We start from the raw sequence: 72,089 nt of genomic DNA on the forward strand, positions 1-72,089 counted from the left end.
CCCTAGTTATGTGATCCTTGCAAGCTGCTTTTCTGTTGCTTTTTCCCATTGATTTGTCTTTATTTTAGTTGTAATTTCAGTTTGGTCCTGGGAGATGGTCTGTGTAGCTTCCATTCACTCCACTGCCACTGAATAATCAGAAACTTATGTGTAAGTGACATCAGAGGTAGAAATCCACGTTCTGTGAAGCATGAGTCTCTCATTAAGTTTTTTTTTCTGTAGGTAAATAGATTCATAAAAAATACATGGTGCTTAGAATCAGCCACACCTAATTTAAATCCCAGCTCTCATACTATTTTTTTCTCTATGTGCTCATGGGCAAGCTATTACAATTTAGGTATACAGTCTATAAATTTGGACTATTTACAGTAACTACATTAAAGAATAATTACAGAATTTAATATATGCCTATGTAATATATGCTTTTCTTTTTAATCCTCACCCGAGGATATATTTCCATCTTTTCTTCAGATAGAGTGGGAGCAGGTCAGAGAGAGAGAAAGAGAAAAACATCGATGTGAGAGAGACACATCGACTGGCTGCCTCCCACATGACCCTGACCAGGTCCAGAGACTGAACCACAAGTGAGGTACGTGCCCTTGATGGGAATCAAATCTGAGACCCTTTGTTTGTGGGCTGACACTCTAACCGCTGAGCCAAACTGGCCAGGGCTGTAATATATACTTATATACCTCTATACTCATGAAACAAAGTCTAGAAAGAGGAAAGGAGTTAACACTGACTGCATGCTCCATGTGTCCAGCACGGTGCTAAGTATCTTTAAACATAGATGCTAACTTATTTAACAGTCCTTATACCCCAATGTGAGCTCCTTCAGGAAACATATCTTCTGCATGTATTCCTGGTAACAAGGGGTTTACTATAATAACTAAGCCAGGGGAAAGGTCATGAAGGCTTTGGCTCGTGAATAAGACAGTCACTAACCTCTTCAGCCTCCACTCCTGGCACAGATGGAAAGTCCAAGTCTCAGAGCTGGGACCACAGAGTGGAAGTTGAAGATCTGCAGAGCCGCCTTGCCAGTTCTAAGCCCTCCGTCGAATGAAGCCACTGTTGTCTGACCTTCATCTATTTCTCTATCTCAAATGAGTTCTCATTGGCAAACTCTCACCTGGAACAAAGAACTGTGAAGAGAGCAATTTCTAGCCTTGTTCAGAATCAGCAGTTCTGATGTTGACCTGAAACAGATCGTATCTTTTCTATAAATACAAGAAAGGAAGAAGAGAAGAAATTATAGTGAAAACAACAGTGTGTCTGGCATTAACTATGTTCTAGGCTCACTTCACACAGGTGTTATATTTGCAGTCACTTAATTTTAACAAGCTCTCTTCCAGCTGTGCATTTAAGAATAATAAGGGCAACAAGGTAAAGCAACGTGAACATGACCTAGAGCTGCTTAGTAGAGCCAAGCTCAAGCCCCATTCTTTCTGCCACCAGAGCTTGTGCTTTTAGAGGGTGAGACCAGGGATACAATTCTGATCTGTTTAAATGCAAAGCCCCTGCCATTGACATCCTATTGCTTCCATGGTACAAAACTTGGCATTATATCTTTCAAAGCATTTGCCAACATAAAGATAGATGATATACAATATACACAGTTACAGTGCTATAAAATCATTTTGTATAAATATGGTTAAAATTGTTGGCATAGATGAGAATGGGTCAGCTGTCAATGAAAAACAACTCCACTAAGACACATAAACGGAACTTTATAACAGGACCATTATGGGCTAAGTTGCACTGAAGCCCTAACTCCCAGAGTGACTGTGTTTACAGAAAAGGCCTTTACAGAGGTAACTCAGGTGGAATGAGGTCATGAGGGTGGGTGCTCATCCAGTAAGACCGGTGTCCATATGAGGAAGAGACAGAGGGAGGTGCACACAGAAAAGGTCACGTGTGGAAGGGCAGGAGGTGAATATTCTCAAGCCAAGGAAGAGGCCTGGAGAGAAACTAAACTTGTCTCCACCCTGATCCCAGTCCAGCCTGCACGACTGTGAGAAAGAGAGTTCTGTTGTTCTATCTGTCTTGTCCGGCAGTCCTAGCAGACTACTATAATTGAGTGGGAGAGAGGATGGGTTTGGATATGCATTGGTATGATGGGAACAACTTTTAATTTCACACAAAAATGTACTTGCTTTCTTTAAATAATACCTATATCAACCAGGATTCCACTGTAAGTAACAGTCATCACCCTATGTTAAAGCAGAAAAGGGTGTTCATAAGACAGCTATAGCTGATACCACATGAATGGTGAAAGACTGAATGTTCTACCCTAGATCAGCATCAAGACAAGAATGTCTGTTCTCAGAACTTCTATCCAGCATATGACTGGATGTGATCCCTACTGCAAACATATAAAAAAGAGAAATATAAATAAAAAGCATCCGATTGGACAGAAAGAAGTGAAATTACTCTTATTCACAAATCAAATGATCTGTCTTATATAAATTTGATAGAATCCACAAAAAGCTACTAGAACTACTAAATGTAACAAGTTTCTACAATGCAAAATCAACACAAAAAGTTGTCTTATTTTCAGATACTAATCTGATACAGTTGAAAACTGAAATTAATAAAAAATATGATAAACAGAATTATTAAAATATAAAATATTAAGCATATCAAAGGTCTGTAAGACATGTAAATGAAAACTAAAATATGGATCAGAACAGAGAACCCAGAAATGGACCCAAAACAGTATGCTCCATTAATATTTGACAAAGAAGGCAAGAGCATAAAATGCAGAAAAGATAGTCTCTTCAACAAATGGCGTTGGGATAATTGGACAGCTACATGCAAAAAAATGAAACTAGACCACCAACTTACACCATACACAAGAATAAACTCAAAATGCATAAAAGACTTAAATTTAACTTGTGAAACCATAAAAATCCTAGAAGAAAATGTAGGCAGAAAAATCTCAGACATCATACATAGCAGTATTTTCAGATACATCGCCTAGAGTAAGAGAAACAAAGGAAAAAATTAATAAATAAGACTACATCAAAATTTAGGCTTCTGCACAGCAAAAGAAACCAGCATCAGATGAAAAGGGAACCCACTCTCTGGGAGGACATATTTGCCAATGATATGTTAGATAAGGTTAATATCCAAAATATATAGAGTGCTCATACAACTCAACAAAAAGAAGACAAACAATCCAATTAAAAATGGGTAGAGGACCTGTATAGGCACTTCTCCAAACAGGACATACAAATGGCCAGGAGACATACAAAAAAATACTCAATGTCACTAATCATCAGAGAGATGCAAATTAAAAGACTATGAGATGTCACCTCACATGTGCCAGAATAGCCGCCATCAGCAAATCCTCAAACAACAAGTGCTGGTGAGGGTGTGGAGAAAAGGGGACTCTAGTACACTGTTAGTGGGAATGCAGACTGGTGCAGCCACTGTGGAAAACACTATGGTGTTTCCTCAAAAAATTAAAAATTGATCTGCCATTTGATTCAGTGATTCCACTTCTTGGAATATACCCTAAGAATCATGAAACACCAATCAGGAAGAATATATGCACCCCTATGTTCATAGCAGCACTATTTATAGTAGCTAAGATTTAGAAACAACCCAAGTGCCCATCAGTAGATGAGTGGATAAAAAAGCTGTGGTACATATACACAATGGTATACTATGCAGCTGTAAAAAAGAGAGATCTCACCCTGGCTGGTTTGGTTCAGTGGTTAAAGCATCGGTCCATGGACCAATGAGTTGCAGGTTCAATTCTGGTCAAGGTCATGTACCTCGGTTGCAGTTCCTCCCCAGCCCTGGTTGGGGTTGTGCTGGAGACAACAAGTCTGTGTGTCCCTCTCATGTGTGTGTTTCTCTCTCTCCTTCTTTCTCCCTTCTTCCCACTCTGTCTGAAGATAAATAGAAAAATATCCTCAGATGAGGATTTAAAAAAAGACAGAGAGAGATCTCTAGCTTTTTCAGATGATATAGAGAAACTGGAGAGTATTATGCTGAGCGAAATAAGCCAGTCAGAGAAAGACCAGTACCACTAGATCTCTCTTATTTGTGGAACATAACGAACAAAATAAGGTGTCGAACAAAAGAGATCCAGAGTCATGGAAGTAGGGAACACACAAACCTCAGAGGGATGGGTGCTGGGAGCGGTGGGAAGAGATAAACCAAAGAATTTATAGGCATATGAGCACAACCAATCGACAAGGACATTCGGCTGGGGAAGGCAGGAGTGGGGGGCGCAGGGAGGAGGGTGTCAGTGGGGGAAAAGGGGAAACTGTAATACTTTCAACAACAAAAATAAATAAGTAAAATCAAATTTCATGTAAAAGTTAAAATAATAATAATAACTAAAGTAATGAACAAAAAAACAAAAACAAAACCCCCCAAGAAATACAATTATCGCTGGGAGAGAGGGTAGTCTCAGGTGAGAATGTGATTCCTTTTCTGATCTTATTTTTTAGACAAATAGAGGAACATGGGAGCTTCCACACTGTTTCTGTTCGTCTGATTAATATGAAGCGAGAAAAGCTAACGACACTCTGATGTTCATAAATGTAAGAGGACCCAAGCAGCTTTGTTGTTTTTGCCTTGTTCAAAAAGAGACCTTTAGCCCTGGCTGGTTAGGCTCAGCAGCTAAGAGCATGGGCCCTTGCACCAAAGGGTCAGGGTTCAATGTCCGGTCAAGGGTACATACCTGGGTTGCCGTTTGATCCCCAGCCTCGGTTGGAGTCGTGTGGGAGACAGCCAGTCGATGTGTCTCTCTCACATCGATGTTTCCCTCTCTCCTTCCCTCCCTCCCTTTCACTCTCTCTACAAACCAATGGACAGATATCTTGCAGGGAGGACTGACCAACAAAGAGAGACCTTGAAGTTTTTGTTACTGCATCAAGAAGTCACATATGAAAGTTTAAAAAAACAAAATGAAACAAAAAATAAACAAACTGTAACTACTATGGACTTTAAGCAATTTTACAAATCAGACGATGAATAATGTGATGGCCAATGCCAGGGGTTCTTGATACTGGAGACACTTTATACTGGTCAGATTAGAGATAATGCTAAAATTCTCATTACAATAACAAATACAATTTTCTTGTCTTTTTATTGTCTTATTTATTTAAAATAGCTATTACAATTTGCAGGCATATTTTTACATTTTCTTCATATTCAAAATAAGTAAAAAGACCTTGTATCTTCATTTTGAGCATGTGTGTGTGTAAGAAGGTCTAAACAACCCTACGAGTGCCTATGAGTTCAGGACTAAAGTAATGAAAATAGGAGGTAGTTTGAATAGGGTGCTATCCTCTTCAAGTCTTTGTGTTTTATTATTTTCTTTGTATTGTTTTTCAAAGCAACCAAAATTTTTTCAGGTATACATTTAGTTACTTCTATGGATTTATAATAATAGCCATATCATATATGATATGATATGATATGATATGATATGATATGATATGATATGATATGATATGACATGGGTTGTTTAAACACCCGTGTCAAACTTAGGTGATGCTTTAGGTAATAGTGGTCATTTAAATCAAAATACAGTACTTCCAGATAATTCTGAAGGGTCTCATTGGGAATTTTTATTTCATCAGGAAGATATTAACAAATCTATTTAGATAATATTACTGTAAATTTATAATGTGTAATTGTGGAACAATTTAGTAAGAGTATCTAAACTGAAGAAAGGGCAAACAGAATTAATGGAAAAGAAACACAGGCAGATGCTGTGACCTATTGTGTGTGTTCAAACTGAGCCTATAAAAGCTGAGTCAGATCAGAAACTGACCCCAGATTCTTGAGCTCTTACTGCAAGAGGGTCCTCCCAGGGGCCTGACGAGCCACATGAAGATGCCCTGCACCTTAGGGCCTCTGAGGGCCACGGTGCAGGTTTTGGAACAAAAGGGCCTGGCAACACAGGGCCTCTAAGGGCTGTGATTACAGCACCAGGTACAAAGGGGCCTGGAATATCACAGCCTCTGTAGGGTGCTAGTGCAGTTCTATGGGCAAAAAGGCAGGACCTTTAGGGCCTCTGTGAGCTGTGGGCGGAGCACCACATACCAAAGGGCCTGGCACATCAGGGTCTCTCTGGGCAGCTGGTGGAGTATCAGGAGCAAGAAGGCCTGCATTTCAAGGTCTCTGTGGGCCACCAGTGGAACACCACAAGCTAAAGGTCCAGGCACATCGGGGCCTCTGTAGGATGCAGGTGGAGGACCAGGAGAACAAAGGGCAGGCGCATCAGGACCTCTGTAGGATGCAGGTGGAGGACCAGGAGAACAAAGGGCAGGCACATCAGGACCTCTGTAGGATGCAGGTGGAGGACCAGGAGAACAAAGGGCAGGCGCATCAGGACCTCTGTAGGATGCAGGTGGAGGACCAGGAGAACAAAGGGCAGGCGCATCAGGACCTCTGTAGGACGCAGGTGGAGGACCAAGAGAACAAAGGGCAGGCGCATCAGGACCTCTGTAGGATGCAGGTGGAGGACCAGGAGAACAAAGGGCAGGCGCATCAGGACCTCTGTAGGATGCAGGTGGAGGACCAGGAGAACAAAGGGCAGGCGCATCAGGACCTCTGTAGGACGCAGGTGGAGGACCAGGAGAACAAAGGGCAGGCACATCGGGGCCTCTGTAGGATGCAGGTGGAGGACCAGGAGAACAAAGGGCAGGCGCATCAGGACCTCTGTAGGATGCAGGTGGAGGACCAGGAGAACAAAGGGCAGGCGCATCAGGACCTCTGTAGGACGCAGGTGGAGGACCAGGAGAACAAAGGGCAGGCACATCGGGGCCTCTGTAGGATGCAGGTGGAGGACCAGGAGAACAAAGGGCAGGCGCATCAGGACCTCTGTAGGATGCAGGTGGAGGACCAGGAGAACAAAGGTCCAGGCACATCAGGACCTCTGTAGGACGCAGGTGGAGGACCAGGAGAACAAAGGGCAGGCACATCGGGGCCTCTGTAGGATGCAGGTGGAGGACCAGGAGAACAAAGGGCAGGCGCATCAGGACCTCTGTAGGACGCAGGTGGAGGACCAGGAGAACAAAGGGCAGGCGCATCAGGACCTCTGTAGGATGCAGGTGGAGGACCAAGAGAACAAAGGGCAGGCGCATCAGGACCTCTGTAGGATGCAGGTGGAGGACCAGGAGAACAAAGGGCAGGCACGACAGGGCCTCTGTAGGATGCAGGCGGAGGACCAGGAGAACAAAGGGCAGGCACATCGGGGCCTCTGTAGGATGCAGGTGGAGGACCAGAAGAACAAAGGGCAGGCACATCAGGGCCTCTGTAGGATGCAGGTGGAGGACCAGGAGAACAAAGGTCCAGGCACATCGGGCCTCTGTAGGATGCAGGTGGAGGACCAGGAGAACAAAGGGCAGGCACATCAGGGCCTCTGTAGGATGCAGGTGGAGGACCAGGAGAACAAAGGGCAGGCACATCGGGGCCTCTGTAGGATGCAGGTGGAGGACCAGGAGAACAAAGGGCAGGCACATCAGGGCCTCTGTAGGATGCAGGTGGAGGACCAGGAGAACAAAGGTCCAGGCACATCGGGCCTCTGTAGGATGCAGGTGGAGGACCAGGAGAACAAAGGGCAGGCACATCAGGGCCTCTGTAGGATGCAGGTGGAGGACCAGGAGAACAAAGGTCCAGGCACATCGGGGCCTCTGTAGGATGCAGGTGGAGGACCAGGAGAACAAAGGTCCAGGCACATCGGGGCCTCTGTAGGATGCAGGTGGAGGACCAGGAGAACAAAGGGCAGGCACATCGGGACCTCTGTAGGATGCAGGTGGAGGACCAGAGAACAAAGGGCAGGCACATCGGGACCTCTGTAGGATGCAGGCGGAGGACCAGGAGAACAAAGAGCAGGCACATCGGGACCTCTGTAGGATGCAGGTGGAGGACCAGGAGAACAAAGGGCAGGCACATCGGGACCTCTGTAGGATGCAGGCGGAGGACCAGGAGAACAAAGAGCAGGCACATCGGGACCTCTGTAGGATGCAGGTGGAGGACCAGAGAACAAAGGGCAGGCGCATCAGGACCTCTGTAGGATGCAGGTGGAGGACCAGAGAACAAAGGGCAGGCGCATCAGGACCTCTGTAGGATGCAGGTGGAGGACCAGGAGAACAAAGGTCCAGGCACATCGGGGCCTCTGTAGGATGCAGGTGGAGGACCAGGAGAACAAGGGCAAGTGTCAGAGCTATAACAAATAGTTTTTTAAAAACTTTTTTCTATATATGTACTATTTCTAATGTGTTATATGTCCTCTGACAATCTGAGTTAAATATCACAAATTTGGGCAATTTGTGTCTGTTTTGCTAAAATAATATTTGTACATATACAGCAGGAAAATATGCATCTAAATGTAAATTTGTTTTAAGTTGAATTTATTTGAGTTTTAGATTTATTTTAAATAATTTTTTTTTTATCCTCACTCGAGGACACTTTTTTTTTTTTTACATTTATTTTCAGATAGAGTGGGAGGGAGAGAAGAAGGAAGTGAGAGAGAGAAACATTGATGTGAGAGAGACACATCGAGTGGTTGCCACCCACACGACCCCAACTGGGGCCAGGGACAAACTGCAACCGAGGTACTTGCCCTTAGCGGGAACCGAACCCAAGACTCTCCGGTCTATGGGCCAAAGCTCTAACCACTAAGTAAAACCAGCCAGGGTTTTTTTTTCTTTTTAATAAAATATATTTGAGATATAAAAATGGGTTGCTTATTTTATTATTGAATTTTAAGAGTTCTGTGTACAATTTGGAGACACATCCTTTATCAAATATGTGTACAAACTATTTCCTCCCAGTTTCTGGCTTACAAGTTTTTCTTCACATTGTCTTTCGCAGCAAGGAAGTTGAAATGTGGGAGTCCACAAACCTTTCATTTAGTCCAGGCTCTGTCCCTTTCCAGCTGTGTCTGTGCTGGTCTAACATTCCCAGAAACCTTGTAAGTTTCCCGTGTTCTTCAGAGGAGCCGGCACCATTAGAAGAGAGTTCTCTACACATTTTTCCTGGATAAACCCATTTATAACCCTGGCTTCTGCTACAAGGGTTATGTAGATCCATGCATTGCATGCCTAATAGTTTTAGTAGAATATTTTTCCAGCCACAGTATCAGATTTCCTCATTTTAGCTGCCTTTGAAATCTGGATAGACTGAGAATCTTCCAAATCATCAAATGCTTGTTCATTTTTGCGTAGCAATTACTTCTTCAACTTACCTCTTTCCTCCCACATTTTACTATAAGCACACGGAGCAACCAGGCAGCATATTCAATATTTGGCTTGAACATCTCCTCAGGTAATTTCATCCGTTACAATTCTGCTTTTCAATCAACAGTAGAATAAATTCGACCTGGGTTAATGGTGCTTTAGAACAAGAACTGCTGTTCCTCCAGTCTCCAATAACATGTTCCTCATTTCCTTCTGAAGTCTCGCTAGCCAACTGGACATCCATATTTCTACCGATAACTTCTTCAGAACAACCCAGGGTTTTTCTAGCGTGTGCATCTAAATTCTTCTCGCCTCTACCTCTATTCCAGGTCCAAAGCCACTGCTAGATCTGTAGGTATTTGTTACAGCAGCACTTCACTATCAGCACTAGCATGTGTATGTTCCTAGGGCAGCCTTAACAAATGACCACAAACTTGTGGCTTAATACAACAAAAATCCATTCTCTCATCGTTTTGGAGGCTTGAAATCCAAACTCAAGGTTTCGGCAGGATGGATTTCTTCTGGAGGCTCTGAGGGATGATCTCTCTCTCCCCTAGATTCTAGTGGCTAGCAACAAGTCTTGGTTTCCCTTGGCTTGTTTATATATCACTGTAGTCTCTGTCTCTTTTTGCTTATAAGAACATAAGTCATTGGATATAGGGCTTACATTTAATCCAAGATGCATAGGGATTAGAGTCAATAATATTGTAATTGACTGTTGTATTGATGAATATTGAGGTCTATTCATTCCTAGTGACCTTAGTAAAGATCCCATTTTCAAATAAGATTTTATTCACTTTTACTGGAGGTTACTATTTGGGGGGCCACTATATATATTTTTTTTAACTTCTTTCATTATTTTATTTTATGGTTTGTTTTTTTTTACTTTAAATTATGTTTTAGCTTTTAATTACAGTTGACATACAATATTATATCTGTTTTAGGTGTATAACCCAGTACTTAGACATTATATAACTTACTAAGTTATCACCCCAGTAAATCGAGTACCCATCTGGCACCATACATAGCTATTACAATATTATTGACTCTATTCCCTATGCAGTACCTCACATTCCTGTGACTATTCTGTAACTACCAATTTGTACTTCTCAACCTTTCATGTTTTCACCCATACCCGCAACCCCCATCCATCTTAAAAAAGACTATTTAACATTTCTTGTAATATGAGTTTGGCAGTGATGAACTCTTTTAGCCTTTTCTTGTCTAGAAAATTCTTTATTTGTCCTTTGATTTTAAATGATAGCTTTGCTGGGTAATTGTGGTTGTAGGTCCTTGCTTTTCATTGCATTGAATATTTCCTGCCAATCCCTTCTGGCCTGCAAAGTTTCTGTTAAGAAATCAGCTGACAGTCTTATAGGAGCTCCCTTGTAGATAACTAAAAGTAGTAACTAAAAGCTTTTCTCTTGCTACTTTTAAGATTTTCTGTTTGTCTTAAACTTTTGGCATTTTAATTGTGATGTGTCTTGGTTTGCACCTTTATTGATTCATCCTGTTTTTGGTTCTTCCTTGAGTTATAAGTCTATTTCCTTCACCAGGTTAGAGAAGTGTTCCATCATTATTTTTTTCAGATAGCTTTTTAATTTGTTGCTCTCTCTCTTCTCCTGCTGGCACCCCCATGATGCAACCGTTGGTATACTTGAAGTTGTCCCAAAGACTCCTTATATTATCCTCATTTTTTCTTTTTCTTTTTGCTGCTCTGAATGGGTGCTTTCTTATCTTTCAAATTTCTGATTTGATTATCTGCTTCATTATTTCACTGTCGATTCCCTATGGTTTATTCTTCATTTCAGGTGGTATATTCATTTCTGACTGGTTCTTTTTTCATTTTTTCCCGTTCCATTTTTATGTTTCCCATTTCTTTATTGAAGTTTTCACTGAAATCACTGAGCATCCTTATAACCAGTGTTTTAAACTCGACATCTGGTGGATTGCTTGTTTCTGTTTTATTTTGTTATTTTTCTGGAGTTTTGCTTCATTCATTGATTTGGGACATATTTGTCTCACTTTGGCTGCCTCCCTGTGCTGGTTTCCGTGTATTAAGTAGAGTTGCTACGTCACCTGGGATTGGTAGAGTGGCCTTGAATAGTAGGTGTTCTGTAGGGTCCAGTGGCACAGCATTTCACATCACCCAAACTAGGACTCCAGGTGACCCCCCACCCTGTGAGGGCTGTGTATACCCTTCTGCTATAGTTGAGCTGGCACATCCATGGATGGGGTCTACCCCAGGCCTACTGGGTATGGGGACTGGCTTGGACTACAGTGGTGGATCAGGGGCTGACCCCACAAAGCAGGACTTACTTCAGTGGGGCTCCACTGCCTATTGAGTCTGCCAGCCCCTTGAGTGTGTTGCTCATGGAGGTGTCTCTGGGGCCTCCCAGAACGTGCATACCAAGGTCAATCCCCACTTGTGTCCTGCCTGGAGCCACCTAGCATGAGCTCCACAGCTATCGTCAGATGGCTGCTACCAGTGCTAGGCTTGGAGGTGCCTAGGACAGACCAAGCTGTGGACCAGGGCCAGCTGCCACTAGTGCCAGGCCTGGGACCACTCAGTGAAAGGTACAGGGCACACAGGGGCCAGATGCTGCTTGTTTGAGAGATTTGAGGCAAGTCTGAAGCATGAGCCATGACAGGCAGGTAGTATGGAAGCCACTGGAAATAGCTTGGGTGGGCCTACATGTTGGATATGGTGAGTCGCAGGGATCACCGAGGCAGGGTGAACAGTGCTGGCCAAGTTGATGCAGACTCAGTATGGTGCCTGCCTGATGGCTCGTGCAGGGAGGGCTCAGAAAAGGAGCAATGGCTTCCGCCAGCACTTGTCTCTGGGAGAAAGCTGCCCCTCCAGCTCTTGCCCCGATGCCAGACAATTCAGTTTCTCTGGAATGTCCCTCATGCCTTTCACGCTGCTGTCCCAGTGCTAGAGCTAGGAGTGAGTGTGTCCAAGTAAGGCTGTGCAGGTCCTTTAAGAGAAATGTCTGGGACTCCAGAAGCTCCTGTGTTACTCAGCCACGCTCCCCACTGGTTCCCACAGCCAGAAGTTATAGGAACTTCTCTCACCAGCACTGGAAGCCCGGGTGGGGGCTGAAGCTCCTCAGGGGACCTCCACAGCCAGTCATCCCTCCTGATCCTCATCCACCACACGTGCGTGTGGGCCCCCCTTCCTACCAGTCTCCCTGTGGCTTCCTCCTCGTATCCTCTGTTGCAGGAGTTCTCTTCAGCTAGACTTCAGCCAGTTCTCTGCGGCCATGTTTAATCCACTGCACTTCCCAATAGAATATTTTTTCATGACTGAAGGACTTTTTGTGACATTCTTGTAAGGCATATCTGAAGGCAGTTTTGTGGCCCTACAGTGATAACCATTCAAGTCTATGTTGTACAATTTTAATTTTCTAAAACTAGTCAAACGTATCAGAAAATGGGCCAAAGACCTTATATTAGACACCTTTCATATATATATTCTCTAAGTTATCTTCTAGTTATTTATTTATTTATATCTATATAAATATATAGATATTTATATAAATATAGATATATATAAAGAGAGAGAAGATATATATATATATCTAGAAGATATATATGTAACTAAAAGATATATATTTATATGTAACTAAAAGATATATATGTAACTAGAAGATATATATATATACACATATATATATAACTAGAAGATAACATAAAGACAAGAAGAATACAATAAAAGCTATAAAGCAGGAAAGAACTCTAAAGATTTCTCAGCTATGAATTTAGGGATACACTAAGGAGCCCCATGAGGGGAGACATTCCTGCCAGAGGATGGTGCGGTCCACCATAGCCCAGTCTTTGGAGAGCAAGGGTAACAGCTCAGCTCAGTCGGATGGGCTGGGAAACCTTCCAGGGGACAGTCTGACACGTGGTAGGGGACAGGCCATTCATGGACGTGATTTCTTTTAGGGCAGATTTTTAGTTGGGGGAGAGGAGAAGATAGAAGTTTGGATCAGAAATTTTTATTTATTCTTTAAATTCCTGGAAGATACAATAATAACAGTATCAATAATAATAATAAAATAAAAAATCAAGACATGAAATTATTGCTGAGGGAGATATATTCTCAGGTGAGAGTGTTGATTCCTTTTCTGATATTATTTTTAGAAAAATGGAGAAATATGAGAGCTTCCACACACTTTGTTTGTCTGATTAATATAAAGCAAGAGAAGCTGAAGACACTCGGATGTCCGTAAGTAGGAGAGGACCCAAGCAGCTGGGTTGTTCCCTCCTTGTGAAGAAAGAGACCTGGAGGTATTGTGTTAATGCATCAAGAAGTCATACATGAGAGGTTAAAACAAATAAACCATTAATGCTATGAAACCTAAACAGTTTTTAAAATCAGATAATGAATAATGTGATTGCCAAAGCCAGGGGTTCATGAGGTTGTAAACACTTCGTATGCATCAGATTAGAAATTATTACATTAATGAATACAATTTTTATCTTTTTATTGATTTATTAAAATATCTATTACAATTTGCCACAATATTTTTACATTTTCTTTATATTCAGAACAACTAAGAAGATCTTGCATCTTCATTATGAGTGAGAGAGAGAGAGAGAGAGAGTGTGTGTGTGTGTGTGTGTGTGTAAGAAGGGCTAAACAATCCTATGATTTTAGGACTAAATTATGAACTTAGGACAACAGTAAGGAAAGTATTATGTAGCTTGAATTGGGTATTGTCCTGTTCAAGTTTTTTGTGGATTTTTTGGGTTTGTTTTTTTTTTTCATAGTTTTTAAAAGCAACCAAAATGTTTTCAGGTACATATTAAGTTACTTCTATAGATTTGTAATAATAGCCAGATCATACAATCATGGTCTTTGTTTAAACATCCACATCACACTTAGATGGTAGTTTAGGTAACAGTGTCATTTAAATAAAAATACAATACTTCCAGTAGATAATACAGAAGGGTCTCATGGGAAATTTTGTATTCAGGAGAATAATATTAACTAATATATATAAGTAATACTACTATGAAATGTACTTTATAGTACTGTGTACTACAAAGGGTAATTGTGACAACGATTCAGTGAGAGTATATAAACTAAAGCAAGTAAACAGAATTAGTGAAAAGAAACACAGGCAGGTGTTGTGTCTTGTTTGTGGGTGTTCAGGACCCAGCAGCTGTAGAAGCTGAGTCAAACCAGAAAGTGACCCTGGATTCTTGAGATCCTACTGCGAGAATGTCCTTCTAGGAACCTGATGATCCGTGCAGATGCCTAGCACTGTAGGGCCTCTGTGGGCTGCCGGAGGTTTAGCAGGAACAACAAGACTTGGTACTTCAGGGCCCATGTAGGCCTCGGGTGGAGCATCATGAGCAAGATGGCCTGGCCTTTCAAGGCCCCTGTAGGGAGCAGCAGGTACAAAAGATCCTAAAACATCAGGGGCTCTGTGGACTGTGGATGGAACACCAGGAGAAAGAGAGACCAACACCCCTGGGCTTCTGGGGGCCGCCAGTGGAGTGCCCGGAGCAAGAAGGCCTGGCAATCCGGGGCCTATGTGGGCCCTGATTAGAGCACTGGGAACAAAAGGTCCTGGCATATCAGGGCCTCTGTGGACCAGGGTGGAGCATCACGAGTAAAATGACCTGGCCTTTCATTCAGGTGCACTGTGGGCCCAGGGAGGAGCATCAGGAGCAAGAGTGCCTGGCACTTGCAGGCCGCTGTGGGGATCTGGTGGAGCACAGGGTCAAGGTGGACTGGCACTTCCGGGCCTATGCTGGGCTCTGGTGAAGCATCAGAAGCAAAATGTCCTGACCTGTGTAAGCATCTTTGAGCCATGATTAGAGCACCAGATACAAAAGGGCCTAGGACTTCAGGGTCCCTCTGGGTCAAGGGAGGAGCATCAGGAGAAAGAGACCCCAGCACTTTGTGGTCTCTGTGGGCCTCCGGGGGAGCTTTAAAAGAAATGGGGTCTGGAATTTCAAACCCTATGTGGGCCTCCGGAACAAGATGGCCTGGCTCTTCAGGGCCTATGTGGGCTTCGGGAACAAGATGGCCTGGCACTTCACTACATATGCGGGCCTCTGGTGCAGCATCAGGAGCAGGGTGGCCTGGTCTCTGAACTCCTCTGTGGGCCAGGGGAGGAACATCAGGAACAAGATGGCCTGGCACTCTGGGACCTCTGTGGGCCTTCGGTGAAGGTCAGGAGCAGGATGGCTTGTCACTTCAGGAACTATATAGGCCTCAGGTGGAGTATCATGAGTATGAAGACCTGGAACTTCTGGGCCTGTGTGGTCCCTGATTAGTGCACCGGGTACAAAAGGTCCTGGCATATCAGGGCTTCTGTGGACCAGCGATGAAACCCCATGAGTAAAACGGCCTGGTATTTCAGGGCCCCTGTGGCCCCAGAGAGGAGCATCAGGAGCAAGAGTGCCTGGCACTTGAAGGCCACTGTGGACCTCTGGTGGAGCATTAGGATCAAGGTGGTCTGGCACTTCTTTGCCTGTGTGGGCCTCAGGAACAAGATTGCCTGGCAATTCACTGCCTATGAGGGCTTCTGGTGCTGCATTAGGAGGAAGATGGCCTGGTCCCTGAGGTTTGCTTTGGGCCAGGGAAGGAACATCAGGAACAAGATGGCCTGGCACTTCTGGGCCTATGTGGGCCTCAGGAACAACATGGACTAGCTCTTTGGGTCCTCTGTGGGTCTCAAGAAGAAGATGACTTGTCTTTTCAGGGCCTATGTGGGTCTCAGGAACAAGAAGGCCTGGCACTTAATGGCCTATGAGCACCTCCGGTGAATCATCAGGAGCAAGATGGCCTGGTCCCTAAAGTTCTCTGTCGTCCAGGGTAAGAACATTAGTAACAAGATGGCCGGGCACGTCAGGGCCTATGTTGACTCCAGGTGAAACATCATGAGCAATATGATCTGGCACTTTGTGGCCTATGTAACCCTCAGGAACAAAAGGTCCTGGACCACTAGGACCTCTGCAGGATGCATGGTGAGGACCATGAATATTAGATCCAGGCACCTCAAGACCCATGTATACTGTGAGTAGAAACACAGGAGGAAAAAGGCCAGGCACATCAGGGCCTCTGTAGGCTGATGGTGGAGGAACACAAGTAAAAATTTAAGGTACATCAGGACCACTATAGACTATGGGTGGAGGACCATGAGAAAATGGGCCAGGCACATGAACACGTCTGTATGATGCAGGTGGAGGACCATAAGAAAAAGGATCAGGCACATCAGGACCTGTGTAGGGTGCAGGTGGAGGACCATTAGAAATAGCACCAGGCACATCAGGGCTTCTTTAAAATGCAAATGAAGGACCAGGAAAAAAAGTGCCAGGCACCTCAGGACTTCTGTAGGATGCAGGTGGAGGACAATGAGAAAAAAGGCCAGGCACCTCAGGGCCTCTCTAGGATGCAAGTGGAGGACCATGTGCAAAAGGGACAGGCAAATCAGGGTCTCTGTAGAATGCAGGTGGAGGACCATGAGAAAAAAGGCCAGGCACCTCAGGGACTCTCTAGGATGCAAGTGGAGGACCATGTGCAAAAGGGACAGGCAAATCAGGGTCTCTGTAGAATGCAGGTGGAGGACCATGAGAAAAATTACCAGGCATATCTGGACCTCTGTAGAATGCAGGTGGAGGACCATGAGCAAAAGGGCCAGGTACATCAGAATGTCTGTAGGATGCAGGCGGAGGACAATGAGCAAAAGGGCCTGGCACACCAGGAACTCTGTAAGATTCAGGTGGAAGACCTTGAGCAAAAGGGTCTGGCACACCAGGAACTCTGTAAGATTCAGGTGGAAGACCTTGAGCAAAAGGGCCAGGCACACCAGAACCTCTGTAAGATGCAGGTGGAAGACCTCGAGCAAAAGGGCCAGGCACATCAGGACATGTGTAGGATGCAGGTAAAGGACCACGAGAAAGAGGACCATGGACATCAGGGTCTTTGTAGGATACAGGTTGAGTACCATGAGAAAAAGTACCAGGCACATCATGGCTAAGGCTATGTACCTAGGTTGCAGTTTGTCCCCGGCCCTGGTTGGTCGTGTGGGTGGCAGCCACTCGATGTGTCCCTTTCACATCGATGTTTCTCTCTCTCTCTCTCTCTCTCTCTCTCTCTCCCCCACTCTATCTGAACAAAAAAAAAAAAAAAAAAAAGGAAAAATGCCCTCGGGTGAGGATAAAAAAAGAAAAGAAAAATTGGAGGCAATGTAGGTAAACATGGTACTTGGAATCTCCCACAAATGCATCAAAATTACAACTAAACTACAGAACAACCATCATTGAGAACCACCTGAAATCTAGCTGAACAGAAGTCCTATACTATAACTAAGGACATAAAGAAGAAGCCATGCTGAGACTGGTAGGAGGGGCAGGGACATGGAACAGGCTAGTCCCACAATCATGTGTGGCTGTTAAAAATCTGGAAAGATATCTTGGCTACAGAGGGCCCCCCTGAGGAGTGAGGGGTCCAGCCCCACACTTGACGCCCTCCCAGTCCAAGATTCCAGTATTGGGAAGAGAAGTCCCCATAACTTCTGGCTGTGACAACCAGCGGGGACTGTGGCTGAGTGAGACAGAGGGCTTCTGGAGTCCTAGGTGATCCTCTGAAAGGGCCCACACACGAACTTACTTGCTCTGGCCTCCAGTGCTGAGGCAGCAGCTCAGAAGGTGCCAGGGACAGTCCGGCCGGTGTGGCTCAGTGGTTGAGCATCGACCCATGCACCAAGAGGTCGTCGATTCGATTTCTGGTCAGGGCACATGCCCAGGTTGTGGGTCCGATCCCCAGTGGGGGGAATGCAAGAGGCAGCCAATCGATGTTCTCTCTCATCAATGTTTCTACTTCTCTCTCTCTCTCTCTCTCCTTCTCTCTCCCTAAAATCTATGAAGAAAAATAAATTTTTTGAAGAGCTCAGCAGAATCTACATAAGCTTTAAAAAGAGCTAGAAGTTATGAAGAAATATCAAGAAGTAAAGAATGATATAGCTGATATGCAAAATACCTTAAAAGGATTTAATAGTAGATTAGAACCAGGTAAAGAAAAAATCAGTGAGTTAGAAGACAAGGTAGAATAAAACACCTAAATAGAGCAGCAAATGGAGAGAAAAATTAAAAAACAAGAGGAGAGTTTAAGGGAGCTTTGGGATAAAACAAAACACAACAACATTTGTATCATAGGGATACCAGAAAAAGAAGAATCAGAGAAAGTAATAGAGAACATGTTTGAAGAAATAATGACAGAAAACTTGCCTAATTGGAATAATCTTTCACATCACTAATCATCAGAGACATGCAAATTACAACAAGTATTAGGTATCACCTCATACCTGCCAGAATGGCCGCCATCAACAAATCATTTAACAACAAATGCTGGCAAGGGTGTGGAGAAAAGGCGACTCGAGTACACTGTTGGTGGGAATGCTGACTGGTGTAACCATAATGGAAAACAATATGGTGTTTCCTCAAAATATTAAAAATTGAACTGCCATTTGATCCAGTGATCTCACTTCTAGGAATATACCCTAAGAAGCCTGAAACGCCAATCAGAAAGAATATATGTACCCCTATGTTCATAGCAGCATTATTTAGAGTCGTTAAGATGTGAAAACAGCCCAAGTGTCCATCAATAGAAGAGTGAATAAAAAAACTGTGGTACATATACATAATGGAATATTATGCAGCTATAAGAAAGAGAGATCTCTTATCCTTTGATATGACATGGAGGGACCTGGAGAGTATTATCTTATGTGAAACAAGCAAATCAGGGAAAGACAAGTATCACATGATATCACTTCTTTGTAAAATATAATGAACAAAACAAGCTAAGGAACAAATAGACCCAGAGACATAGAGTAGGGTACAGACTGACAAACCTCAGAAGAGGAGAGATAAACCACAGAACTTATATGCATGTATGTGTAAACAAGGACATAGACAACAATGCTGGGGGGGGGCAGGATTGAGAGGAGGGTGGCAATGGGGGGGGGAAGGACAAACATCTGTAACAAAAATAAATAAGTAGACATTATAAAAAATAATAATAAAATAAAACATGCAATACCTGACTATTTAGTCAGGGGCACCGACCTCTTTTCTCTTAGATTGTCACACAGAAAGAAGACAACAGCCAACACAATAGCCCACTGGTGTGAATGCCAATAGAAGGTAGCATTCGGAATCACACAGGGAAATAAATGTGGTGCAACCTAACAGTGTAAACTTCAATGAAGTTGGGGATTTTAGAGAAGGAGGAGAAATCATTTGAATAGTCCTTAGCAAGAAACACAACAACTCTGTCTGTCCATGACCCCTGTGACCTGCTAATCTTTGATTTGTTTCCAAAGAGATTTCCCCAGAAACCACAATGGCCCACAAAAGGTAGCATTGTGTAATTCTTAACAAGGTGACATTTCAACTGAGCTAGACTCTTTTACCTGGCAGGTATGATGGGTCATTTACTAGTGGGTGAAGATTGTTTAAACTTTCTAGGTTGAAGTTTCCAAAGTTCTATAGGGGAACACCAGCATCTATCTCAAAGGATAAGTATATAGTTTGAAATATTTGTAAAGAGTGCTCAGAAGAAATGGCTAAAATATATGGTCTCAAAAATAAAATGTTAGAAAATATAATTACAAAATTGACCGTTATTATTCTATTATTAATTATTATGCAACAGCTTCAAGAAACAGAATTACAAACAGGATTGATAGTTATAGAAAGGTGGGTATCCATCCAATCTATGGAAGAGCTCTTGAACAGCTAAAGCTATCCTGACTCAAAAATTAGTCCAGCCTTCCCTTCTCCAGATAGCAAAAGAAGCAGAGCAGAAGAGACGGTTCATCTTACTCTCTTAAGAGGGCAACAGGGTTCTGACCTGTTTGGTTCAATGGTTAGAGTGTTGGCCTGCGAAACTTAGAGTCCCGGGTTTGGTTCCTGCTAGGGGCACATAACTCGATTGCAGTTTGTCCCTGGCCTGGTTGTGGTTGTGTGAGTGGCAGCCACTCGATGTGTCTCTCTCACATCAATGTTTCTCTTTCTCACTTCCTCCCCTTTATCCCTCCTGCTCTATCTGAAGATAAATTCAAAAATGTCCTCAAGTAAGGATAAAAAACAAAAAAGAACAACAGGGACCATGTTTCTTACATCGCGGAGTTACTGTTATGATCTGAATGTTTCTGTTCTCCCTCAGAATATATACCTTGAAATTCTAATCCCCAAAGAGGTGGGACTTTTGGGAGGTGATCAGGTCATAATCTCATAGAGGGATTAGAGCTTGGATAGAGATCCCAGAGAACCTGCCGGCCCTCCCACCATCTGATGGCACGGCAAAAAGCGCCCTCTATGAGGAAACCAAATCTACCAAACACCAAATCTGCCAGCACCTGGATCTTGGACTTCTCAGCTTCCGGAACTGTGAGAAATATACCGCTGCTGTTTATAAGCCACCCAGTTCATGGTGTTTTTCTTATAAAAGCCTGAATGGACTAAGACATCCTTATTTCTCCAGCTATGTTAAGAGATCTGTTCTTCCTGATTCTGTACTTGGGGAACTCTTGCGCTATGAATCATCTTTGAGATGCCGAGTTTCCAATGGGGATAGATAGCTATGGGAAAGCCAGAGAACTAAATGATCAATGGAAAATCACAACAAAGGCATAAACATGAGCTGTGGCAGTGAAATGAGACTAGAAATGATGTCATCTTCTGTTCCAGCAGCTGTATAGGATGGAGATATTCTTCGATACTGCACAGGAAATGAAGGTCTTAGTTGCCTAACTGGAATCTGGCCTATGAATTGAATTAAAATTACTTGTTACAATAAACAGATCATTACCTCTGACAGTGGGAGCTATTCCCTACCAGAAAACCATTCCTAACAACACAGCAACATACGCTTTGCATACCTGGTTGATATACCTGCCTGAAAAGCCATCTTTATGTAACCTGACAGAACATTCCACTCATGGTAATGTAGTCTGAATAGGAGATGAGAGCATGCTTTCTACAATCCTCTCTTTTCTTTCTACACTTCCCAAAAGACTCATTTCTTTATTTAATTTATTTTGAATGCTATAGTCTTTCTTACATGCATCCACTGTCTTTGATTTCAGTTGGAATTCTACATTAGTTCTATAGGGCACTGAGTGACAAAGTGTTGATGCTAAAGTACTGGGGTACAGTCCTTCCTTCAGTTTGTGTTGATTGCATCAGCATGATTAATCCAAAACTAGATCCTTTTCTATTTTTCCCCTTTCTCATTCTCCTGGAGTGAGTTCATTTCCTTTGTTCAGGTCACTTTTATTCTCCAGATTACTTTTCATAAGATGGCAAAGAAAAGACCAGGAGTAGAAGCTGAGTCCTCCAAACTACACATCAGCGCTCTGGAAAGTGAACATTTCTGTCAATCAACTAGATGCCTCCCCAAACACTCCAGATCTTCAAAACCATGAAATTGTCAGATTGTGTCAGTTGTAATACCAGGTAACTCTAGAATATCTGCCATTATAAATATGAGATATGCTTACTCTATGTAATTCTAACAATGAAAACATAAAAAAGTTAAAAAACACTTAAAATTTCATCTTCCTTAGACAATCAATGTTAATATATTAATAACTGTCCTCAGATTTGTGTGACAGAGAGCGAGCAAGAAAAAAAGTTGATAATTTTATATTCATAGATTTACATGGTACTTCCATTTTATAACTTTTTTTTATTAAACAAAGCATTTTCTCTATCTTTCCATGGGTACATAATCTCTCCTTGTTTAGATATACCATAATTTTATTTTATCCTACATTTTAATAAATTTGAGATTCTTTCCTTTTTATTTAAATATAAAAGTGCTCCAATATAAATCTTTGCCACTTGTTTATTTCCCTTTTTTATGGCATTTTCACTGCCTGACATACCATATCTCTATCATCTCTCTTTCCTCACTAGGATTCATATTCTATAATAATGTGGATCTTACAGCTTTTCTTTGATTTCCTAGCAATTTGAGCACTTCAGGCATGTAGCAGATGTTCAAGACTAAAATGCTGAAGAAATTTTGACTAGATTATGAAAACATAATTTCTTTCTGTATGAGTCAATTATGTCTAAGGACCTCTTCTGAAACTTTATCAAATGTTAAATTCTTATATTCATTTATATAGATATATTATTTAATGTTTAATGGTCCATAGGTTAATAGGCCTATTTTTGAGTCAGCATCTTATTTTTACTACATTTCACTAAATACATTTGGAAATCTAAAAGACCATGTCACAGGCCTTTGTTCTTAGAATTTTTCTAATAACCTTCTGACTTTATATTCTTGCAGATGATCTTTTGAAACATTTAATCAAGATTCACATAATGCCATTAAAATTTCAATTGGAACTGCACTGAACCTAGAAAAATATTTAGAGAAATTTGACATCTCTGTTGTGCCTTCCTCTCTAAGACAATGCATGTCAATACTTCAGAACTTCCATGAAACATACAGAATTTTCCCTGTCCTGTTTGGCTTGGCAGTTAGAGGGTCGTGGGTTTGATTTGTAATTAAGGACATGTACCTGGGTTGCAAGGTCATGCCTGGCCCCAATCAGGGAGGCAACCAATCAATTTGTCTCTTTCACATCAATGTTTCTCTCTCTCTCTCTCTCTCTCTCTCTCTCTCACCCTCCCTCCCATCTACTCTATCTGAAAAATCAATGGGAAAATATCCTTGGGCCCAGCCAGTATGGCTCAGTGGACTGAGCATTGTCTTATAGACTGAAGTGTCCCAATTTGATTCCCCATTTGATTCTAGGGTTGCAGGCTCGACCCCCAGTAAGAGCCGTGCAGGAGATTGATGTTTCTCTGTCACATAGATGTTTCTATCTCTCTCTCTCTTCCTGTCTCTCTAAAAAATAAATGAAGATATATTTCAAAAAAAGAAAAATATTCTCAGGTGAGGATTAACCAAAACAAAAATAGAACTTAATTTGTGTTATCTGTAGAGAATGTTAATAATTTGCTTTACACATAGTCTGAATATATGTTAAAAGTCTACACCTAGGGTCCCATTGGTGTGGCTTAGAGGTTGGGCGTCAACCCATGCACCAATAGGTCTCCAGCTCATTTCCTGGTCTGGACACATGCTCAGCACATGAACCTGATCCCCAGTGGGGGGCAAGCAGGAGTCAGCCAATTGATGTTCTCTCTCATTGATGTTTCTCTCTCTCTCTCCCTTTCACTTCCTCTCTGTAAAATCAATAAAGGAAATAGAAAAAATAATTTAAGTCTACACATAGGTATGCTATGTTTTGTTGTTATTGTGAGTGGGCTTATTTTCCATTATATTTCAAACTGGTTTTTAACTTGCTTTTTGAAAGACCTTGCACTATTCGAAGCTTTCAGAAACACTACATTATAATACCATATAGCACCGTGAAACTGAATACAAACTTTAGATATAAAAATGGGGCCAATAAAATATGGATTAATAACCTTTCAAAATTAACAAAGTCAACTGCTATTTACATTTACAAGTTAAGGACTGTTTGGGTTTCCAGAGCATTCATAGGAAAGCCTGATGCAGGGTGGTTTGAGGGTGTTACCACTTTCCAGGTGAGCCAGAGCCTCGCCGCAAGGGGTCTCACGTCAACGTCTGTGTTTCATCAGGAAAATGAACAAAGGGCAGTGAGAAGGGCTGTCTGTGCTCATTTTCATAGGTCAACCTGGTCTAATGGAAAGAGCGAGGCCTCAGCTTCATCCACACCCTGTGTGCACTGGGGCCCCAGGCTTAATGTTGCAGGTGACTTTCTTAATCATTTCCTCACCTGTTCACTGAAATCATAATTCCTTCTCCAGAGCCATGTTGTGAGGACTGGCTCCCATAACATGTGTGAAGGGCCTCAGTCATTGCTCCTGGCATAGGGTAGGTGCTCCATGTCGCTCCCTTCTCCAGACCCTCAAGGACCTCTGGGAATAAGAAGCAATGGTACCTAACCTCAGTGCAACAGGAGAAAGGAAGGAAGGGTTCCCTCTAGGAAATACCAGATGTACTTAAAAACAGCAATTTGAATATGTAAATATTTTCATCTTTCATCCTCTAAGCATCTGAAGAGTTTGTTGCTACAAACACTGTTAAATACTTCATGTAAACACTGTGAGCCTATGGAAACATGTGTGGTTTCCTAAGAGCTTTTTTTCCATTAATTCTTTATTTAGCCAAGGAGTGGGTCACAGCATTTAGGAATTCCAAGTGAACCAATAAATAACAAGAGCAGCTTGTGTGGGACCCACGAGTCCAGAGGTGAAGGGTAAAACTGGGGTCCCTAAGGCCACCAAGATAGGCTTGCTCCCTGCTGGGATGGGCTCTTGGTGAAAGAGCTGCCTTGTCCACAATGTGAGGGGAAATCTCTCCAGGGAGGGAGTGAGCCCAATGTGAAGAAACAGGAAGGGAGACAGCAGGTGTTGGGTGAAGGCAGGATTGTCACGGGCCTTGTAGTTCTTCCTGGTTTTGCTTCAAACATGTCTCTGACATTGGAAATGCTTGTGATGTGTTTTGTCAGAATTCTGGATGACAATCCAATAACCAGCATTTCACAGCAGCTATTCACTGGATTAAATTCCTTGTTTTTCCTGTAAGTATTCATCTCCCTTCAACACATCTGTCTACACATCGCAATGACATCTGACACCAGTTAACAAAAAAAACTTGAGAAAAAGCAAGCCCACTAACTGATTACTATTAGCCAAAACCTCTTCTGTATTTCCAGTCGCAATTACTGTTGCTACTTCCTGGCCAGGGCTCAAGTACATTTTAAGCTGATCAGTTGATTTATTTTGGATCTTTTATTTCCTTTAATCCTAAAGCATGTTCATATTTGCAGTGGCTGACCAAAGATAATGTTTATCTTTATCTCCTAACTATATTTTTTTGTTGTTAATCCTCACCTGAGGATATTTCTCCTTTGATTTATAATAAGAAAGGGAAAGAGACAGAGAAATTTCAATGTGAGATAAACACATCAATTGTTTGCCTCCCGCACTCTCCCCGTTCAGGGCCAGGGATTGAACCTGCAGCCCAGGTATGCGTTCTTGACTGAAAATCAAACCCATGACCCTTTGGTGCTGGGAAGATGCTCTAAGTGCTAACCTTACTGGCCAGAGCTATCTCCTAACTACATTTACATTGGATAGAATCTCCTTGGACTTTAGCCCCAACTACTCTAACAGTGGGAATGTGCCTCTGCCCAGCAAGAGTTACTGAAAGTGCCAAAATCTTTGTCCTCATGACAGAACCACTCTCATAATTACATTGTCACTGATTAATAATAGAGTGGAAGGACCTATCAACCCAGGCCTATCTTGTCCCTTTGCAGTTAATCATATAACATCATCGCTTCTCCATTGGTCAGCAGGAACCACAATATCACAAATTCACTGAGCAGCTTCACTTGCCCATGAGTTGTTTTCTTTGCCCAAAGGTCCCCTACAGGCTGGATCCCATGTGACTCTTTACTATGTACATGATTAATGTTTCCCTTAAGAAGGATCTTTGGACGTGCGATGCTGGAAATGATTGCACATTTGCAGTTTACAAGAAAAATTATCACGAACTTCAAAATTATTACCTATATATTTTGTTTCATCTCATAAAATTAAAGTACAAACTATTTATTCCTTGGTTATATGTCATACTGACACATTCCTAGTTTCTTCAACATGAGTCCCTTTTCCATGTCATGCACATATCTAGACAGTATTTGGAACAAGAAGTTATATTTAGTCTTCATCCTAACATATCAATTTCAGCATACATGTTTCCACACTGCAGAAATAGTAAAAACTGTTCTTAAAGTGGCATATTGTTGTTTCTTTTTAAAAGTTTTATTTTTTAATTAAAGTATAGTTAGTCTACAATCCTATATTTGTTACTCTAGTTTTTCAGGTGTACAACATTAATTAGCATCTTTTCTGTGTAAAGGTCTATGGTTAATAACTACTTAGAAGCCCTTCCCAAGCAGATGTGTGTCCAGGTGCCTCAACTTAACTGGATGTGAGTACGCATGTAGGCGTTGGTTTGTTATTTGCACAGATTAAGGAAACTAGCCCTGAAGTTAATTCACAATTATATCAAATATCCATTTATGCTTGTCTCTCCAAAACTAAAATCTGATCCTGTTACTTTCTCATTTAAAATTTTTTGAGAAATCCAATGGGTATGAGGGTAAAGTTCATACTTCCCCCTTGAGCACCAGGGTCCCATCGTCTTCCCGGCTTCACCCATCTGGTCTCTCTTTCTGCCCCTCGTATGCCTTCCTTCCATATGCACCAGCAGTCACCTCCCAACTTCTGTGCTCAGAGCAGTACCTGACAGTGTACAAGTCCAGTAAATGGTAGCTACTGCTCTTATGGGGCACTATTAGGATGATTACTAGCACGGTATCCAGCACTGACAAATACTAAATGTTGGGCTGCCCTTTCCTCAATTTTATTCCATTTTAACATCAGTTGAAAGGAGAAAAGAAGCATAGTATGAATCATACTAACCCTAAAATAATTACGAGGGAAGCATAAAAATTGGAACAAAGTAAAAACTCAGAACAGTCATAGCAACAAAAATTACCTCTAGACATACAATTTGTGCAAAAATATTCAAAATGTTTCTTCTCCATGCCTTTCAGGGACTTGGAAGGGAACAGAATAAAGTATCTTACAAATTCCACCTTCCTGTCGTGCAATGCGCTCACTGTGCTGTAAGTATGCCACGGTCTCTGGTCAATGAGGGCATGTCCAATAGATTTGAAAATCAAAAGAAAATATTGACAAGGAACTTTAAAGCAGGATCTTAGTTACAGCCTTGGTCTGAAGCTGCAGTGTTAGAAAATGCACACGTTCCGAGATTGATTTCCACGGGGTCCGAGCCTGTAGCTGCCACCATGTAGGTCTTCAGCTGCTCCCCTTGTTTCCGAGGACAGTCACTGTCTCTGTGCACCCCCTCAGCTGAGCTGGTACCTAAAGCCCTGGTCTCAGACATGAGAAAATGCGTGTGAAAGTGGTTAGCTATCCAGGGGTTGTTGATGCAGGGACACCTATCACATAATGTCTTTTTCTCTCTAAAAACATTTTTTTTTTATTGTACTTGAAAACATCTAATGTGTGCTGATGGGCCAAAGATTCTGATTGGTGAATCTAATCTGATTGAGGATAATGTTTTTTATGGGGGCTGGAAGATAGATGTGTTGGTTTATTGACACATTTGCACTGGAAAATTCAAAATCACATGCATTTTAGTTTTGTTTTAATCATAATTTCCCATATAGAGTCAACACCAGTCATGTTGGCTGGTTGGTTGGACGGGTGATGGGAAAAGAAAACTTGTATTCTGTCCACTGGTCGTTGCCTAACTGCTTTTCTCCAACAAACTAAGAGTGAAGACTTAGCCAGGCTGCACCTTTATCCAACAGGTGCAGATAAGCATGTTCGATGAGCAAAGAGACTACCCTGCTCAGGAGATGCACAAAATGTGTTTTTTATTTTTATTATTTTTATTTATTTATTTATTATTAATTTTATTTTTGTTTCAGATGTTTCTCCTTTTTTACCCCATTGACACCCTCCTCCCCATCCCCCCTGCCATGTCCGCGACTTTGTTGTCCATGTCCATTGGTTATGCATACATGCATATAAGTTCTGTGGTTTATCTCTTTCCTCCCCACACCATCCCCTCTTCTGAGGGTTGTCAGTCTGTACCCTACTTCCATGTTTCTGGGTCTACCCTATTCCTCAGACTGTTATGTTTATTATATTCCATAAATAAGTGAGATCATGTGGTATTTATCTTTTTCTGCTTGGCTTATTTCACTTAGAATAATACTTTCCAGGTGCCTCCATGTCATCTCAAAGGATAAAAGATCTTTCTTTCTTACAGCTGCATAGTACTCCATTTTGTATATGAACCACTGCTTTTTATCCGTTCGTCTACTGATGGACACTTGGGCTGTTTCCAGATCTTAGCTATTGTAAATAGTGCTGCTATGAACATGGAGGTACATATATTCTTTCTGATTGGTGTTTCAGGCTTCCTAGGGTATATTCCTAGAAGTGGAATCACTGGGTCAAATGGAAGTTCAATTTTTAATTTTTTGAGGTAACACCACATTGTCTTCTATAGTGGTTGCACCAGTCTGCATTCCCACCAACAGTGTACTAGAGTCCCCTTTTCTCCACACCCTTGCCAACACTTGTTGTTTGATAGTTTGTTGATGGCGGCCATTCTGACAGGTGTGAGATAGTACCTCATTGTTGTTTTAATTTGCATCTCTCTGATGATTAGTGATGTTGAGCATTTCTTCATATGTCTCCGCCATTTGTATGTCCTGTTTGCAGAGATGTCTATTCAGATCCTCTGCTTATTTTTAAATTGGGTTCTTTGTCTTCCTTTTGTTGAGTTGCATGAGTACTCGATATATTTTGAAAATTAACCCCTTATCTGATGTATCATTGGCAATGATGTTCTCCCACACAGTGGATTGCCTTTCTATTTTGATGGTTGTTTCTTTCACTGTGCAGAAGCTTTTTAGTTTGATGTAGTCCCATGTGTTCATTTTTTCCTTTGTTTCTGTTGCCTTAGATAATGTATCAGTGAAAATTCTGCTGTGTATGACGTTCGAAATTTTGTTGCCTACATTTTCCTCTAAAATTTGTATGGATTCACAGGTCACATTTAAGTCTTTTATCCATTTTGAGTTTATTTTTGTGTATGGTGTAAGTTGATGGTCTAGTTTCAGTTTTTTGCATGTAGCTGTCCAATTTTCCCAACACCATTTATTAAAGAGGCTGTCCTTACTCCACTGTATGCTCTTGCCACCTTTGTCAAATATTAATTGAGCATATTGCCTTGGGTCCATTTCTGGGTTCTCTCTCCTGATCCACTGGTCTATATGTCTGTTCTTGTGCCAGTACCAGGCTGTTTTGATTACAGTCGCTTTGTAGTATAACCTGAAATCTGGTATTGTGATCCCACCTTCGTTGTCTTTCTTTTTCAGGATTGCTTTGGCTATTTGGGGTCTCCTTTGCTTTCATATAAACTTTTGAAGTATTTGTTCTAGTTCTGTGAAATATGTCGTTGGTATTTTGATGGGGATTGCATTGAATCTATAGATTGCTTTGGGTAATATGGACATTTTAATGATGTTAATTCTTCCAATCCATGAACAAGGTATGTGCTTCCACTTTTTTATATCTTCCTCTATTTCTTTTTTCAATGTCCTGTAGTTTTCTGCAAATAGGTCCTTTACTTCTTTGGTTAAGTTTATTCCTAGGTATCTTAATTTTTTTGCCAGGATGGTAAATGGGATTGTTTTTGCAGTTTCTCTTTCTGTGAGTTCATCATTGGTGTAGAAGAATGCTGTCTATTTCTTGCCATTAATTTTGTATCCTGCTACTTTGCCAAATTCATTTATTAACTCTGGTAGATTTTTAATGGAGTCTTTATGGTTTTCTATGTATAATATCATGTCATCTGCAAATAATCACAGTTTCAGTTCCCCCTTTCCAATTTGGATCCCTTTTATTTTTTCTTCCTGTCTGATTGCTGTGGCTAAGACTTCCAATACTATGTTAAATAAGAGTGGTGAAAGTGGACATGCTTGTCTTGTTCCTGTTCTTAAAGAAAACCTTTTTAGTTTCTGCCCATTGAGTATCATGTTGGGTGTAGTTCTTTCACATATGCCCTTTATTATGTTGAGATATGATCCCTCTACTCCCACATTGCTGAGTGTTTTTATCAGATATGGATGCTGGATTTTGTCAAATGCTTTTTCAACATCTATTGATATGATTATGTGGTTTTTATTCTTTATTTTGTTTATGTGATCTATCACATTTATTGATTTGCAAATATTGCACCAGCCTGGGATGAATCCCACTTGGTCATGGTGAATAATTTTTTTGATGTATTGCTGAATCCAATTTGCTAGTATTTTGTTCAGGATTTTGGTGTCTATGTTCATCAGGGTTATTGGCCTGTAGTTTTCTTTCTTTGTAGTGTCTTTTTCTGGTTTTGGAATTAGACTTATGCTGGCCTCATAAAACAAAATTTGGAAGACTTCTTTCTTCTTGAATTTGTTGAAATAGTTTGAGGAGAATAGGTGTTAGTTCTCTTTTGAATGTTCAGTAAAACTCTCCTATGAAGCCATCCCGGCCTGGGCTTTTTGTTTGCTGGGAGAGTCTTGATTACCTCTTCAATTTCCTTAGTTGTTACTGGTCTGTTCAAGTTTTCTATCTCTTCCCAGTCCAGTTTTGGGAGACTGTGTTTCTAGAAATTTGTCCATTTCACTTATATTGTCGAATTTGTTGCTATATAATTGTTCCTAGTAGCTGTTAACGATCATTTGTATTTCTGTGGTGTCAGTTGTTACTTCTCCTCTTTCATTTCTGATTTTGTGCATTTGGGTTCTCTGTCTTTCTTTCTTGGTGAGCCTAGCTAAGTGTCCATCAATCTTGTTTATCTTTGCTAAAAACCAGCTCCTTGTTTCATTGCTCCTTTGAATCTTTTTTTTTTTTTTTTGTCTCTATGTCATTTATTTCTGCTCTGACCTTTACTAGTTCCTTCCTTCTACTTGCTGTGGGGTTTTCTTTTTGTTTGCTTCCTAATTCTTTAAGTTTTGATGTTAGACAATGAATTAAAATTTTTTCTTGTTTCTTGAGGTAGGCTTGTAGTGCTATAAACGTCCCTCTCAAAACTGCTTTTGCTGAATGCCATAGATTTTGTGTTGTTGTGTGTTCATTTGCCTTGGTTTCCAGGAAGTTTTTAATTTCTTCCTTGATCTCCTCGGTAACCCATTCATTGTCTAATAACACGCTATTTAGCCTCCATGTGTTCAAATATTTTTGTATGTTTGATTTCTAGTTTCATGCCATTGTGATCTGAGAAGATGCTTGATATGATTTCAATCTTCTTGAACTTGTTGATATGTAGTTTATGTCCTATCATGTGCTCTATCTTTGAGTATGTTCCATGTGCCCTTGAGAAGAATGTGAATTCTGTAGTTTTGGGGTGTAATTCTCTGTAGATATCTTTTAAATCCATTTAGTCTAGTGCTTCATTTAGAGTCTCTGTTTCCTTGCTAATTTTTTGTCTAGAGGATCTATCCCGTGGTGTCAATGAGGTGTTGTAGTCCCCTGCTATGATTGTATTGCTGTCGATTTTTTATTTGAATCCTCCAGAAGATTTTTAATATATTTTGGTGCTCCTATATTGGGTGTATATATGTTTATCAAGGTTATATCTTCCTGTTGGATAGATCCTTGCAATATTATATACTTGCCTTTTTTGTCTCTAGTTATGGTCTTTATTTTGTAATCTACTTTATCATATATGAGTACTGCTACCCCAGCTTTTTTTTTGCTTTCCATTTGCTTGGAAAAATTTTTTCCATCCCTTCACTTTCAACCTATGTGCGTCTTTTGTTGTGAGGTGTGTCTCTTGTAAACAACATATAGATGAGTCATGCTTTCTTATCCAATCAGCTACTCTGTGTCTTTGTATGGGAGCATTCAGTCCATATACATTTAAGGTGATTATTGATATGTACTTATTTATTGCCATTTTTGTTTAGTTTGGTTCTATTTTTCTTCCCATTTCCTCTACTAATTATAGCAGTGTTTTGTTTTTGTTTTATTGCTTTGTTTTTTGTTGTTGTTGTTGTTGTTTGTTTTACATTTCTTGCAGTGCTGGTTTGGTGCTAATGTATTCCTTAGCCCTTTTTTTTTTTTTTTTTGTCATCTGGGAAGCTCTTTATTTGACCTTCTATTTTGAATGACAGCCTTGCTGGGTAGAGTAGTCTTGGCTTCAGATTCTTGGTTTTCATGATCTTGATTACTTCATGCCATTCCCTTCTGGCCTGTAGTGTTTCTTGTGAGAAGTCAGCTGATAGCCTTATGGGATTTATTTTGTAGGTAACCTGTTGCTTATCTCTTGCTGCTTTTAGGATGTCTCTTTGTCTTTAATTTTTGGCATTTTAATTACTATGTGTCTTGATGTGGGCCTGTTTGGGTTCTTACTTGGGGCTCTCTGTGCTTCTTGAATTGAATGCTTTCTTCCTTCACCAAATTAGGAAATTTTTTGTCACTATTTCTTCAAATATATTCTTTAACCCTTGCTAATTTTCTTCTTCTTCGGGGACTCTTCTTATGCGACTGTTATTATGTTTCCAGTTGTCTTAAGCTGCCTTCCTGTTTTTTAATCATTTTTTCCTTTTGATTTTCTGATTGGTTGATTTTTTTCTACCCTGTCTTCTAATTCACTGATCTGGTCCTCAGCTTCCTCTACTCTGCTGTTTAGACCTTGTGATGTGTTCTTTATTTCTGATATGTCATTCTTGATTTCTTCTCAGTGGTTTTTAATTTCTATTTGGTTGATTTTCAACATCTCTAGGTCCTTACTCATGCTGTTGAGCATTCTCAAGATCATGGCTCTGAATTCTAGCTTTGTTAACTTGCCTAACTGCTCCATATTGACCTCATCTTCAGTGGAGGTCTCTTGTTCTTTTATTTGCCTTTTGTTTCTGTATTTCACCATTTTGTCTATCACAGTGGGCTTTGGAGCCTGCCAAGTTTTCCCTGTGGGTGTTGGCGTTCTGCTGTTTGTGGCTCTCTCTCCTGGGTTTGGATGAGCAAGGGAGGACCCATGTTAAACACCACTGTCAAGTCTTACTTTCCTGGTTAGAGTTTCTACCCCAGGAATGGTACTGTTATCCTTTAGCTTTTTACCTGGAGGCTATCAGTCAATGTTACTTGAAGAGTTTTGGGTTGTCAGTTGATTGAAAAACTTTCTCAGGTGCTCAGCATAAGGGGATTTCCCAAGGGTGGGACAGATGCTGGTTGTTAGTGAGCCTCGATCTGCATTTTAATTACCCACCTAGGTGGGGTTGAATCTCCAAAGGTGGGGCAGCTGCCTCTCTCCACAGCCCTAGGAGATGGGAGCAAGATGGCCACCATCCTGCATGACCACAACTCAGCAAAAGCTCTAAGCACCCTCCAAATCTCGAGTGTCCCCATACAGTTCCAGCCCAGTCTGCCCTCCCTCTGCCAGAGCCCAGGGTGAGTGGCTGTGGCTATTTTAGTGTCTGTCCCTGCTCTGCGCCATGGAGCTGCTTGGGAGTTTAACCCGAGGGTGCTGCTCACAGCTAAGGCAACTGCCGACCGTGGGCTCCCAGGCCCCTTCCTCATGCCTCCACAATCCTACCAGGATCGAGTCAGTGTTCCTGGTTATATGATCCTCACAAGCTGCTTTTCTGTTGCTTTTTTCCATCAATTTGTGTGTGTTTCAGTTGTAATTCCAGTATGGTCCTGGCAGATGGTCTGTGTAGCTTCCATTCACTCCACCGCCATTTTGGAATCTCTGGAACGTGTTTTTTAACTTAGGGATAATGAGAGAGAACATTGGAAAGCTTAACAAAGTTCATCAACAGCTTTTGAATCACTTTCATACTCATTACGGCCCATGCAGCACCTCGGTAAAGCAAGTGGCAGCTGACCCCCACTTTCTGCCCTTTCCCTTAGAGGAGTCCATTTACAGACAAAGCGAATATAAAACCACTCTGACCCACCAAATGTGGTTGTGGCCTCAGAAACTACTGCAAGATTGGTACAAGCTTTCCTCTTTCTGGCCTTCTCCTAAGGAACATGTCTTACATGAGAGTCCTCTCAAAGACTTCGGGAGAATGATTACAGGGTGCAAATCTGATATTACGCATGTGTATTTGGGAAGAAGCCGTTTCTATAATCATGAAAATCCAAACAAAGTGCAGCTTTACATCTTTTGTTGTGAGATGGGTCTCTTGTAAACAACATATAGATGAGCCATGCTTTCTTATGTAATCAGCTACTCTGTGTCTTTTTATCGGAGTATTCAAGCCATTTACACTTATGGTGATTCTTGATATGTTCTTATTTATTGCCATTTTTGTTCACTTTGGTTCTATTTTTCTTCCTATTTCTCCTGCTAATTACAGCAGTCCTTTTAACATTTCTTGTAGTGCTGGTATGGTGCTAATATATTTTCTTAGCCTTTTTTTGTCTGGGAAGTTCTTTATTTGATCTTCTGTTTTGAATGACAGCCTTGCTGGGTAGAGTAGTCTTGGCTTCAGATCCTTGTTTTTCATGACCTTGATTATTTCATGCCATTCCCTTCTGACCTGTAGTGTTTCTTTTGTGAAGTCAGCTGAGAGCCTTATAGGGGTTCCTTTGTAGATAACCTGTTGCTTATTGCTTGCAGCTTTTAGGATTCTCTCTTTGTCTTTAATTTTTGGCATTTTAATTACTATGTGTCTTGGTGTGAGCCTGTTTTGGTTTTTCTTACTTGGGGCTCTCTGTGCATCTTGAACTTGAATGCCTTTTTCCTTCACCAAATTAGGGAAGCTTTCTGTCACTATTTCTTCAAATATATTTTCTAACCCTTGCTCATTTTCTTCTTCTTCGGGGACTCCTATGATGCAAATATTATTACATTTCTAGTTGTCCCACAGTTCTCTTAAGCTGTCTTCTTGTTTTTTAATCATTTTTACCTTTTGGTTTTCTGATTGGTTGATTTTTTCTACCCTGTCTTTTAATTCACTGATCCGGTCCTCAGCTTCCTCTACTCTGCTTTTTAGACCTTCCAATGTGTTCTTTATTTCTGATATGTCATTCTTGATTTCTTCTTGGTGGTATTTAATTTCCAATTGGTTGATTTTCAACATCTCTATGTCCTTACTCATGCTGTTGAACTTCCTCAAGATCATGGCTCTGAATTCTAGCTCTGTTAACTTGCCTAACTGCTCCACATTTATCTCATCTTCAGTAGAGGTCTCTTGTTCTTTTATTTGTCTTTTGTTTCTGTGTTTCACCATTTTGGCTATCACAGTGGGCTTTGGAGCCTACCAAATTTTCCCTGTGGGTGTTGGTGTTCTGCTGTTTGTGGCTCCCTCTACTGGGTTTGGATGAGTGAGGGGAGACCCACGTTAAACACCACTGTCAAGTCTTACTTTCCTGGTTAGAATTGCTAGCCCAGGAATGGTACAGTTATCCTCTAGCTTTTTGCCTAGAGGCTATCACTAGCAGTTACTTGAAGTTTTTGGGTTGTCAATTGAATGAAAAACTCCCTCAGGTGCTCAGCTTCAGGTGATTTTCTGAGGGTGGGGCAGATGCTGGTTGTTAGTGAGCCTCAATTTGCATTTTAATGCCCGCAGGTGGGGTTGAATCTCTGAGGGAGGGGCCATTGTCTCTCCCCAGAGCCCTGGGAAGGAGCAAGATGGTCACCGTCCTGTGTGGCTGCCACTCAGCAAAAGCTCTGAGCCCCCTCCAAATCCTGAGTGTCCCCACGTAGTTCCAGTCCAGTCCTCCCTCCCTCTGCTGGAGCCCAAGGTGAGTGGCTGTGGCTATTTTAGCATCTGTCCTGGCTCTGTGATGTGGAGCTGCATGGGAGTTTAACCTAAGGGCACTGCTCACAGCTAAGGCCACTGCTGTCTGTGGGCTCCCAGCCCCCCTCTCGTACCTCTGCAATCCTACCAGGATCGAGTCAGTGTCCCTGGTTATATAATCCTTGCAAGCTGCTTTTCTGTTGTTTTTTTCCCATTGATTTGTCTGTGTTTTAGTTGTAATTCCAGTTTGATCCTGGGAGACCGTCTGTGTAGCTTCCATTCACTCCGCCGCCATTTTGGAATCCTCCTCAAGACACAAATTCAACAGGAGGGCCCATATAACCTACACAGGGGACATTCCTAGAGCACTCAGCTCGGAAAGTCAAGGAGACTACACCACAGGGTCATACAAGAGGGCCACTCCACCAAGAGTAGGAGGTTAGCAGTTTTATCCAGTACAAAGAAACAGCAAAAAAATGGAAAACAAAGAAACAGGCCCCCAATGAAAGAACAGGAGGAATCTCCAGAAAAATAGCTAAATAAAATGTAGGCAAATAATGTATCAGAAACAGAGTGTAAAGTAATGGTTTTTGGAATGCTCAACAGCATAAACAAGAATATAGAAAACATAAAAAAAAATAAATAAAAAAAAAGCCATAAATAAAGAATGACATGCCTGAAATAAAGATTACCTTGGCAGGAATTAATAGTAGATTAGAAGAAGCAATGTATTAAAAGACAAAGTAGAAAAAAATTATTCAATTAGATCAGCGAAAAGAAAAAATACTTCAAAAGCATGAAGACAGTTTAAGGGAACTTTTGGACAACATGTAACAGAACAAAATCCACATCATAGGGGAAGAAAGTGAGCATAAGATAGAGAACCTGTTTGAAGAAATAATGACCAAAAAATTCCTAACCTGGTGAAGGAAAAAGTCATACAAGTTCAGGAAGCACAGAGAGTCCCTATCAAGATGAACAAAAAGAGACCCACACCAAGACACATAATAATTAAAATGTCAAGCATTAAAAACAAGAAGAGAATCTTAGGGGCAACAAAAAGGAGATAGTCAGTTACCTACAAGGAAGCTCTCATAAGTATTTCAGCATATTTCTCAACAAAAACACTACAGGCCAGAAGGAAATGGCATGAAGTATTCAAAGTAATAAAAAGCAAGGATCTGAAACCAAGACTACTCTATCCAATAAAGCTGTTATTCAAACTTGAAGGTGAAATAAAGAGCTTCCCAAACAAAACAAAAAAGGCTAAAGGAGTTTATTACCACCAAACCAGAATTGCAAGAAATGGTAAAGGGACTGTTGTATAAAGAAAACGGGGGGTGGTAAGACATGGGCATAAAAGATTTAAAATGGCAATAAATAAGTACCTATCAATAACAACCTTACAAGTAAATGGATAAAATGCTCCAATCAGAATATATGGGTAGCTGAATGGATAAGAAAACATGGCATATATATGCTGTCAACAAGAGACCCACCTCAGAACAAAAGACACATAGATGAAAGTGAAGAAATAAAAGAAATTTCCATGGAAATGGAAATAAATGAAAGGCAAGGGTAGCAATACCTATATCTGACAAAATAGACTTCAAAACAAAGGCCAGGTGAAAATAATCATGTACTGGGAGGTGCCACACCCCAACTCTACAGGCACAGAAGCTCTTTCAATCAGGACCCTTCCAGATCTTATGTACCTCTTGATCTGGCTGTTCATTTGTTCATCCATGCTGTTGCAAAGGTCTGTGTGTGTCTTTTGATCCAAAGTGAGTCTCTTGCCCAAACTCCAAAGACAGATGCTCCTCTGCTCATGATGTTGCCCTAGGTCACTTCATCTGGCTGTTAAAGAACCCTTCCATAAGTCCAAACAAAACAACTAAGCCCTTGAAAAATAACAGTGGATTAAATGGAAGATACACTGAATTTCTCCCAGGACAAAACTGAAATTACAACTAAAATATAGAAAAATCAGCTGGAATAACCAGCTGGAGACAACCCTTATAACCAAGGATGTAAAGGGGAACCCACATCAAGTCTGGTAGGAAATGCAGAGGAATTATAGGGCTGGCTAGGCTCCCACAGGCAGAATCTGAAGTTGTGGAAGGATATCTCAGCTGTGAGGAACTCCCCATGAGAAGTCTGGGGTCTAAACCCAAGTTGGACACCCCAGCCCAGAGTGGCAGAACCAGGAAAGATGCCCACATATCTGACTATGAAAAGCACCAAAGGTTCTGCCTGACAGGGATAGATGGCTGGGAATATGAGGACCCTCTTGAAGGACCAGTGAAGCCACTCCTTGGGCTCTGGCAGAGAGAGGGCTGAGTGAACTAGAACTGCATGTAGAGTTAATGGTGCTGGGAAAGCAGCCACCAGAAGCCCTGTGCTGAGTCATTCCTCCATGCTGCAGAAGCCATCTTTCACAGGCAAAGTTTTCCTATCAAAGCAGCTTTAGCCTGGAGGAAAACAATTGTGTCACTCACTGGAATTCCTCTCACTCCAACTGCTGGGTGAAGTTTACATCTAGCTGAGGACTACAGACTGAGGCTCAGTAAGTGACTGAGTCTAACAACCAGCCTATATGCAGAGGTGGATCTCTGGGTGCTTTGAGTCTTTGCTTGGCCTGCAACTCTGACCCAGGAGAGTAAAACCAAACCTTGGTGTTCAGCTTGGTCCAGTCCATACACATCCTCAGCAGAGGGAGCCACAAACTGAGAGTCACTGATATCCACAGGGAGATTTTGGCAGGCTCCAAACCCTGATGAGGTGGATTGTACTTCACCTGATAAGCAACTGCACAACAGCCTGTTACTGTGTTGGGGGTTGAGCATCACTGTCAGTTAGCCAGTGGGTACAGCTCACACATAAATGGGCAAATAGCAATCAAGACACCATCAGAACAGGAGGGCTCAGAAAAAAGCTCAGAAGGGACATTAGAGCATCCAGGTCTGGTGATCAGGGTGACTACACTGCTGGGTCCCACAGGTCACCTATGACATAAGCTCACCCTACCCAGACTGGGAGTTATAGAAAAACTAAAACCAAACCCAAACAGGCAGCCAAAATGTTGGAACAAAGACACAAGCCCCAAATGAAAGAACAAGAGAATACTATAGAGAAAGAACTACATGAAATGAAGATAAGCAAGTTATCAGATATAGAGTTCAGAGTAATTATTATAAGGACACTCAAAGCATGAGAAAAGATACAGAAACAATGAAAAATAACAAACTGGAAATAAAGAATGATATAGCAGAAATAAAGAATACACTGAAAGACATTAACAGCAGGTGAGAGGAAGCTGAAAATTAGATCAGCAGATTAGAAGACAGGGTAGAAAAAAAACAGAAAACCAAAAAGAGAAAACAATTTAAAAATAGGAGAACAGTTTAAGAAAGATGTGGGACAACATCCACATCATAGGAGCACCAGAAGAAGATGATAGTGACCAGGGTTAGAAAATCTGTCTGAAGATACAGTGGCAGAAAATTTCCCTAACATGGTGGGGGGAAAAAGACACAAGTTCAGAAAGCACAGAGTCACAAGAAAAAGAACCCAAAGAGGCCTTCACCAAGACACATCATAATTAAAATGCCAAAAATTAAAGACAAAGAGAGAATCTTAAATGTAGCAAGAGAAAAACAACAGGTTACCTACCAAGGAGCTCACATAAGGCTGTCAGCTGATTTCGCAACAGAAACACTACAGGCCAGAAGAAAATGGCATGAAGTATTCAAGATAATGAAAAACGAGGATCTGAAACCAAGAATACTCTACTCAGCAAAGCTATCATTCCAAATAGAAGGTGAAATAAAAAGCTTTCCAGACAGCCCTGGCCAGTTTGGCTCAGCGGTTAGAGCGTCGGCCTGCGGTCCAGAGAGACCCGGGTTCAGTTCCCGCTGGGGGCACGTACCTCAGTTGCGGTTTGTCCCTGGCCCTGGTTGGGTTGTGCGGATCGATGTGTCCCTTTCACGTCGATGTTTTTCTCTCTCTTTCTCTTCCTCTCTCTCCCTCCCATTCTATCTGAACAAAAAATGAAAAATTGTCCTTGGGTGAAGATAAAAAAAAAAAAAAGATCAAAAAAAGCTTCCCAGACAAAAAGAGGCTAAAGGAATTTATTACCACCAAACCAGTATTACAAGAAATGTTAAAAAGATGTAATATGAAGAAGAAATATAGAGAGAGAAACATAGGCATAATGAAAATTATGTCAATTAATAAGTGCCTATCAATAATAGTCGTATATGTAAATGGATTACATGATCCAATCAAAAGACATCGAGTAGCTGAATGCATAAGAAAACATGACCCATGTATATGCTGTCTAAAAGAGACCCACAAGAGACTCACACAGGATAAAAATGAAAGGGTAGAAAAAAATTTTCAGTGCAAACAGAAACAAACAAACAAACAAATGCTGGGTGGCAATACTCATATCTGATAAAACAGACTTCAAAATGAAGGCATATCAAAAGACAAAGAAGGCCACAATGTAAAATTAAAGGGATTAATCCAACAGGAGGATATTACCCTGGTAAACTTATATGCATCCAGTATAGGAACACCAAAATATATTTTTAAATTTCTGGACAATTACAGCTCCAGGCATTGGGGGACCCTAAGCCAGCTGCACTGGAGGAATCTATACAGGCACCTACCATCCCCAACCTATCTTCACTGCATTTCTGTACCCCTGAAGTTTTGCAGCACCCAGAAAGGAGGTGAGGGAGGAGGGAGCATAAGAGGAGAACAAATAAAAGCACACCCTAAAACATTTACTTCCAAAAGAAAAGAAAAAGGAGGCACAAAAATGCTGGGGCAACTATAGAAAATATGAGCACCAAGAAGCAATGCATTGTTGGTGGGATTCTGCTTGTGTTCCAAATCATTGTCTTTCTGGTGGGAGGCTTGATTGCCCAGGGAAATGGAAGCCAATGATACTGTGTTTTCTGTCCACATTCCTGTCCTCTCCATGGAGATAGTCCTTGGTTCCAATTCATGCTGTTTATTTTGCAGCTGGACTTGCATTCAAGCTAAACAACAAAATCAGAGAAAATGCAGAAGTTTCCATGGATGTGTCCCTGGTTTACTGTGATGATAATTTTGCCGAATGGACTGAAATGGCCCTTGAGAAAATACCCTTGAAACTCAAATGTACCTTCACATCCCCCAAGATCCCAGAGCATGAGAGCCGTTACTATGAATGTGATGTCCTTCCTTTCATGGAAATCGGGTCTGTGGTTCATAAATACTACCTTCACAGGGGCTGCCTGTGAAGAAGAAAGAAAATCAACATTAGGATTGAGGAAATCAAAGATATTCTATTGGTGGGAATCCACCAAACTGGAGGCTTTACCAAGGTGTGGTTTACCATGAAGACCTTCCTTATGCCCAGCATCTTTATCATCATGGTGTGGTATTGGAGGAGGATCATCATGATGTCCCAACCCCCAGTACTTCCTGAAAAAGTCATTTTTGCCATTGGGATTTCTGTGACTTTTATCAATATGCCAGTGGAAAATCATTCTGCTAGGTTTGACTGGACCTGGATGCTATTGTTTGGTAATATTCAACAGTGAATCTTCTATGCAATGCTTATCTCCTTCTGGGTCATCTTCTGTGGCAAGCACATGATGGATCAGCATGAGCAGAATCACATAGCAGGGTATTAGAAGCAAGTTGGACCAATCACTGTTGGTTCTTTCTGCCTCTTCATATTTGACGTGTGAGAGAGGGGTACAACTCACGAATCCTTCTACAGTACCTGGACTACAAATGTTGGAACAGAGCTGGCTATGAACTTCATCATTGTGGCTGGAATCTGCCTCTCTGTACTTCCTGTTTCTGTGCTTCATGGTATCTGGGGTGTTTCAGAACATCATTGGGAAGCAGTCCAGCCATGAGCAAAGTCCGGTGGCTGCACTGTGAGGGCCTAATTTTCAGGTTCAAGTTTCTCATGTGTATCACCTTGGCCTGTGCTTTCATGACTGTCATCTTCTTCACTGTTAGGTGACTGAAAACCATTGGAAGTGGGGCAGTGTCACCATCCAAGTGAAAAGTGCTTTTTTCACAGGCATCTATGGGATGTGGAACCTGCATGTCTTTGATGTTCTTGTATGTGCCATCCCATAACAACTATGGGGATGACCAGAATAATAGTGATCTGAGAGTCCACAGTGGGGAAGAACAGCAGCTCACTGAGATCTATAAGCTGACCCCCAAGGAGGCCCAGAAGTAGATGTTGGCAGCATGTGGCTGGGCCTGTCCCCCACATTTCAGCCCTTCTAACTAGAGTGTGGAGCATGCCAGAGAGAGCTCCTCATGCAAACAAATGCTTGAATGCTCATGTTTCTTAGCTGTGGTTTCTTGGACCAGTGGCATGGACGTTTTCATTTTGCCTTCTGACCACAGCTCTTGGAGGAAGATTCCCAAAGCCACTAATGCATCGTGTATAATAACAAAACCTCTGGTATGACACAGTTTCTGTGATTATTGTTAATTAGTGATGTAGTTACATCTGTAGCAGGTGGTTAGTAAACCTCATGTGTTGGGGGTGTACTCCTTGGGGGATGATTTGAGCCAGATGGGGTCCAGACAAAAAATCAATAAGGAAACAGGGGAATATTTAACTCTTTTTCCTGTTTTAGATACTATAATAAATATTTAACATCCTTTGCAGTTTTAGAAAGGCTAGTGTCATAGTTTTTCACTCCTAGTCTATGACCATTTTTTTTCTACTTATATTACCAAGTAGCCTGTTGAGTTAACATTTAAGTTGTCAATAGATATGTGTTCCTATTTCATCAAACTAAAAAGTTTCTACATAGCAAAAGAAACCAGCATCAAAATGAAAAGGGAAATACTGTATGGGAGAACATATGTGCTAATAATATATCAGATAAGGAGTTAATACCCAAAATATATAAAGAACTCATACAACTCAACAAAAGAAAGACAAACAATCCCATTAAAACATGGGCCAAGTAACTAAATAGACACTATTCCAAAGAGGACACACAAATGACCAAGAGATACATGAAAACAAATTCAACATCACTAGTCATCAATTAAAATGACCTCAAGGCATCACCTCACACTTGCCAGAATGGCTGTCATTGACGAATTATCAAACAATAAGTGCTAGTGCGAATATGGAGAAAAGAGTAATCTAGTACACCACTGGTGAGAATGCAGACTACTGCAGCCACTATGGAATATAGTATGGTGTTTCCTCCAAATATTAAAAATAGAACAGCCATTTGACCCCAGTAATCCCACTTCTAGGGATATATCCTAAGAGCCTGGAACACCAATCAGGAAGAATATATGCACCCTTATGTTCATAGCAGCACTATTTACAATAGCTAAGATCTGCAAACAGCCCAAATGTCCATCAGTAGATGAGTGGATAAAAAAGTCATGGTACATATACACAATGAAATACTATGCAGCTGTAAGAAAGATCTCTTACCCTTTGAGATGACATGGAAGGAACTGAAGAGTATTATGCTAAGTGAAATAAGTCAATCAGAGAAAGATAAGTGTCACATGACCTCACTTATTTGTGGAACATAATGAACAAAATAAACTGATGAACAATATAGATCCAGAGACATGGAAGTAGGGAAAAGAGTGACAAACCTCAGAGGGAAGTGGTGAGGGAGGATGGGAAGAGATAAACCAAAAAACTTATATGTATACATGCATAATCAATGGACACAGACAACAGTGTGGTGAAGGCAGGGAGAGGAGGAGTGGAGAAGAGGGTGTCAGTGGGTAAAAAATGGAGGGACATCTGTAATAATTTCAACAATTAAAAAAAAGTTTCTAAAAGGTCATAACAAGAGACAAAGAAGGTCACAACATAATAATAAAAGGATCAATCCAATAAGAGGCTATAACCCTGGTAATCATATATGTAACCAATATAGAAGCACCAAAATATTTTTGAAAACTCTTGGAGGACTTTAAGGGAGAGATCAACAGCAATAAATCATAGTAGGGGACTTTAACATCCCACTGACATCCCTGAATATATCTTCCAGACAAAAAATCAACAAGAAAACAGTGACCTTAAACAACACACTAGGTCATATGGATTTAATTGATATTTACAGAACATTACACCCCAAAACTGCAGAGCATACATTCTTCTCAAGTGCACATAGAACATTCTCAAAGATAAACAACATCTTAGTACACAAAATAAGTCTCTACAAGTCCAGTCTTCCTGAACTTGTAGAGACTTAGACTAAAATCACATCTTCTCAGATCACAGTGGCATGAAAATAGAAATCAACTACAGTTAAAAAACTAAAAAACTTTAAAACACATGGAGGCTTAATAGCATGTTATTAAACAAAGAATGGGTTACCAATGAGACCAAGGAAGAAATTTAAAAAAAAAAAAAAAACTTTCTGAAAACAAACAAAAATGACCACACAATAACCCAAAATCCATGGGACACAGCAAAAGCAGTCCTGATAGGGAAAAAACATTGGGGTTTTTTGTTTTGTTTTGTTTTGTTTTGTTTTGTTTTCTCTGTATCTTCAGATAGAGTGGGAGGGAGGGAGAGAGAGAGAAACATTGACATGAGAGGGACATATCAACTGGTTACCTCCTGCACAACCCCAACCATGGCCAAGGATGAACCAGAACCAAGGTACATGCCATTGACTGCAATCCAACCCACAGCTAATTGGTCTGTGGGCCGACACTCTAACTGCTGAGCCAAACTGGCCAGGGCCTGATATGGAAGTTCATAGCATTACAGGCCTATGTCAAGAACAAAGAAAAATGTCTTAAATGATCTAATCCTACAACTAAAAGAATTAGAAGGGGAACAACAGAAAATCCCAGAGTAAGTAGAAGGAAGGAAATAATAAAGATCAGAGCAGGAATAAATAACATAGAGACTAAAAAAAATAAATATGAAAGATCAGTAAAAGCAAAAGCTGGTTCATTGAAAATATACACAAGCCCGGCCAGTGTGGCTCGGTGGTTGAGCATCGACCCATGCACCAAGAGGTCGCTGGTTCAATTCCCAGTCAGGGCATATGCCCAGATTATGGGCCCAATGCAGGAGGCCGCCAATCGATGTTCTCCTCACCTATGTTTCTATCTCTCTCTCTCCCTCGCCCATACTCTCTAAAAATCAATAAAGAAAAAAATTTTTAAAGAAAATATACACAAGACTGATGTTCCTTTAGCCAGACTCATTAAGAAACAGGGAGAGAGGAGTCAAATAAATAAAATGAGGAACAAAAGAGGCAAAGTAACAACTGACACCATGGAAATACAAAGGGTTGTAAGAAAATACTATGAACAACTAAGGCCAAAAAAAAAAAAAGGGGGGGACCACCTGGTTGAAATGGACAAATTGCTAGAAACATACTTCCAACACTCAATCAGGAAGAATGAGAAAACCTGAATTGGCCAATAACAACTAATGAAATTGAAGCAGTAATCAAACACCAAGCAAACCAAAGTCCTGTACCAGATGGCCTCACAGATGAGTTTTACCAAACACTCAAAGAAGATTTAATACCTATCCTTCTTAAACTATTCCAAAAACTTCAAGAAGAGGGAAGATTACCAGGTCCTTTTTATAAGGTCAGCATTATCCTAATTCCATAACCAGATAAGGACATTACAAAAAAGAAAATTACAGGCCAATATACATAATGAACAAAGATGCTAAAATCATCAACAAAATATTATCAAATTGGATCCAGCAATACATTAAAAAGATCATACACAATGACCAAGTGGGATTTATTCCAGGGATGTAAGGCTGGTAAAATATTTGCAAATCAATAAATATAATGCAGCACATAAACAAAATGAAAGATAAAAATAACCTGGTCATATCAATTGATGCAGAAAAAGCATTCAACAAAATCCAGCACCCATTTCTGATAAAAACTCTCAAAAAAGTGGGAATAGAGGGATCAGTCCTCAACATAAGAAAGGCCATATATGACCAACCTACAGCCAACATTATTCTTAAAGGGCAAAAACTAAAAGTGTTTCCCTTAAGAACAGGAACAAGACAGGGATTCTGCTTTCACCACTCTTAATATAGTGCTGGAAGTTATAACCACAATGATCAGGCAAAAAGAAACAATATAAGGCATTCGAATTGGGAAGGAGGAAGTAAAACTGTCAGATGACATAATATTCTACATGGCAAACCCTAAAGACTCCACCAGAAAACTACTAGACTTAATAAATCAATTAGGAAAAGTAACAAAATACAATGTTAACATTCAGAAATTGATGGCATTTTTTACACTAATAATAAACTCTCAGAAAGATAAACTACAAAAGCAATTCCATTTTCCATTGTAGCAAACAAATAAGAAGAAGATACCGAGGGATAAACTAGGACATAAAAGACCTGGCTCAGTGGTTGAGCATCAGCTCATGCATTAAGAGGTCGCCAGTTTGATTCCTGGCCAGGACACATGCCCAGGTTGTGGGCCCGATCCCCAGTTGGGAGCATGCAGGAGGAGACCAATTGATTTTCTCTCTCATTGATGATTCTATCTCTCTCTCCCTCTCAATTCCTCTGTCTCTAAAAAATCAATAAAGGAAAAGAAAAAATTTTTCAAAAAAGAAAGACTTGTACTTGGAAAACTAAAGGACATTTTTTTTTCTTTATTGATTTTTAAAGAGAAGGAGAGAGAGATAGAAACATTGATGAGAAAGAACATCAGTTGACTGCCTCCTGCATGCCCCCTACTGGGTATCTGGCCCACAACCTGCGTATGTGCCCTGACCAGGAATTGAACCAGCGACCTCTTGGCGCATGGGTCAGTGCTCAACCACTGAGCCACATCGGCCAAGCTAAGGAACATTTTAAAAAGAAATAGAAGAAGCCTTGGCCAGTTTGGCTCAGCGGCTAGAGCATTGGCCTGCGGTCCTGAGAGACCCGGGTTCGGTTCCCGCTAAGGAACTGTACCTTGGTTGCAGTTTGTCCCCGGCCCTGGTTGGTTGTGTGGGTGGCAGCCACTCGATGTGTCCCTTTCACATCGATGTTTCTCTCTCTCTCTCTTCATCTCTCTCCCTTCCACTCTACCTGAACAAAAAATGGAAAAATGTCCTCAGGTGAGGAAAGAAAGAAAGGAAGGAAGGAAGGAAGGAAGGAAGGAAGGAAGGAAGGAAGGAAGGAAGGAAGGAAGGAAGGAAGGAAGGAAGGAAGGAATAGAAAAAGAGACAATCAAGTGGGAGCATATACTGTGTTCACAGATTGGAAGAAATTACATCATTAAAATGTCCATACTACCCAAAGCAAACTATAGATTCCAGCAATTCCTATTATAATACTATCAACATATGTCACAGATCTAGAACAAATATTCCAAAAATTTATGTGGAACCAAAAATGATCCTGAATAGCTGCAGCAATCTTGAGAAAGAAGAACAAAGGAATCACAATACCACATATCAAACTATATCACAAAGCCATTGTAATCAAAACAGCCTGGTACTGGCAGAAGAACAGGCATCTAGATCAATGGAACAGAACAGAAAGCCTAGAAATCAACCATTGACTTATGGTCAATTATTATTTGACAAAGGAAGCAAGAGCTTACAGTGGAATAAAGACTTTCTCTTCAATAAATGGTGCTGAGAAAATTGGACAGGTACATGCAAAAAAATGAAACTAGACTACCAACTTACATCATACACTAGAATAAATTCAATAAAAAACTTAAATGTAAGTCACAAAACAATAAAAACCCTAGAAGAAAACATAGGCAGTAAAATCTCAGACATCTCATGTAGCAGAATTTTCACCGATACATCTACTAGGGCAAGAGAAAGGGAGGATAAAATAAACTAATGGGACTACATCAAACTAAAGAGAAAGCAAAAGAAACTGTCCACAAAATGAAAAGGTAACCCACTGTATGGATGAACATATTCACCAGTGATACTTCCAATAAGGGGTTAATTTCCGAAATATAGAAAGAACTCAAAGATTTAATACTTTACTCCTCAAACGATTCCAATTTCACAAAAGAAAGACAAACAATCCAATACAAAAATGGGCCAAAGGCCCTGGCCAGTTTGGCTCAGCAGTTAGTGTCAGCCTGCAGACCAGAGTCATGGGTTTGATTCCAGTCAAGGGCATGTACCTCGGTTATGGTTCAGTCTCCAGCCCTGGTTGAGGTTGTGCTGGAGGCAACCAATCAATGTGTCTCTCTTACATGGATGTTTCTCTCTCTCTCTCTCCCACTGTCTCCCTCCCTCCCCCTCTATCTGAAGATAAATGAAAAAAATTCTCTGGTGAGGATTAAAAACCATAATAAAAATATATAAACCATTTTTTAAATGGGCAAAGAACCTGAATAGACACTTCTCCAAAAAGGACATAAAAGTGGCCAATAGACATATGAAAAAATGCTCAACCTCACTAATCATCAGAGATGCAAATTAAAACTACAGTGAGGTACACCTACCACAATGTCTGCCATCAATACATCAACAAACAAGTGCTGGTGAGGGTGTGGAGAAAAGGGAACCCTAGTACACTGCTGATGGGAATGCAGATTGGTGCAGCCACTATGAAAACAGTATGGAGTTTCCACAAAAAATAAAAAGTGTAGTGCCTTTTGACCCAGTGATCCCACTTCCGGGAATATATCCTAAGAATCCAGAAACTCCAATCAGAAAGAATATATGCACCTCTATATTCATAGCAGCACTATTTACAATAGCTAAGATCTGGAAACAGTCCAAAATATTTTTTTTTATTAATTTGTTTTTGTTACAGATGTTTCTCCTTTTTTCCCCATTAACACCCCCTTCACCATCCCCTGCCGCCGTCCCATCCCCAGCTTTGTTGTCTATGTCCATTGGTCATACATATATGTATATAAGTTCTGTGGTTTATCTATTCCCCCACCCCAACCCCCTTCCTCTGAGGGTTGTCAGTCTGTACCCCACCTTTATGTCTCTGGGTCTATTTAATTCATTAGCTTGTTTAGTTCATTATATTCCACAAATAAGTGAGATCATGTGGTATTTGTCTTTCTCTGCTTGGCTTGGTTTGCTTAGCATAATACTCTCCAGGTCCTTCCGTGCCATCTCAAAGAATAGATTTTTCTTTCTTACAGCTGCATTGTACTCTATTGCGTACATGTATCACAGCTTTTTTTTTTTTTTTTTTTTTTTTTTATCCTCGCCCGAGGATATTTTTCCAGTTTTTTGTACAGATAGAGTGGGAGGGAGAGAGAGGAAGGGAGAGATATCACAGCTTTTTTATCCACTCATTTACTGGGTTGTTTCCAGATCTTAGCTACTGTAAATAGTGCTGCTATGAACATAGAGGTACATATATTCTTTCTGATTGGTGTTTCAGGTTTCTTAGGGTATATTCCTAAAAGTGGGATCACTGGGTCAAATGGCAGTTCAATTTTTAACTTTTTGAGGTAACACCATAGTGTTTTCCACAGTGGCTGCACCAGTCTACATTCCCACCAGCAGTGTACTAGAGTCCCCTTTTCTCCACACCCTCGCCAACACTTGTTGCTTGATGATTTGTTGATGGCGACTATTCTGACAGGTGTGAGGTAATACCTCATTGTTGTTTTAATTTGCATCACTCTGATGATTAGTGATATTGAGCATTTCTTCATACGTATTTTAGTCTTTTGTATGTCCTTTTTGGAGAGGATTCTATTTAGGTCCTCTGCCCATTTTTAATTGGGTTCTTAGTCTTCCTTTTGTTGAGTTGTATGAGCACTTTATATATTTTGGAAATTAACCCCTTATCTGATGCATCATTGGTGATTATGGTCTCCCAAATAGTGGGATCCCTTTCCGTTTTGATGGTTGTTTCTTTTGCTTTGCAGAAGCTTTTTAGTTTAATGTAGTCCCATGTGTTCATTTTTTTCTTTGTTTCTCTTGCCTTAGGTGTTGTATCAGTGAAAATTCTGCAGCATATGATGTCCGAAATTTTGTTGCCTGCATTTTCTTCTAGAATTTTTATGGATTCATGAGTCATATTTAAATCTTTTATCCATTTTGAATTTATTCTCATGTATGGTGTAAGTTGATGGTCTAGCTTCATTTTTTTTTTGAATTGTAACTTTCCAATTTTTCCAACACCATTTATTGAAGACTGTCGTGACTCTACTGCATGCTCTTGCCACCTTTGTCAAATATTAATTGAGTATATTGTCTTGGGTCAGTTTCTCAGATCTCTATTTTGTTCCATTGATCTATCTGCCAGTTCTTGTGCCAGTACCAGGCTGTGTTGATTACAGTGGCTTTGTAGTATAACCTGAAATCTGATAATGTGATCTCTCCTACTTTGTTCTTCTTTTTCAAGATTGCTGTGGCTATTCAGGGTTTTTTTTTCTCTCTCTCTTTTTTTTTTTTTTTGGTTTCATATAAACTTTTGGAGTGTTTGTTCTAGTTCTGTGAAATATGTCGTTGGTATTTTGATGGGGATTGCATTGAATCTATATATTGCTTTTGGTAATATGGACATCTTAAAGATGTTAATTCTTCCAATCCATGAACAAGGTATATGCTTTCACTTTTTATATCTTCCTCTATTTCTTATTTTAATGACCTGTAGTTTTCTGTGAATAGGTCCTTTATTTCTTTGGTTACGTTTATTCCTAGGTATCTTAATTTTTTTTGCTGCGATGGTAAATAGGATTGTTTTCTTAGTTTCTCTTTCTGTGATTTCATCATTGGTGTACAAGAATGCCATCAATTTCTTGACGTTAATTTTGTATCCTGCTACTTTGCCAAATTTATTTATTAAGTCTAGTAGATTTTTTTTTTTATCCTCACCTGAGGACATTTTTCCATTCTTTGTTCAGATACAGTGGGAGGGAGAGAAAGGAAGAGAGAGAGAGAGAAACATCAACGTAAAAGGGACACATCGAGTGGCTGCCACCTGCACTACCAACCAGGGCTGGGGACAAACTGCAACTGAGGTACACGCCCTTAGTGAGAACCAAACCCAGGTCTCTCTGGAATGCAGGCCGACGCTCTAACCGCTAAGCCAAACTGGCCAAGGCAAGTCTAGTAGATTTTTGATGGAGACTTTAGAGTTTTCTATGAACAATATCATGTCATTTGCAAATAATGACAGGTTCACTTTCTCCTTTCCAATTTGGATCCCTTTATTTTTTTCTTCATGTCTAACTGCTGTGGCTAAGACTTTCAGTACTATGTAAATAAGAGTGGCAAAAGTGAGCATCCCTGTCTTGTTCCCATTCGTAAGAATGCCTTTTGTTTTTGCCCATGAGTATGATGTTGGCTGTAGGTTTTTCATATATGGCATTTATAATGTTAAGATATGATCCCTCTATTCCCACCTTGCTGAGCATTTATATCAGAAATGGGTGCTGAATATTGCCTAATGCTTTTTCAGCATCTATTGATAAGATCATATGTTTTTTATCTTTCCTTTTATTTATGTGGTGTATCACATTTATTGATTTTCGAATATTGTACCATCCCTGCATGCCTGGGATGAAACCCACTTGGTCATGATGAATAATTTATTCGATGTATTACTGGATCCAATTTGCTAATATTTTGTCAAAGATTTTGGCATCTGCATTCATCAGGGATATTGGCCTCTAGTTTTCTTTCTTTGTAGTCTCTTTATTTGGTTTTGGAATTAGGATTATGCTGGCCTCATAAAATGAGTTTGAAAGTGTTTTGTCTTTTTGGAGTTTTTGGAATAGTTTGAGGATAATGAGTATTAGATCTTTGAATGTTCGGTAAAACTTCCTCATGAAGCCTTCGGGGCCTGGGCTTTTGATTGCTGGGAGTTTCTTAATTACATCTTCAATTTTCTTTGTTGTTATTGGTCTGTTCAAGTTTTCTATCTCTTCCTGGTTCAGTTTTGGGAGGCTGTGTGTTTCTAGAAATTTGTCCATTTCTCCTAGGTTGTCCAATTAGTTGGCGTATAATTGTTCATAGTATGTTTTGATGATCCTTTGTATTTCTGTGGTGTCAGTTGTTGCTTCTCCTCTTTCATTTCTGATTTTGTTTATTTGGTTTCTCTCTTTTTGTTTCTTGGTGAGTCTTGCTAAAGGTCCATTGATCTTGTTTATCTTTTAAAAAAAACAGCTTTTTGTCTCATTGATCTTTTGAATTTTTTTTAGTTTCTATGTCATTTATTTCTGCTCTGACCTTTACTATTCCCTTCCTTCTACTAGCTCTGGGTTTTTCTTTTTGTTTACTTTCTTTTTTTTTTTTTTTTTTATCCTCACCCGAGGACATTTTTTCATTTTTTGTTCAGATTGAGTGGGAAGAAGAGAGAGAGAAAGAGATAGAGAAACATCAATGTGAAAGGGACATATCGAGTGGTTGCCACCCACACGACCCAACCAGGGCCAGGGACAAACTGCAACCAAGGTACGTGCCCTTAGCGGGAACCAAACCCGGGTCTCTCTGGACCACAGACCAATGCTCTAACCACTGAGCAAAACCAGCCAAGGCTCTTTTTGTTTACTTTCTAGTTCTTTAAGTTGTGGGGTTAGAAAGTCAATTAGGAATTTTTCTTGTTTCTTGAGGTAGGCCTATAGTGCTATGAACTTCTCTCTCAGGCCTGCTTTCGCTGTGTCCCATAGATTTTGTGTTGTTGTGTGTTCGTTTTTATTGGTTTCCAGGAAGTTTTTAATTTCTTCCTTGATCTCGTTAGTAACACATTCATTGTTTAATAATATGCTATTTAGCCTCCAAGTGTTTGAATGTTTTTGTGTGTTTTTATTGTAATTAAGTTCTAGTTTCATGCCATTGTGATCTGAGAAGATGCTGGATATGATTTCTATTTTCTTGAATTTGTTGAGACTTGTTTTGTGTCCTAACATGTGGTCTATCTTTAAGAATGACCCATGTGCACTTGAGTAGAATGTGTATTCTGCAGCTTTGGGGTGAATGTTCTGTAAATATCAATGAAGTCCAACTGATCTAGTTCGTCTTATAAGGACTCTATGTCCTTACTAATTTTTTGTCTAGATCTATCCAGTGGTGTCAGTGGTGTGTTAAAGTCACCCACTATGACTGTGTTGTTATTGATCTCTTTCTTGAAGTCCTCCAAAAGTTTTTTAATATATTTTGGTGCTCCCGTATTTGGTGCATATAAGGTTATATCCTCTTATTGGATTGATCCTTTTAATATTATGTAGTGACCTTCTCTGTCTTTCATTATGGCCGTCGTTTTGAAGTCTATCTTGTCAGATATGAGTATTGCTACACCAGCTTTTTTTCCCTTTCCACTTGCTTGAAAAATTTTTTTCGCTCCCTTCACTTTCACCCTGTGTGAGTCTTTTTTTGTGCAGTAGGTTTCTTGTTGACAGCATATATATGGGTCATATTTTCTTATCCAGTCAGCTACCCTATGTCTTTTGAATGGAGCATTTAAGCCATTTACATTTAAGGTAATTATTGATAAATAGTTATTAGTTGCCATTTTAATTTTATGTCTGTGTCCCCTCCCCCCTTTCTCTCCCTGTTTCTTCTTCTTCTTACAATAGTCCCTTGGATTCAGACCCTTGCCTTGCATTACTTTGTACACTTCATGCCACTTCCTTTTGGCCTGCAGTGTTTCTATTGACAAATCAGCTGACAGTCTAATGGGAGCTCCCTTGTAGGTAACTTTCTGTCTCTCTCCTCCTTCCTTTAAGATTCTTTCTTTGTCTTTAATGTTTGCCATTTTTATTATGATGTATCTAGTTGTGGGTCTTCTGGGGTTCATCTTGCTTGAGACTCTCTGTTTCCTGAACTTGTGTGACTTTTTCCTTCACCAATTTAGAGATGTTTTTTGTCATTATGCTTTCAAACAGGTTCTCTATTCCTTTGATTCTTCTCCTTCCAGTATACCTATAATGCAAATGTTGTTACATTTTGTATTGTTCCAGAGCTCCCTTAAACTCTCCTCCTGCTTTTTAAATTTTATTTCCATTTGCTGCTCTATTTGGATGTTTTTCTCTACCTTTCTTCTAAGTCACTGATTCAGTCTTCAGCTTCTACTAATCTACTATTGAACCCTTCTAAGGTATTTTTCATAACTGCTATGTCATTCTTTTTTTCGTCTTAATTTTTATGCATAGCTTCTACCTTTTTTTTTTTTAAGCTGAAGTAGTTCCCAGTGAGCTCTTAATAATTCTTATTAAGTTACTTGTAGTTCTCACCAAACTGTTTGAGCACCCTTAAAAGCATTGCTTTGAATTCTTTATCTGACAAGGTGTTCACCGTTTCCTGTAGTTTTCTTTCTGGAGATTCCTCTTTTTCTTTCCTTTGGGTGTTGTTTCTTTGTCTCCCCATTTTAGCTGTCTAGTAGCTCTAGACCCGGTGAGGGATGTTTGGATGTGTAGGCAGCTCACTGTATATCAAATAAGGCTACTGTGTCTCCCAGACTGTTTTGTTGCATGTTGCCTCTTGCCTGCTATAGATCCTGGAGGATTGACTACTGGGGTCTGGTATTGGTGTGTCCTGGTAGGTGCTGCTGCTGGATGACACGGGCCCCTCTGGAGCTGTGTTCCCAGCTAATTGCTGGTGCCACCTGTAGCTGGATAGCTCAGGCCCTGTTTGAGCCGTGTTCCCCACCTGTACTGTGGGCAGCTGTGTTGCACAGGCCTCACTGGAGCCCTGGCTCCCCGCCGATCTTGTGGGCAGCTGGGTTGTACAGGCCCCATTGGAGCCCCTGCTTTCCACTGATGCCATGGGGAGATGGACGGCACAGTCCTTTCTGGAGACCCGGCTCCACGCCTATCTTGTGGGCAGCTGGGTCACACAGGCCTCTCTGGTGCCCCAGCACCCCACAGGTCCCACAGGCAGCTAGATCACACCTGTCCCTCTCAAGCCCCAGCTTCCCACCATTCTTGTGGGCCACTGGGTTGCACAGGCCTCTGTGGAGCCCCAGGTCCTGCCGCTGGTGGCTGGGGAGTGCTGCTTCCCCGTGTGGCTCAGCTCCTGCTCAGCCTTTGCTGTAGTTTTAGGGGGTGGGTCTCAGCTGCTGGTCTGTGCTTCTGTTGCCTGGGCATGAATGTCTGCTCCCCAGCCTCTGTTGCTAGGGGTATATCTCGACTCTGATCAGGCTGCTACTGTGGGGGATGTGCTGGGCTTAGAGAAGCCACAAACAGCACCTTGGCAGCTCCACTACTGTGCACTGGTCTGTGTTGACACAGAGTGTCCACTGGTCCAGTGGTGCCAGATGTGCTGGTGGGCTCAGGTTGCTGGGCCCTAGCTGCTCCCACTGCCTCCTCCCAGGGAAGACCTGGGATCTTCCAAAATGGTGGGGCCTCCCCACGGCGCAGGGAGAAGCACCCTGAAGGGCCACTTACCATGGTAGCTGGCTGCTCCTTCCACAGCACAGGGACCTTCAGCTCTGCGTCTCTGCACTGCTCAGGTTTGGCCGTCCACCTTCACATCCACTCACACTCTCTCACACACTCACCCTCCCTCCGGTCCTGCCCGCCACCATCTTCTCCCTCCAAGTTATGGTACATTTTGTTGCTGTTGTTCATCCTCACCAGAGGATATTTTTTTATTCATTTTTTAAAATGATATTGGGAAGGAGGGATGTAGGGAGGGAGGGAAGGAGAGAGAGAGAGAGACATTAATTGGTTGCATCTCACACCAGTCAAACCTGCAACCCAGGTCCATGCTCTTGACCTGGAATTGAACCCACAACCCTTTTGGTGTGTGGGACATGTCCTAACCTCCGAGTCACACTGCCCAGGGTGAAAGTTTTGATCTTTTAATTTTTTTTCTTTATTGATTTTAGGGGGGAGGGAGAAACATCGATGACAGAGAACATCGATTGGCCGCCTCCTACCTCCCCCGCACTGGAGATTTGATCCAAAATCTGGGCATGTGCCCTGACTGGGAATCAAAACAGTGACCTCTTGGTGCATGGGTCAACGCTCAACCACGGAGCCACACTGGCTAAGTTTTGGTCATACACGCAATGGAATACTATGCGGCTGAAAAAGAAAGGAACTCTTACCCTTCTTACTCTTTGCAACAGCATGAATAGACCTGGAGAGTATTATGCAAAGTGAAATAAGCCAGGCGAAGACAAATATCACATGATCTCACTTATATGTGGAATCTAATGAACAGAATAAACTGCTGAACAAAATAGATCCAGAGGCATGGATGCATGGAACAGACCGACAGACCTCAGAGGGAAGGAGTTTGGGGGGGACGGGAAGAGATTAGCCTAGAACTTATATGCATATACACATAGCCAATGGTCACAGACAATAGTGTGGGGAAGGCCTGGGTTTTGAGGGGGCTTGGTAATGGGGGCAAAGAGTGGGGATGGAGGACAGCTTTTACACTGTCAACAATAAAAAAATTTAAAAAATTTTAAATCATAATTGATGTGAAACTCATAATAAAAATTTGCAGTCTCTTCCTGGCAATAGAGATGTGAGAGAAAGTGCATGGGCTTTGGAATCAAGGCACCAAAAGTAGAATGCCCAGTTTTCCATTTACGGCTTGTGTGACCTGCTTAGTTCATCCACCTCCTCATATGTCAAACAAAGACAGTTTGGGTAGTATTTCTTTTATCATAATAAATCAAATGTCACAAACTCGCTTAGTATTGAGAATTATTTTTAGATGAAGTTATTATTTACTCAGATAAGGGATTCTAAAATATGGTTTTTGACCATTTACAACCCTCTGATCATTTTTTTGAACGTTGATGGGATTTTTCCCTGGGTTATTGAAGTGTCCTTTGGCATATAATGAATTCTAGAGGCCCAAGCAGCACCAGGCTCTCCTCAAGACAATGATTCCTGCCCAAGTGGATGCTCATTATTCTCTATTCTTGGAGAATAGATCTCTGGGCCATACCTAGTAGGAGTGGCCTTTATGGAAACTCAGTCAATACCAGAATTTGCACTTAGCTTTAGCAATGACAGCCCAGCGACAATGCAGAAGCAGTTCTTTAGTCCATTACAGTTCTAAACGCACAGCTCTTGCCTATTTGTTTTAAAAATATAGGTTTTGGCCCTGGCCGGTTTGGCTCAGCGGTTAGAGCGTTGGCCTGCGGTCCAGAGAGACCTGGGTTCAGTTCCCGCTAAGGGCATGTACCTTGGTTGCTGTTTGTCCCCGGCCCTGATTGGGTCATGCAGGTGGCAACCACTCGATGTGTTCCTTTCACATCGATGTTTCTTTCTCTCTCTCTCCCTCCTGCTCTATCTGAATAAGACATGGAAAAATGTCCTCGGGTGAGGATAAAAAAATAAAATAAAAATATAGGTTTTGTAGTTATTTAGATATAGCAAGGCCATTGAAAAGATCGTTTGTTTTACTCAGATCTCAAGAGGAAGGGGCACACCATGCCATGCAGGGCAGGCTAGGAGGCAGGGGAGCAAGGCGAAAATGTACCGCACAACTGAGGACAGCCTCTGGGCTCAGAGCCTGCTAAAATCACTCCAACTAGCCAATTCGGGGTCTGTTCACTTTGCCTCACCCATTCCACTCCCTTCTCTGCCCCTGTCTCCTGTCGGCTGACCTTCGTGCTTCTCTGTGAGGCCCTGTGTGGTGTCCCATGCCTCCTCTTTCTAGGGATCTATGAGTATAAATGTCATTTCTGTGTCTACATGTTTTACCATTCCTATTGAAACACATTTTTAAAAAGCAGTCACTCATGTTGACAAACAAGTGAAGATCTCACACAGGTAGTGCCAAAGTTTAGAGATTTCAGTTAAGTAACCTAATGCGTATGAAGATTAGAAATAGTTTCACAGCCCAGCCAGTGTGGCTCAGTGAATTGATCATCTCCCTTGTACCAAGAGGTCTCAGTTTGATTCCTGGTCAGGGCACATGCCGGGGTTGCGAACAGGATCCCCAGGAGAGGGCATGCAGGAGGCAGCCAATCAATAGTTCTCACAACAATGTTTCTATCTCTCTATCCTTTCCCCGCTCTCTAAAAAATCAATAAAAACATATTTTAAAAAAAGAAATAGTTTCAGAGATCACATATCAAATTTAATGGCAATAAATTTATTGGAGAAAGAGTCAGTAAGTTAAGATGCAGCACCATTTGTCAAATCATGGTTTGATTACCAATATAGGTTGGGTATTGATGTAAAATTTGGTAAAAATCTACAAAAGCTTATTGGCTATATTGAATTCACAGCATAGAGTATTATATATTTTTTTATTATTTGTAAATTCTGTGCTTATGTATACTTTATATATAATAAGTTATATATAATTTTTTTGGAGTTAGACATTTACTGCACATTCCTGTACAAACTGCAGTGTAAGTGCTGCACACGTCTCCAAGCATAGCGCCCTCACTCACCTTGGTGGCTCAGCTGCTGAGGATTCTGCCATCTCTGTAGCTACAAACTTTCATAGCGTCTAGTTGGTGTTCCATAGTGTCCAGTTGCTGGTCAGGAGATCAGTGGATTTCCCAGCCGTTCTAAGTAGAGGAAACACAGCCCCTCATTTTCTTTTCCCAATAGAAGCCTGTCTACATAAAATGAGAAAAACCTATGTATATAAAGCTTCTAGAACTTAACTTGAAATATTCAAAGTTTACTTCACTAGAAAGGTGGTACTGCCCAGGGACCAAATACACACAGAGGTCACTTTGGAGTGCTGCCAGCCAAGAAAAGTCCATTGCTTCCAGGCTAGAAGAGGGAGAATGTGATGTGGTGAGCTGGGCTACTTGACTCCATTCTGACCAATTGTTCCGGCATATACACACTGGTGTGGTTTCAAAAAACCTGGGACTGATGCCCATAAAAATAAGGTGATTAGTAACAGCCTTAGAAAATTTGGAGAGACCATAACAAAGAAAGAGATTAATGATTGCCCATACCTTTGTAGTTTTGAACCTATATAAGCAAGTAACAAAGAAGGCTCAGGGCTGTGGATTTGGGGAGACTATGTCCCCTGCAGCCCACCAGTGAATAAAGTGCTCCTTTCATTTATAATTCAGCTGTGTGTCTCTGGTTATCTTGCTGACACATCACAACAGTGGCTGGAGGGGACAAAGAGGGCTCCTCTCCCCACAGGCATTTGCTTTGATTCTAGAGTAAACACTAATGCAGAAATAGGTAGAAAGGTCTAAACAGACAGGGAGCTAAAACCATGTGACTGGAATAAATCCTGTGGCTTTCCCTGTTCCTTCTCTCAGTGTCCCTGTGTGGTTGGTTCCCTTAGTGAGAACACACGTACAAACAATGCAGAATGGAGAGAGCTGGTCATTGCTTTCTTCAAAGGGCAGTTCCCTCACTCTCTGTCGGAGTGAACAAAACCAGGGCTGTGGAAGGTCCTGTGGATAGTGGCCTGGCAAGGCTGTCTTCATCTGCTCTCAACAGCAGGAGACACAGAAGATAGAGATACATTTACGTAAAGGCACCAACCATGAGCCCAGGGCACTCTTTTTTCTCCTAAGAAGTTTCTGCTTTTTAATGATCGCTCTGGACACGGGTGCCATTCTCTAAGCACCACAGAAGAAGCTGGCAGCTTACTTCTCAGATTCCTGGGTGAGACCTTGTTCTTTCCTGAGCCAGGTAGGTAAAGGTTTCTTAGTTTGTTTGCTATGTAGGTGAATGGATGGATAGATTATAGATAGACGCAGGTGGATAAAATGGTTATTTGAGGGATTTTTGTTTATAATCAGGAACTATTCTATTAGGAGGATCAATCATCTTGGTTCCTAATTTTCTACTTAAAAGTGTAAATGAGTGTTTGTATCCTAGATATTCACATGAATAATCAACATGCCTCGGTTTCTCTTTTTTTGTTGTTTTTTTTTTTATCCTCACCTGAGGACATTTTTCTATTTCTTGTTCAGATAGAGTGGGAGGGAGAGAGAGAGAAAAAAACATCAACACGAAAGGGACACATCGAGTGGCTGCTACCTGCACAACCCAACCAGGGCCGGGGACAAAGTGCAACCGAGGTACGCGCCGTTAGTGGAACGGAACCCAGGTCTCTCTGGACCACAGACTGACGCTCTAACCGCTGAGCCAAACTGACCAGAGCTCGGTTTCTTTTTTTTTTTTTTTTTTACCACAACTGCAGCCTCTCAATGTGGAGTAGCCCTCTCAGTTCAGTCCCTAAGGGCAGCTACTGAAACAGGACAATGTGTCTTTTTGCCCACCTGTTTTTCAGCACACTTCCTATTGGTATAAAAGTGTAGAATGTGGGCATTTTGTAAACATTCTACACATAGTACAAACTTATTCATCAAGGTCTTAGGATAAATTTACACAGCCCATCCGCTGTTTCATTAATGATTAAGCTGCAGTAAGTGGCACTGCTGAGGATGCACTTGAAAGTATTGCAAGATAACTTTGCTATCAAAACTCATTACTGCCTAGAAATGTTTGTCCCAAAATTTGAATAATTATTTTTCATGTCAACCCTTTACTAAAGTCTACCTTCTTTTTTGTTGTTGAGAGTAGTACAGATGTCCCCCTTTTTCCCCATTGACCCCCTCCTTCCTGCTCCCACCCCCCTCAGCCTTCCCCAGGCTACTGTCCATGTCCATTGTTGTGCATATATGCATATGTTTTTGGTTTATCTCTTTCCTCTTCTCCCACCCTCTGAGGTCAGTCTGTTCCCTGCTTGCATGACTCTGGATCTCTTTTGATTTGCAGCTTATTTTGTTCATTATGTTCCATAAATAAGTGAGATCATGTGGTACTTGTCTTTCTGATTGGCTTATTTCACTCAGCACAATACTCTCCAAGTCGAATTTTCACTGATACATTAACTTTTTTTTAAACACATATTTACACTGAATTACACTGAATTCATATTTTCATAGCTAATGATTGGAAGGTTTTAAAATGTCAAACTATTTTACAATGTAGATTTTTTTTTAATAATTGTATTACATAGACTTATGAACTCAAGTGGATTTAAAAAGCTGAAAAACTAAAGGGGAGTATCGCCTATTTGAAGGGTACGCTCTCAAAGTGGACATTCTGGACAGTACAGCTTTACACACAGGCCTTTCTCATCTCACCTGGAGTCTCCAGCAGCCGGGCCGTTCCCATGGACTTCAAGTTACTGACAACGTCTGCACCGTTTCACTTCTCTCTCCTCCCTGCTCAAAGGGCTCACCAAGCCCAGCTTATAGTGGGCCTCAAAATATATCTTAAACCGTGTGTGTGTGTGCGCGCGCGCGCCGAGCACTAAGGTAGAAGAAGCTCATTCAAGTCAGCATGACTTCCCACCTCCGTGTCACCTTGCGAAGTCTCTGTTCACCTGCATGTGTAGAGCCCTAGCACCCTGGCAGAGCCAAAACCACCTCCCGCACAGCTGTTCCTCAGCTGAGCACTCAGACAACTCAGGGGCAGGGAGGTTCCAGGGTCGATTGAAAGATACTTTTCTGCTCACAAATCTCTCCAGTATAGGGAGCTTCATATCACGTGGGCAATAAATCCTGTAATGGCATTTCCATTGAATTTATCTTTGAGCATTTTAAATGAAATCCTGTAAGGCTTATAAAGTATCAACATTTTGATCAATTAATGTATTAATTCAAGCTGTATTTCAGAGTCCTTGTCTCTCATACTTTATTTTTGTTTACCAATTTGTAATAAACATGTCTTCAGTCCTCTGATTCGCAGTCATGCTGGCTGTCCAGACAGGGCCGTGATAGTAAGCACAGAGCTGAGGTGTCTGACAGACCCAGCTCAGAAATGCCCGACTTCCAAGTCTGGTGCAACTGGCGAGAGACCAGCCACTCAGTCCCCTTTATATTTTCGGAGTTGTTGTTTTTTTTATATAATTTATTTTTTTTATTAATTAATTTTTGTTACACATGTTTCTCCTTTTTATTTTTTCTGAGTTCTTTACAGATGCTTAGTTTCAGGTTGGAGTTCAGATTTGGTGGCTCACCTGACTGGTGGTCAAGAGATGACTGACTCCTGTTAGAGGCTGTATAACCTCTTTTGGTTGAATTCTCCCTGGCTCTGCTGTGTAGACTCTTCCCCTTTTAAAGAGATGTTGGTGATCATCCCAAGAAATGCTAATTGGCCTGAAAAGGTGTTGCAAAGGAGCCATTAGTGGAGGGAACGAGAGGAGGCAGGCTCCTCCAGCCTTGGCTCCCTCCCCTTCTTGCCTTCCTTCATCTATGAAGTATTTTGTAGGCAGCTGCTTCTAGCCAGGCACAGAGCACAGCAGTGTTGGGGACGCGCATGTGGTGCATCCCTGTCCCCCAAGGACGTAGAGGATAGTGAGGAGACTGACAGTGAACAAACACAGACATGAGGTACTGCAGCTCTGTTATCAGACCGAACCGGCTCCAAGACTCAGCAGTGACCAGACAAATGACAACTCAGATTTCATGAGAAGGAATGTAGTTTATAGCCAGCAGGTAACAGACATGAGGGGAGAGGGGGTGTCACTTCCCCCAAAGCAGCTGTCCCCAAACAAAGGATTGCATTCATTTTTATTCAGGAAAGTCATGCATAAACACTGAGGTGAGCTTCCTCATCAAAGGTACAGGTGGGGACATTCCTGCACATGCGCAGTTGAAAAACAGGCCTATACATATATCACATGTTCAAAAATGGCAGAAAAATCACTCTGGCTGGTTTGTAAGTGGTTAGCGCATCGGCCCAGGACCAAAGAGTTGGGGGTTCAATTCTGGTCAAAGGCATGTACCTCGTTGTGGTTCAATCACCATCCCTGGTTGGGGTGATGCAGGAGGCAACCAGTTAATGTGTCTCTCTCACATGGATGTCTCCCCCCCCATCCCCCACTCTATCTGATGTTAAATACAAAAATATCCTTGCATTAAAAAAATAAAAATAAACTCAAGTCAGTCTGACTCCAGACTTTTTTTTTTAAGGCAAAAAGTCTCTACCCCCTGGGAAGAGCTTCTAGCATTATAATGAGGGCATAATGAGAATAGTTTATAAAGAGGTCAGTATAAAGTCCTCAGGGCCATTTCGAACAGCCTTGGGTGGTTTCAGCAGGATCAACACCCTGGTTCTTTAAATCATCCTGGGCTTGTCCCTGAAAAGACAGGTCTGGCAGTCATCAATGTCAGGAATGGTGTAGGATGGAAGGGGTTTAACTGGTTAAGTCCCTTCTGTTAAACTCTTAACAATTACAAGATGTGGTTACACAAACCTTATACAATCGAGGGTGTTCTGAGTGGGTTTCCAGGTTAATCAAAGCAGAGTTAGGAGTTCGAAGTCGGTCAGTCTATGGCAGGCTGCCTGCGCACAGGCATTTCCCAGCTCTCACAGTGGGTTAGGTCACAGCGTCTCCGTGCAGCCGGGCATGGAGGCCGCGGGTGCTGGGGACAGCTGCGACCTGCTCCGTCTGCTCTGAAGTCAGAGGGGAGGGCAGCCCAGGCCCCAGCCTCCAGTGTTTGCTCATGTGAGGCCAAGTCACGTGCCTTGAATCAGACTTGGGGAAGCAAAAGAGGCTCTTTCATGAAAATGTTTATTAATAAAAATACTAACGTAATGCTTCAGTTTATAGGAAATTAAACACAGATATTACTTACAACAGAAAACTAAAGAGGATGCACAAGACGCGTTTGCTCAGCAGCTCCAGGGACACGGAGGCCCTGCCAGTGCGGACCGCGCGTTAGGCCCTTGCAGGCCAGCCAGCAGTCTCCCCTTCACTGACGACGCATTGCAGGAGGACGCAGGGCAGCAGGCTGAGAAAAATCAGCAGGCACTGTGCACTTAGTCTAGTCGAGAGTGAGGTGAGAAGGTCCTTCAGGTCTGAAGAAGAAAAAAAAAAAAAAAAACGCAGAAAGTATAAGACATTCTGCTGCAGACTTGCTCTAGAGCAGCGGTTCTTAACCTGTGGGTCGCGACCCCTTTGGGGGTCAAACGACCCTTTCACAGGGGTCGCCTAAAACCATTGGAAAACACACATTTCCAATGGCAATTCATAACAGTAGCAGAATTATAGTTATGAAGTAGCAACGAAAATAATTTTATGGTTGGGGTCACCACAACATGAGGAACTGTACTAAAGGGCCGCGGCATCAGGAAGGTTGAGAACCGCTGCAAAGGGAATAAAACAGACATTCGCACCTGCCCTGATAAAGGTCCTTTCCTGCGCTGGCCTCACAGGCTTGCCTGTGTCAGGGCGGGACAGGAGTGAGCCAGAGCCCACAGCGCCGGCTCACCTGGCTCCTGCCCCCGCGGCCAGAGGGCACCGCACTCCCGGACGGAGCCCGCCTTGGGGGCGCAGCTCGAGGAACATGTGCTTGCCTTTAGCTTTTCTGTTTCTTTTGCTGTGGTCAGAAACAATAGAATTTTTGTGGAACCTGGTATTTGTTGAAGAATTTCTTGATTGTCATTAAGGCAACAAAAAAGTGGCCCTGCAGCCCCTCCCATTTAGCACACGAGCCAACCAAGGTGATCTTTCCAAGTTCCACACCAGGTCAGTTAGCAATCGTGGGCAAATATATCTGATTTAAAAGATAATGCAATAAAACAGCTTGCATCTATCTGGGGCAAGGAAAGCCCAACATCCCCCCATATTAGTCCTAACACTATTTTTTTTAATAGGGACAGGTTATGAAACAGAAGGAAAGCACCCACCCTAAAGCAATGGCAACATTCCCGCAAGGAAGTCACAGTGAACAGCACCATGCCCAGTGCTCACCTCGCCTGCCATGACAATGTGGTTCCTCCCCGGCAGGTCTCACTCTGACCTCTAAGGGCCATAAGTCTAGTTTTCTGTACAGCTGGGCCTCCAGCCCAGAGGTGCTGAGTAGGAAAAACTGCCAATCTCCCCTTGTCTGAGGTTCTGAGGCCGGCAGAGGTCTTGGCTAACATCCCTGGTGGCGAGTGACCACCATGTGAGCTGGCAAGCCCCACAGGTATGGTCATGAGCAGGGATGTCAACTCCACCAAACTAATTGCACAAGCAAATCTGGGGCTGGATGTGGGGTGGGCTGGGCAGGGAAGCACACAGCTGAGGAAGGGCCCCTTCATTGAACTTCCCCCTGGTGCAGCTGCAGGGGCCAGCCAGCCTTCCCCCCAGACGGCCTGCCCAGCCCTACACTCTCTGGCACCTCCAGGAGACGCACTCTGGATGTGAGACTGTGGTAGCATGAGACAGCAGAATGAACACGTACTGACAAAGACCAGCCGCTGCAGAAGGGTCCCGCTCTGCACCTGCTCACCAGTGAACCACGGTGGGCAGTCTGGGAGACCAGACTCAGGATGGGACCAGAGTCAGCTCCACTCCAAACCTGGCACCTTCCACACACCACCTCATCTTGGGAGAGTGGTGTCCCAGGGTCCTAGACCCCACAAAACAGGAACACTAACATCTGGGTCCAAAGAAGGCTCCAAAAAAGCTGAAGACAGGACAGGTGCTCACAGAATAAGAACCTGTTCAGGTGAAAAAAGGGTCAGCAGGTACTGAACTGTAGAGTTGATCTTCCCTAGAGACAAGGAAACAGGCTGCCCACAAAGCAGGATTCAGACCCCACTCATTGTCTTTTCTTGTATATAAACTCAAAGGTCAATGTTTTAGTCAGCTTGGTAAGTTAGGCTAAACCAACCAAGTCAGCCTTCAAGTAGGGTTCCCAAATCTGGGGCTGGGAGCACCATGTGGTGTCCCTCCCAGCAAAACCAAGGTCACACTTTGAGCTGAGAGAGAAAATATTAGAACTTACACTACACATTTATGGAAAAGCATTCTTAATATTTCCTGTGTACACTGGAATTTAGGAAATCTATGGTTCTAAGCACACCATTTTGTCATACCAAAAATAACTCTGCTACTAATGAATGATTTACTGTAAACTATAATTTTTATTATATACTTATCAAATGGCCTTTTTTAGACTTAGTCAGACATAGCAGATTTTTACCATGTATATTAATTAGCCTGTGAATACATAAAAAGATACAAGTGAAATAAAGTTTATGTATGCTCAGCATGACACCTGTGTCACCACCACTGAATGGGGAGCTGGCTCAAATATGTTTACTGGTGGAGTGGGAGATTTTTGTAAAGTGTGGTGGTCACTCTGGAGGAGAATAACATCATGTTTCAATGTGAGGGCCAGAACCAGAATTCCAGAAACTCTTCTATTTTCAGATGCCCCCAGATGCCCCAGGGAGCCTAATGGTTTCCTTTCCTGCTGTGACACCCAAGAGCTCACCCACTAGAACAGCTATAACGAGAGAACATCCCAGGAGGGCTTCACAAAGGGTCTGCTCTCTCCTGGGCAGAACACCATTGTTTTGGTGCAGGCTGGGCACAGGGCCTGGGCAGGCCATCCTCCTCCCCACAGGTCACAGCCGCGCAGCCCCACAGGCTGGCTCTGGCCCACAGATGTTTATTTGCTTATTGGTAGGTTGGCTGATTGGTTTGTGCCAGAAACGTAGGTTTTTAAATGGAGTTTGAAGGGAAAGGTGAGACTGCCCTGACCGAAATCTGACATTTGCGTTTCCTGTCTATCTTTGAAGGCAATTGAGTTTGCTACTTCACTGTGTCATTATTTGGACTCTAAATTTTAGAACATTAAACTGGTTCTTGATACTAATGAAATACTTAATTCTTTGGGGCAATGTGTAAGAAGAACCACCCTCTTAGTATAATGAGATCTTGGGCTGGTTTAAGGACTAAGCGAAGGCCCCTGCTGGCTGAAAGCTTACCTTTTGTGTAACCCTAATTAACTTAACACCCACCAAGTATTAGTGGGTGTTGTTCACAACTTAAAAACACATTTCAGTAAATTTACGGTTAATGATAGATTATGAAGTAATTCTAACTTCACTGTATTAATTTGAATATTTTAGTGATGTTAATAAAGTAACAATAATTTATTTTGTGCATAATAATGCAACAGGTACAGTGCCTTTTTATCCTAACAAACAATAGGTAAATAGCTCCAATTTTGCATCTGTGTTGTCTTAATAAAGATTATATATAAATAAATATAAATATTTATATATAAATAAAATAAATATATATATAAATAAAGATAACAAAATAAAAATTATAAACATTATAAAATGTATTTTGGGGGATTTGAACAAGTACTTTGAGAGGGATTTTTCACACTTTATTATGCCACATTGCCTCTTTTAAGCACATCAACAAGTGGAAATGAAGAAAATGATAGAATGATAGTTACTGTCTAAAGCATATTGTTTTTTGCCCTGGCCAGTTTGGCTCAGCGGTTAGAGCGTCGGCCTGCGGTCCGGAGAGACCCGGGTTCGGTTCCCGCTAAGGGCACGTACTTCGGTTGCAGTTTGTCCCCGGCCCTGGTTGGTCGTGCGGGTGGCAGTCACTCAATGTGTCCCTTCACGTCGATGTTTCTCTCTCTCTCTCCCTTCCTCTCTCTCCCTCCCACTCTATCTGTACAAAAAAATGGAAAAAATATCCTCGAGTGAGGATTAAAAAAAATAAAGCATATTGTTTTTAGAACACCAAAAATGTGCTCTTTGAATTTTAATATAATAATAGGTAATGGCTTATATGGTATTTATTCTTTGGAGCAGTATTTGGAACTAAGAAGTCAAAGGTCATCCATTTGATATTTATTTAGAATTATTATGCACAAAGCATTATTTTATAGGTCATGAAGCAGAAAAATTACAAAATAGCTCACACCAACAAACAAGATTATTTTGCATAAATTTTATCTTTCAACATCTGTGTGAGGGTGGAGGACAGGTTATCCTCACTTTACATGAGAAAATTGTGGAATAGTCTTCTTCTAAATCAACATGGAAAAGCATGCCCTTGAAACGGCATTGTATCTGAGACTAAGAAAGCTTGTCATTCTTGGATCCACAGGGCATCAGAACAAATTGGGCCCTTGGAGATTCTTTGGGCTTCCAGTCCCAAGAGGAGCCAGAGGGCCACGGTTTCATAGCATGTTGTTATCCATTTGTGATTTCCCCCATCCATATGTATTATTTTCACATTGTTATAGTTATATGGTCAGCATAGTTTTTCATTCTAATTTCCATAAACTCTTCAAAATCATAATATTCCATTAAAGGGTTTAAAACACCTACTACTCTGTTGTTGGATTTAGAACATAGACAAATTTTCAATATTTTAAATAACATTATCAAAAATGTCTTCTTTATTTTGTATTCATAATTATTTTTAAAGGTAGAGTACAGAAATGGCCAAGGGGTGGAGAATCACACCCTGAAAGCTTGTGTACTGCTGGTGGGAATGTAAACTGATACAGCCACTACAGAAAACAGTTTCGCAAAAAATTAAAAATAGAACTTCCATACAAACCAGCAATTCCACTTCTGAGTATTTCTCTGAAGAAATCCAAAATACTAATTCCAAAAAATACATGCATCCCCATATCTATTGCAGCATTAGTTACAAATAGCCAAGATATGTAAGCATCCAAGTATGCATCAATAAATGGATAAAGAAAATGTGGTGTGTGTGTGTGTAAAATTATTCAGCCATAAAAAAAGGGAAATCTTGCTATTTTTAACAAAATAGATGGACCTTGAAGGCATTATGCTAAGGGAAATAAGTCAGACAGACAAAGACAGGTGTAATATGATGTCACTTGTATGTATAATCTTAAACAAACAACAACAACAAAAATGAATTCAAAGACACAGAAAACAGATTTGTGGTTACCAAAGGTGGTGGAGGGGGTGTGAAATGGGTAAAGGTGGTCAAAAGGTATAAGCTTCCAGTAATAAAAATAACTCATGCGGATGTGATATGCACTATAGTATATAATACTATATTATAAATTTTAAAATGATAATACACTATGTGATTCACAATACATGAGACTTTCCTGACTGATGGATGAATCAATCAAGCCAGTTTGCTCATTTCTGTGTCGCCTGGCACAGGGAGATCTCTATGGATTGATGTGTATAAAGGAGCAATTGCATGTATGTGTAGACTGTGAGCACAGGACGCGGGTCTCCTTACCGCAGCGGCCGGGAGTCTGGGGCGGGAGGCAGTGCAGGGCCCCGAAGACGCACCTGCAGAGCCTGCAGCCGCGGAAGGTCCAGGATCCATGCACCAGGGCGCCGCACTCGCTACAGGGCCGAGACCCGAGGTTAGTGCAGCCAGTGCGCGCCCCGCGCCCCGCGCCCCGCGCTCTGGTCCCGCCATCCCGCTCATCTCTGCACCCACCTGTGTCTCAGGTCGTGCTCGCAGTAGCGGCCGGTGAAGTGGGTGGAGCACACGCAGAAGCTGCCCAGCACGCAGGTGCCGCCGTTCATACAGCAACGCGGCCGCGGGGGTGCACCTGTGAGGGTCGCCTGGCAGTCAGCTGGGAGTTAGCGCGCTGCCCTCCACGTTAGACCCGCCGGAAGAGGGCAGGACGAGGTCGCCCCGGGAGGCAATAAAATTAGCTCCCTGATAAGTGTGTTTGCTCAGTTAAACCCTGCTTGTTAATTGAAGGATTAAATACAAACTACCTGGGGTGCAGGCTGGTCAGGAACGATGGGAGGACAGGACCTGAAACCCTGCCCCCAGCAAGCAGGGCTTGCTTGCTTTCACATGTTAAATTCAGGCTGTGACTTCCAGGACAGTGATTGAGAACAGGCCTCCCGGGCGAGGACCACCCACGGGTGCAGTGACGCTACCCTCTCCTCCACAAACCCCCCTTCCACCAGAGGGACCCCCTGGGGACGTGGGATCTGGACCCTGACAGCCTGCAATAAACCAAGCAAGAGTCCGCTATTATCTTTGGTTGGGATATTTGTTTTAAGTACATTTCAGTCAGCTCTCTGGAACTGAGAAAAATACCCATTTAAGATCAAGTGCAACGTTTTACCAATGAAACAGTCAACTTTTTTGCAGAGTAAAAGAACATCTCACTAGGAAATATTTTTATTTATAATATATCATTTGAAGATGATAAAATGTTCTCTATTGGGTTTCTCGTTTTATCTTAGTATATCCCAGATTTTTACAGACCCCAAATTTGGAGTCCGGTGACAGATGACTGCAAAGGCATTAGGGCGGCCTGAGGACTTACGCTCTTGCAAAGCCGGGGACTGGGGAAGCCAGTCCCGCGACTTCCAGCCCTCCGCGCTCCCATGCGCTTCCCTGGAATTACTCGGAGTCCGGTTGAGTGTCTGCTGGAGCTTCTGAAATGTAGCGTTGTGGATTTCTTCTCTACTACCTTTACGTTTCTCTCGTTGATAGCCTTTTAAAAACATTGAAAATATGAGACTGACAATGATTGAGAAACAAATACACAATAAAAACTAAAAGATTGTAAATAAAACACTTCTTACTGTTTCCCATATAGATGATCTGTACTGCCAAACTGATCATAAACAGAAGCCTAGAATATTTAACAAAACGTATTGAAGTTTAAAATATTAAAAAGTATAAGCATAAATTCACATATGTTAAAAGGTAATACAATCATATATAAATATAAAGGTATATACAATATTTAATGAATAATAAATATTATGCAATTATTTTGTAACTTGGAGATTTTTATTAATGTTGTTATCACTTAGAAAGATTTTGAGACCAAGATCGTAGACAGTGTCTTAATGAGAAGGAACAGTCATGCATGTGTTGCAATTTATTTCAGAAGTTTTTAACAGCTTCTCTTGACTCCAAGATTTTACCTATTGACTCCTTACCTAATAGGGTGGCTCCGGGTCATGTTCTCACTAACAGGCCTGGTATTAGAGTCTCCTTCTCTCACCAATGTATTGAAGATCAGTTCCCAAGGAAGTTGAGTCTGACGTATTTGTATTTGAAGGTGTCTTTACTTGAGGTCCTGGAGTGACTGCATCAGGATAGAAGATAGGTAAGTACGGAAGACCCAGGTATTTCCTACGCTCTGTCTAGGCCACAGGAGACAATGAGATCTCTGAGTTCCGATGTGGAAGCTCTTAGGCAACAGCCTGTTGTGACCGGCAGGGCCCATGCAGAGCCTCAGTGAGACTCAGCTGGGGGAAGGGCGGTGGAGACGGCGGATGCTCTCCTGGCATTTTACAGTGCTGACAGCAGCAAGAGGGTCACCCCTGAGGTAAAACATCGATGAGCCAGGCAACAAGTCTGTCCCTCACCGAAAAAAAAATTAAAACCCCAACATGAACAAATAAGTTTCCATAGGAAAATAGAGATTATATATTGCTAACTCTTTATACTGGGAGATGGGAGGGGATCTAGCTAGAAAAGGGAAGCTGCTATGTGGCCCATAACCAGCAGGGTTGGGTCCCAAAAGTCTTGAGTGGGGAGCATGAATATAAAAGGAGAGATTTCAATACCTGCTTTCTAAGGATGTGTCAATATTTCCACAGACTGAGCCTTTTCTCGGTGACCAGCATAGTGATAAATGTCATATGCATTACTCATTTCATATAGCACTGCTCTGGGGAGACACTGTGATTAATCCCTCACATAGAGATGAAGCAGCCAAGGCTTAGAGCTTAAGACCTTTGTGGCAGTTAGATCTTTGAAGAACTTGAAATGCACAGATAGTTTGAGAAGAAGGCTCCAGGGTGCTCGGTATCCAAAGACCTGGGAGCACAGGGTAACTGCCACCCACCATCACCTAATGATGAGACTGCTCTGAATCCAGGAAGGCAGTGGTCTGGGAGCCTCTCCTGAGACTTTCTGAGTCTCAGTTTTTCTAATTGCCAAAAGAGTGACCCGCAGAGCTCGATTATCCTCACTAAGGAGGACACCTTGCAACTTTGGTGCAAACTGTTCTGTGGTTTTCATATAAAAACTTTTCTAAAAACAGCATGCTTCCTCCATAGATGTCTTTGTTACTGATTTAAAATTTTAAACTTTCAACTGTGAGGTTTACTAAAGAGGTTGTTAAATAAACCAATAGGGAATCTGTGAGGCTGGCTGCAGCGAGGCCTCCCAACCCCTGGTTCTGTGAGCTGCGGCACCAGCTGGGGCCAGCAGATCCCAGCGGGCAGGACACGCAGGGGAAGCCGCCTGGCACCATCATGAAACAGCTGTAACTAGAACCGTGATAAACGCACTTTTAAACTGAATGGTTACTTCCTGTTAATTCCATAATTTAGTTATACATAAAAGTAAGTACATTTTATTATCTTAAATCAATAGAAACTTCTATAAAACCCAAATGGCTTATACAGTAAAATGAAACCAGGTATAAGCTAAAGGATTATATTTATTTAAATAAGAAGTGTAAACACTGTTCGGTTTACAGTATGGTACTAAATTCAAATCTAATATTTAATATTAATATATAACATTATTATATTAAATTATATAATATTAAATTTTTAAGTAGTATCTAAAATCTAACTCTTCCCTCCAGTTAATTTTAATTAAATTCATATTGTGGACTCTTCAAATTTACACAAAATCTAGAACAAGGATCTCATAAACCCTCCTAGGTTCAACAACTAAATATCAACCTTTGCCAATCTCATCTCATTTATTTTTCCCCATATTTTTTCCTTGGAGTTTTTAAAGCAAATCTCTGACATCATGATACTTCTTCTGTCAAATAAGGTTTTGAAAATGCACTTTATAAATGGAAACTATACAAATAGGAAAGAAAATATCT

At 41.6% G+C, this 72,089-nt stretch overlaps 1 protein-coding gene and 1 pseudogene across 1 annotated transcript; one reads left to right on the forward strand and one right to left on the reverse strand.

Annotated features, from left to right (window-relative positions):
• Positions 1 to 16,564: 16,564 nt before the first annotated feature.
• LOC118623843 lies at positions 16,565 to 41,840 on the forward strand (annotated as a pseudogene).
• Positions 41,841 to 64,926: 23,086 nt separating this feature from the next.
• On the reverse strand, positions 64,927 to 70,196 carry LOC118623844 (cryptic protein-like). Its single transcript, XM_036251571.1, has 6 exons — positions 70,174 to 70,196; positions 69,811 to 69,860; positions 69,549 to 69,719; positions 68,699 to 68,813; positions 68,492 to 68,601; positions 64,927 to 64,994 (listed from the first exon to the last, which is right to left on the reverse strand). Exons 1-6 carry the CDS (start codon positions 70,194 to 70,196, stop codon positions 64,927 to 64,929), a joined length of 537 nt encoding a protein of 178 aa, XP_036107464.1.
• Between the last annotated feature and the right edge of the window lie 1,893 nt (positions 70,197 to 72,089).

Source organism: Molossus molossus, unplaced genomic scaffold, assembly GCF_014108415.1.
Source record: "Molossus molossus isolate mMolMol1 unplaced genomic scaffold, mMolMol1.p scaffold_m16_p_10, whole genome shotgun sequence".
Classification (NCBI taxonomy): Eukaryota; Metazoa; Chordata; class Mammalia; order Chiroptera; family Molossidae; genus Molossus; species Molossus molossus.

Bases quoted from the DNA above. Each gene is read 5' to 3' on its own strand.
- LOC118623844 (XM_036251571.1), bottom strand. From the start codon at position 70,196: ATGACCCGGAGCCACCCTATTAG. The intron at 69,720-69,810 runs GTAAGAAGTGTT...TGTTTTTAAAAG, and splicing joins GATCATCTATATGGGAAACA to GCTATCAACGAGAGAAACGT. The intron at 64,995-68,491 runs GTAAGGAGACCC...CCTTGTCTCTAG, and splicing joins CCAGACTCCCGGCCGCTGCG to GGAAGATCAACTCTACAGTT.